General features: G+C 38.3%; 1 protein-coding gene and 1 pseudogene across 15 annotated transcripts; both read right to left on the reverse strand.

Moving 5' to 3' along the window:
• Window positions 1-3,850: 3,850 nt before the first annotated feature.
• Window positions 3,851-41,168, reverse strand: CAPRIN2 (caprin family member 2). 15 transcript variants are annotated; one of them, XM_049882757.1, is made up of 19 exons: window positions 41,095-41,168; window positions 39,693-39,958; window positions 38,127-38,189; window positions 34,507-34,593; window positions 30,299-30,537; window positions 28,963-29,045; window positions 27,086-27,253; window positions 26,060-26,103; window positions 24,515-25,192; window positions 21,390-21,512; window positions 20,050-20,131; window positions 17,634-17,689; window positions 15,237-15,341; window positions 13,013-13,159; window positions 9,929-10,097; window positions 9,027-9,212; window positions 8,065-8,165; window positions 6,349-6,412; window positions 3,851-4,797 (listed from the first exon to the last, which is right to left on the reverse strand). In XM_049882757.1, exons 2-19 carry the CDS (start codon window positions 39,942-39,944, stop codon window positions 4,229-4,231), a joined length of 3,216 nt encoding a protein of 1,071 aa, XP_049738714.1. In that variant the 5' UTR covers window positions 39,945-39,958; window positions 41,095-41,168; the 3' UTR covers window positions 3,851-4,228. The 15 variants fall into 15 exon arrangements, with proteins under 15 accessions (XP_049738714.1, XP_049738713.1, XP_049738712.1 ...); XM_049882756.1 differs by having other exon boundaries at window positions 41,012-41,095; XM_049882755.1 differs by lacking the exon at window positions 41,095-41,168 and adding an exon at window positions 40,944-41,088.
• A 19,279-nt stretch (window positions 41,169-60,447) lies between these two features.
• On the reverse strand, window positions 60,448-64,417 carry LOC126076288 (uncharacterized; annotated as a pseudogene).
• Between the last annotated feature and the right edge of the window lie 7,672 nt (window positions 64,418-72,089).

Here is a 72,089-nt window from a genome sequence, read left to right on the forward strand (position 1 = left end):
AAAATCAATCTCCAAGCACCTCCATTTTCTTATGTCCTAAAACAGAATCTACATCACCAGGGTTCTGGGGAGGATCAAGTAAAATTACACACACAAAAGCACCAAGACCCCTTGTTAATAATTTGGCACCGAATGTCTTACACTGGTAACAAGTGAGCTGTACATATCTGTTGTCTAACACTTGCCCAAAAGCTGAAAAATGAAGATGAAGCTATTGACTTAATCACTAAAGCAGTGATTAAGAATACCTGAGAGGATATTTTGAGGGCAGTGAAAATATCCTGTATGATGTTGTAACGGCAAGACACATGACAGTAAGCATTTGTGAAAACCCGTAGGACCATACAACACAGAATGAATCCTAATGTGTATTATGGACTTCAGTTAATAATGTACCAGTATTGGTTCATCAACAGGAACAAATGTACCACAGGAATGAGAGATGTTAAATAGGAGAAACAACGTGCAGGGAGAAGAGGGTAAATGGGTACTCTACTTTCCACAGAATCTTTCTGTACACCTAAAACTTCTAAAATATAAAGTCTACTAAAAAAATAAATACCTGAGATAAATTATCAAGTAGGGGACCTAGAAAGGCAAATTAACCTTTTAATCAAAATTATACAAAGTGGCAGGGGAGGGGTGTGGAATTCATATTAGGAAAACTTTAAAGTCTATATGCTGAAAATTATTTCACCTTACAAAATACACAAAATATCATCTTAATTATCACACGGATCACAATAGAATATCAGATCACTAAAACTAAGGAGTTAGCAAACAGGAAAAGATTAAAGTATAAAGACAGCATGTGACGTCAAAGAGTTATAAAAATACAGCTATTACGGAGTTGAGAAAGTGAAACAAAAAACTGGATAGTGGACAAATAACTGGGACAGGGAGCAAGTAAGCAAACATCTCAAAAAACATTTCCTGCTTTAAGTACCCACATTTACTCACTAAATATTTTAGAGGTAATAGTAGGCAGTACCTCACAATTCTTGGGGGAGAGGGAAAGTCCTTCAACAAAAGACTAAACAATTTAAAGTGACAGAAAAAGCTTACTGTACCTTCCACATGTCCACCTCCAGTACAACTAAGGATTTATATTTTCAGGGACTATATTGGAATTATATGGAATGCCTTTCTACTTCTGTTACATATACAAGATCTTTCTGGTAAAATATTAAGTTCTTTACAGGATCTAGAAATGGGCTTTACATCTCTATGAATCCCCAGTCCATCTCCTGCAAATGTGTATAAAATCTGTGCATGTGTACATCTCTGTAAGAACACCTGAGCTTTTACTAAAATCTTCCAAAAGAACTGTCTTCAAAAAATTACACGGCTTCAGAATGAAAGATCTTGATCATTCATCCTCATAAATCTAAGAATTCATTTCTAGTTTGTCTTTACAACTTAGAAAAGTAGTATTTCATTTTAAATACTCTCCTAAAACATGACTATCATCATGAGGGAATACCCTGGTTAATGAATCTCTTGTTGTTGGACACTTGTATTAAATAAAAGAACAGTCATTCACAATATATTAAATAAACACTGCATGTGGAAGAAAAAGACTAATGTAGAAAAAAGCTAAGAAAGACCCTGGTGAACTTGATCACCAACTGCTCTTAAACATCAGGTCTTCTCCTCATTTAGTCGTATTACTGCTTTTCTATATACTTTTTAGTTTGTGTTCTGGACATGAAAGCCATGAATTAATTTATTTAACTGGAATACTAGTATTCCTAACCAAAAAAGTACCCACCAGGAGACAGTGAATCACATTACATCTTCTATCCTTAACACTCTATACTAACATCTAGTACCATGGAGGCTTCAGGGCTGAATAGCTGAACCCATCCCTCAGCTCAAAAATATTAAGTATAATAATGTAAAGCTCTTATACTATCTTCCTGAGATGAAAGAAGAAACCTAAAACAACTTTCTGCCTCAATTGAAAAGGATGCTCTTCTCAAATCCTTAATATATTCCTGAATATTACAATCAAAATGCTCAGTTTTCATTCTTTAAAATAATTGATAAATATTAAGTTATTATTAATCAATCCATGTAGTAAATAACTATGAGAAAGATACAAAAACTTAAGTTGCCAAGTGTGATAAAATGTTACCAAAAAAAAATGTTACAAGTATGTATAAAATGAACACTAAACTCTGGCAATGCCTGCTACACTGCAAAAGATAGTAATCACACACACACATAAAAGCCTCAACTTTTTCATAATGAGAAATAAAGCAATTACAGCACCTAACATTTATCAAATGTTTGTGTGCCAGGGACTGTGTTAAGTCTGTTAGATATATTATTAGTTTAGCTTTACAAATGGCCTATAAGGTTGGTCTATCGTCATCCTCATTAGACATTTGGGTAAGTAGGCTTAAAAAGAAAGACATCTTATAGTAGATAAGAGCTACTTTAGGTGAAGGGAAAGACAACACACAATACAGGGGAGGTCAGCACAACTGGACTAAACCAAAAGCAAAGAAGCTTCCTGAATAAACTGAATGCTTCGAAAACAAGTGCAGCAGGGGCAGGGGTTTGGCGACCATGGTTTCAGGGGACATCTAAACCAATCAACATAATACAATCTATTAAGAAAACTTTCTGCATCCCACTTTGAAGAGTGGCGTCTGGGGTCTTAAACGGTAGCAAGCAGCCATCTAAGATGCATCAATTGGTCTCAACTCACCTCGATCAAAGGGGAATGAAGAACACCAAGGACACAAGGTAATTACGAACCCAAGAGACAGAAAGGGCCATATGAACCAGAGACTACATCATCCTGAGACCTGAAGAACTAGATGGTGCCTGGCTACAACTGATGACTGCCCTGACAGGGAACACAACAGAGAACCCCTGAGGGAGGACAGCAGTGGGATGCAGACCCCAAATTCTCATAAAAAGACCAGACTTAATGGTCTGAGACTAGAAGGACCCTGGTGGTCATGGCCCCCAGACCTTCTGTTGGCCCAGGACAGGAACCATTCCCAAAGCCAACTCTTCAGACAGGGATTGGACTGGACAATGGGTTGGAAAGGGATGCTGGTAAGAAGTGAGCTTCTTGGATCAGGTGGACAATTGAGATTACATCGGCATCTCCTGCCTGGAGGGGAGATGAGAGGGAAGAAGGGGTTAGAAGCTGGCAAAACAGACATGAAAAGAGAGTGAAAGGAGAGAGCGGGCTGTCTCATTAGGGGGAGAGTAATTGGGAGTATGTAGCAAGGTGTATGTAAGTTTTTACATGAGAGACTGACTTGATTTGTAAACTTGCACTTAAAGCACAATAAAAATTATAAAAAAAAAAAAAAAAAGATGTTAGAGGTAAAATAACTTGCCCCAAATCAGTTACTAAGTGGTAGAATCAGAAAGCAAACACAGCATTGTCTGACCACAGAGCCTATGCTTTTTGATGATCACACATTTTGCCTCCCCAAATTAAATTGAGAATCCACTAGAAAGCTAAGAGATACTGATAGTAGGTCAGTAGTATTACCTGTATAGCCCTTATTGTATCTTGTATTATTATACATGTACCCAAAAAACCCAGTGCCCTCGAGTCAATTCCGACTCATAGTGACCCTATAGGATGTAGTAGGTGCTAAAGGATGGACATGCCCTAGTGCAAGATAACAGAATACTTTCAAGGAAAATGTGTGATTTGGCCCATGGAAAATAGATCAAATCATTTTATGAATCACATGTGTATTAGAGAAAAGTAACCTTAAAAGGAGCTGTTATATATAAAAAACCTTATTTTAAATGAACCCGCTCAAGAATTATCAGTGATACTTAAAAATTAGATATTTTATCTCTAAATGTTGAATCAAATAGAAACACTGAAGGTGCATATAATTTTTTTATTATTACTATTGAGGCACAACAAGGCATTGTAACTTGCCTGAACTTGAGGCAATCAGTTTAGTAAGCTGAACATTAATACAGTTAAGGAATTAAGTGCAAACAATATACATTCACAGCTTCACTAGCAAGGCTACATCACAATTTATAAGGTGCCAGATTAGTGCTAATTGTCATTCGGCTTGAAATGTTTAACCCTGGGGAGGGGAAAAAAAAGTAAGGGCCTCCTCCTTTCTCTATGAAAACATTTTCCTAAGCCAATCCGTTGTGAGGGCAAGGACTACTTTTCCTTTAAGCCACCAATGAGAACATTTTCCTTTTATTGTCAATTCTATACTGACTTTCAATCTTGATAAAGAAGATAGCCTGAAAACGTAGAGTATTTCCAACTACTTCCATAAATTGCTCCCCTGTGCAAACGTAACCATATCTGGTCTCCCTGGAAGAGCTGGAGAATTGCATGATTGCTAGCAGTTTCATGGTCTGGAGCACCATCATTGGCATAGGCAGATACCAAGACCTCTTCATTCTTCATGAGGTTGACATACAGTGGCACATTCACTGCCAACTTTAGCATGTGAAAAATGAAAACATATGTGCCATTCACTGGGCAATTAAATCTACCAAGCTGAAGATCAAACGTTTCTCCCAAGTTGTTCAGAAGAAGATCAAACACAATAGGTTGGTCTAAAGTTCCAGGGGCCAGATTAGAGGTTCTGGCTGCTGAGAAGGCAACTCGCATCTGCTGAGGCAGGGGAAAGACATGTACTGGCAGTATGGTGGCTGCTGGATTTGTCACTGGCACATCCACAGGGGTCATGCTACGGGAGTCTCCTTGTCCAGAGTCACCACTGTTAAAGGTTTCGTTGTCTCTTTCTGGGCTGCTCACCTGAGAAGAATCACTCCACCCTGCTGTTTTATTAGCAACAGTGAGTTTCTCATAATGAGGCAGTTAGCTTTGAACACAATATTTAACATTAGTCGGCTACTGAAACACAGATAAAGATACATTTTATAGTAAATTCCAAAAACAAAGTAATAAAGTATGGCTAGATTATGCTTTTCTAGATTTTTTTTGGAAGTAGGCTTTTATACTGCTATTCTAAAGCAAGAAGGGACCCAGGTGATCTGGTCTAATAGCTTCATTTTTTTCTTAAGATTAAAAAAACAAAGCCCTTAAAAGGTTGGATAACTTACCACAACAAGTTATGGTTAGCAAAGTCTAAAACCCAGATTTGAGTATTTCTTTTACTCCTTTATCTTTCTCCAATAATTCAAGAAAACTGGGACGACATAAAACAATCAAATTTTGTAACTACTAGACACTGGCCATTCAGAGATATTTTGTTATGGTATTGAGCCCCACAATGAATACTTGTTGTTTATTTCCAAGTTAACGTGGCATGATGAAATCTTACTGCTTTAGGTGATGTACAAAAACCATGCTAAGAAATAAGGCAAAACAATGTAAATATTGGCTACTTCTTCAAAAGGAAAAGATTCTGTTCTCCTGTGGCAAAGTTTGTTAATTCTCAGTACTTCCTGATTTTCTGTTTCACTGGATCCTTTAATAATCTCTTCACATTTTAAAAAGTATTACAAGTATCTTGTTTTGTTTCAAGTCACTGTGTCTTATGTGTTGCTTATTCATATCTACCCAACATAGTGACACTAGAGCATCTAGACCCGTTTAAAAAAAAAAAACCTGTTGCTGTTGGGTCAATTCTAACCCATAATGACCCTGTAAGACAGAGTAGAACTGCCCCATAGAGTTTCTAAGGCTGTAATCTTAAGAGAAGCAGACTGCCACATCTTTTGCCCATGGAGTGGCTGGTGGGTTTGAACCACCGACCTTTAGGTTAGGAGCAAAGTGATTAACCACTGCGCCATCAGGGCTCCAGGGTATATAGAAGTACCCATTATTACAAAAACAATCATTCTGAAACATGACACGAAGCTATCTGAAGTCAGTATAGTGGAAAAATATCTAAAAACCAGCTGCTATCAAGTTAACTCAGACTCATGGTGACCTCATGTGTTTCACAGTAGAACTGTGCTCAGAGGTCTTTAATGGCTGATTTTTCAGAAGTAGATCACCAGACCTTTCTTCCAAGATGCCTCTGGGCAGATTTAAATTTCCAAACTTTGGGTTAACAGCCAAGTACATTAGCTGTTTGCACCACCCCAGGGACTCCGAATATACGATCTACGAAGGTTAAATTATGCTCTTGTGTCAGGCAAATTTTAAGAAATCACACACTTTTGATTATATTGACAAATGACTTCCACAGCCTTTCTAGTAGTCTACGATCTCCCTTAGTACTTCAATACTACATTTAAGCAAATAAAACCTTAACAAAATAAATGCTGAAAGAACTGTGGTTTGGGGAGAACCTGACAGAGGATGCAGAAAGACCTAGAAGTACATTTCGATATATAAACAACTCAGGTAATTACACTTACCTCTTGAATTTGCCCGAGGACCACCAGATGTCGCTCCTCGCTTATAACACTGCTGGAAATTTTCCTAAGTGGACACATAACATTTACATTGGTATCAAAATAGTGCTTTTATGGCAATAACACACTAATACAATACTGCAATTAGTTATTACTGAGGATTGTTATCAGAGAAACTCATTAAGATTAAAGTCCTCTTAGTCCTTCATCTGGCCTTCCCCAGCAACCAAAGAGCCTCAGATATTTCCAAACTTCAAGAAAAATAAAGCAAGGGCTTCATCTGCTAATTTACCTAATCAATTCAATATATTAATATTTCTAAAAACAAAGCATTTATAGAACACTATGTTTTATGTATGAGGGGAATTCAGGAATATGGCATGGTCCTCTGTCCTTCATATCAATACAAAAGGAGATAATAAAGCAAAAAGAGACTTTTTCAGTTTTGCTCTATAGATCAAACCATGAAGGCTTATACAATTATCAACTCTGCTGGGGGTTTTTTGGGGGGAAGAGAGGGAGATTGATAAAAATTATATTGTATAAATATATTTATTACCTGGAAATGTGGTCCAATATATTAAGAAGAAATGTTCAAGAGACATTTCAAACTCACTCCCAAGTGGGAGGAAGCCAGAGTCCATACAACCCATGAAAAGAATAATTAGTGTTGTAATTTAAAAATACATGCAATAAAAAATTTAAACAGGACAAGAAAGTACACAATAAAAAAGCCTCCCACCACAGACTCAGTCCCCTTTCCTAATAACAAGCTACTGTTTGCACACCTAATGCATACCTGGCACTGCGTGTTATGTGTATTAGCTCATTTAATCCTCAGCACATCTCTGAGTAATTCTTACAAAACCTCAGTTAGATGAGTTACTCTAAGAGATGAGTCCACATCTAACAGATGAGGAATTTGAGCTCAGAAAATTTAAGTAATATGCTTGCTCAAGGTCACACAGTAAGGGAAGGAGGGAAATTAGAGGTCAAATCTAAGGCAATCCGATTACAAGACAACAGTAAATTCTTCAAGTACAGGTACTTACACATTACCAACAGAAATCAGTATGGTATACCATGTACATACTTATAAGCTTCTTAAACTTCAAAATTAAAAACGGTGACGTAGTATAAATTTATATTTATATATGGCCAATGACAGGAAGTTTTTCAAAGTTTAAGTGAAGTGTCTAACACGCACCTATCAAACTTTTACTGTACGTAGAAAGAAAACTGAGCTATTCAAATCAGAATAAACAAAAAAATTATGCTTATAAGGACTTTGCTATACCTGATACTAAGGCAAGCTAAGTTGAAGGCAGTATTAGGCAAGTTAGGTTGAAGGCAATACAGTAAAGAACTCAAGTTCTAATCTTAGAAGAACTTGAACTTAGAATCTTGGTAGACATTTACTTGTTGAATGACCCTAGATAAGATATTTAACCTCTGAACCCAGTTTCTCTTATAGGGTGGAAAAGTAAGCAAATTAATGCAAACAATACCATTAATAAAGTCCTTAACACTTTCCACGTTCCATGTAACTGGCAGCTATCATTTATCCTTCTTGGGTTACTGGAAGTTTCCAACTCGACTCTCTATAAGATACTTACAAGTAGTTCTAAAACTAAGAATGCACTTCTGCAAAGCAAATTATGTTATAGTTTAATCATCAGCTTAATGACAATACTATCCAATTACGACAACTATTCTTACCCTTTGGGAATAGGGTGTTCCAGAATAGTCTCTAGCTTGGAACTGCAGCTGGCTATAATTTCCATTGGCAACTGAGGGAGGTCCTCTATAAGTATCAAAACCTAATAAATATAAATAAAATTGTAAGCAAAATTACACTGAAACTTTTAAATAGTCTAATTCTATACCAGCTTTAGAAGTTCAAATAATCCTATAATGCCATCCTTAGATTCATACTTTCTTTACACAAACTTTACTAATAACTGCTTCTACAGTAAAACATAGATTTATAAGATATCACTGTTTGAATTGGCCAGTTTTAGAAATTTACTATCATTGGAATGTAGATGCAGGTTGGAAAAGGGTGGTAGTAGGGCAATTAGGTAGTTAAGGCTCTGTCTAGAGTATACCAAGCAGTAACTAGGACACTTGGAACAATATCTAAAACTTAAGAGAATACCACTATTATATTCTTAAATTTTATGTTCTTATCAGTGGTACAAGTAGAAAACAGGCACTTTCTAATTATGACATATTTTGAGCAGTCAATTAACAAAAGGAATTAAAAATTATTCAAATATTAAAACCAAAATTCATCCCTTGAAAAACAAGACGGTTAAATATTCTACACTTCAGTAAGTCAGAGAATCAATCTGTTTCATACAAAAAGTTCCAAACAAAAAGGAAATTATAAATGACACTGACATTATAAATGGCAATGACAAAGGAAACAAGGTAAAGTAAAAATGGTTTAAATAAGATAACTATATAAAACCTGGTGCTCTAGAGTCAATTTCAACTCGTACCAACTCTATCGGACAGAGAGAGCAGAACTGCCCCATACGGTTTCCAAGGACTAGTTGGTGGATTTGAACTGTTGACCTTTTGGTTAGCAGCTGAGCTCTTAATCACTGTACCACCAGGGCTCCAGTAACTATACAGTCAAAATAATTCAATATAATTAAATTTTATTCAGAGCATACCTTTATAACCACCAGGGGACCGATAGGAGTTGGTTAGCAGTCTCCCACCACGAGCACATCCTCTAATAGATCCCCGGTTATTGACAAACGGCTGAGTGGGTCTGGGAAATACATTCGTCTGTGCTGGGTAAAAGGCAAGGCTACCATTGCTTACTTGAATAGTTCCATCAGGATGATAACTTGCTGCTTAAGGAAACAGTTTTAGAGCCCAAGAATTAAATGGTAATAAAAGATTCAATACTCTTTATACTTAAAAGTCACTGTACATCAAACCTTCAATACAATTTTCTCCAAAAAAAAAAAAAAAAACCGGCTGAAGATTCCAGGACAGGGAGTAAAAGAAAATTCTAATTAACATTGTAAATGGAATCACGTGACCAAAATGTCCTCTATATAAATCACCTGTCTGATCTTTTCACAGTACAGGTGAGAACAGAATGAGATCATTTGTGGCCAGGTCCAGGGTTTTACATTTACTATCTCTTCATTGTTTGATTAACCAAGTACCTGGAATGCTTATTCATTTACTGAGGGTTAAGTTTTAGAAAACTCAATAGGCTCTGAAATGCCAAAACTAAGGATCTGTACGTACTCCTTAAAACAAGAAATAAGTACTACTTTAATCACTATCCATGGTAATCAAAGCAATTAGATTAAAAATACAAAACTACTTCAAGGTTAAATCAATCATTAAAGTACTACCTCTACAGAAGTTAAAATTAACAGGTGAACTTAACTATTTGTATAAAGGAAAAGGCATCAAGTGTTTCTTAACACTTGAGAAACATGACGAGATAATGCTTACTAGTCAGGAAAGAACTTCTAAGGTGTCACTACAGGCTTGCTTTCCATTCAGTGAGCTGTCATCTAAGTCTTCAAAATGTCATATGCAAAGGTCTTACCAGTTTCTTGAGGAAGGACAGTTTGTTCTACTTGTATAGCTGGCAGTTGGCACTGGGGTGGTGTTTGTGTACTTGCTGTAGTAAAACTTTGATTGTAGCCAGGCGAATAAGGGGATTCTTTTATTTCTTGTTCTTTCCGTGGAGGCAGAGGTGCGTTAACATTAAATACCTTAAAAGACACAGGTACACTGAGTCATTTGTGAAGTTTCACAGAAAATGTTTAAGGGTGACTTCCAGCTAAATCTACAACATTCAAAAACTTCTATTTGATTCCTGACAGAATTTACATCCTAGAGCAAAAGTTAATCTTCATGCTATTATGTGATCATAATAATGCTTGCTAAGAATGAAAGCTACGTAGGGAAAGAGGGCCCTTTTTCAAAAACTAAAGGTAAACAGTTTACTGTTTACTGTCCAGACCGCACATAAAACAGCACTTCTATTATTCTCTACTCCCTTATCCTGCTCCATTTGCCCACACCTGACATATTTATATAATTACAAGGATAAGTCAAAAAGTATTGCTACTAGGGTTCCAGTTCATACACGCATGGGTTTACTCCAAACAAAACGTGTTTAAACATGTCTCTGCTATCAGTGGATCTCAGTAATACACTTATCTTAGTCTCATTAGGGTGTCTTCAAAAAAAAAAAAAGGATGTTTTTTGTCCCATGGAAAACAATGATTTTGAGGTCAGGGCTAATACCAAATTTTTAACAAAATTCAAGTGAATATCTTCCCAAATCATTGAAATTTTGCAACAAGTTCATGGGAATGCTGCCCCACATAATACAACTTTTTAGATGGATCAAGCATTTTAAGGAAGGCCAGGAAGACTTCAAAGATGAGCCAAGAGAGGGAAGACCACATAGAAGGTTATAGTGACTGTTTTTTGGGATTCCAAAGGGGTAATCTTGATAGACTTTCTCAAGAACACAGGATGATCACAGGGGCTTATTATGAAGAAGTTTTAAGAAAATTGCACTAGTGAGAAAAAGGCCAGGAAAGTTGTGCCAGGAATTTTTTTCCATCACAACAATGCACCTGCTAATTCTTCAAGCATACCAAGGGCTGTCCTATGAGAATTTTGTTGAGAAATCTTACCCCATCCACCCTACAGCCCTGATCGTCCCTCTTCATACTTCCTTCTATTCCCAGAACTCAAAGGACATTTAAAAGGAACACAATTTGAGTCCCTCGAGGATGCCAAAACTACCGCTTTGACGTGGTGTAAATCAAAGAGTGCAGAATTCTTCAGGGAAGGGTTAGAGAGATGGAAACACTGCCTTCAGAAGTGTATAGACTTAGATGGAGGATACATCAAGAAACAACAGTGGGATGCAGACCCCAGATTCCCGTAAAAAGACCAGACTTAATGGTCTGAGACTAAAAGGACCCCGGTGGTCACAGCCCCCAGACCTTCTGTTGGCCCAGGACAGGAACCATTCCCAAAGCCAACTCTTCAGACAGGGATTGGACTGGACAATGGGTTGGAGACGGATGCTGGTGAGGAGTGAGCTTCTTGGATCAGGTGGACACTTGAGACTATGTTGGCATCTCCTCCCTGGAGGGGAGATGAGAGGGTAGAGGAGGTTACAAGCTGACGAAACAGACGAGAGGGTAGAGAGAGGGAGCGGGTTGTCTCATTAAGGGGAGAGAAGTTGGGAGTATGTAGCAAGGTGTATGTAAGTTTTTGCGTGAGAGACTGACTTGATTTATAAACTTTCACTTAAAGCACAATAAAAATTTTTAAAAAAGAGAACAGCTTCACATTTTGGTATTTTTGTTTAATAAAAGTTTCTATGATTTTAACGCAATACTTTTTGACTTACCCTCACGTGTGTACATACACATATATATACACACACGAATATTTTCCCTGTAGCCCTCCCACCTCCATATTAAAATCTAAGCTTACTGAGTGTAAAGACTTATTTTTTTTATTACTGCATTACCAGTAATTAAGAACCCTGCCTGGCTCCATAACTACCTGTTGAATTAAATGAATGAGAATCAACTTGTATAGGACTCAGAAAGACAGAGAAGACAGAATGGTATAAGCAATAGCTACTGTTACAAGAATGTACAAGGCAGGCTAGGGGGACTAGTCTGTCAGGTTATACCAGACTTTAAAAGGTACTGTGTGTCAGGCAAAGAAGTTTCAGTTTCATTCTATAATAAACTACTGTTTACTTTTAACTAGGGATAAGAAAAAGTAAAATCAATGTGGCAATATAGGATGGACCAACAGGGAAAGAAGGAAGGCAAGCAAACTAAGATGTTCTAACTGGCTAGCATGAAGGATAAGGTTAGTGAATTCAGGTGGCTGGATTCACCAGCCCATCTCCCTACATTGTGCCTGCTTTTCATGGCTACCCTTCTGACCTCACCCACCACCATCAGTCCTAAGGACCTGGAGTGGGATGTTAAGCACCATCAGGAAAGGTACTTCTTGGTCCACTGAGGTTTTGTTCTGTTTTTTGTTTAAGAACTGTTTTACACTATCCTGTGTTTAGAGAATACACATACAAATCTAGTTAAGATGTTACCTTAAAAAAATGTTTTAAATCACAAATTGTAGAAAATATGTAATTCAAAACACCAAACAAATCTGAATTCTCCAGGAACCAGCACAAGATCAGGATGAAATGAAGTAAAAGTTTCAACTATGATTTAAAAAGAACACTCTAGTGTTCATCCTGTATTTCAGGTTGTTGATGCTATAGAACACCACTGCTGTGATATTAGTAATGGTTAGTACATTAGGCTATTTCCAGAAAATTATGTTTCTCACCTATCCATTTCATTTATTTAATGAGTCCCTCAGCTTTGCCTGCTACTAGTTGTCAGAAAGGTAACAATGCTGACAAAATACCCATTCAAAATTCTACAGGCTGTGGATTTTAAGATTCTTCTCCCACAAACAATATCTCAATTTGACAAACGCAAATTCCATGAACCCAAATAAGTGTATAATAAAAGGTCAGTTTTTTTGACATAGTACCCGATGATAGATGTAAGAGAAACAATGGTTGTTTAACAGGAATAATGAACCACAATTATCATTCACATTTCATACTCACTGTCTGCATGGCTTGAAAGGGTGCTGTGTTAATGGTTACTGAACTACTACTCGCTGGAGGTGACTGGAAGCTCTGTTCAGAGCCCACTGACATGGGAGGATTTGGAGACGCTAATGAAGATGGTTGCTTGCTTGGGGGAACCGCTGCCTGGGGAGGACAAATGCAATGTCAGCCAATCACCTGCCATATAACAAGCAGTTAACTCACACTAAACCCCAGACTGTAATAAGTCAGCAAGTTCTAGAGGATGACATCTGGACACAGGAATGCAAAAGAATAGCTTTTGCTTACAATTTCAAATCTGGTTTGCTGAGGATGCACACCAGTATTTGCTTTGCACAGCTTGCTGACTAAGTCAAAGTCTTACTAATCACTTCAACAGATTAGGGGCTGAACGTTTTATAAGCATCTAACCCTTTTCCAACCCTGAAATGGTGTTTTTCAGTTAAGAATCTATTATTATTCCAAATTTATACAATAGAACTGGGCTTAAGAAAAACCTTGGGTTAATTGCTTAGTAAACGTTAATTTTTCTCCATTTTAAAGTCTTATTAGTAAATTCTAAATTGGCCACCAAACTTGAGCTAATTTAAATAAGCCTCATCTAAAGGAATAGATTATAAATTCAAAGGTTTAAAAAGACACTAAAATTCAATTCCGATCAGATTATAAAGCAGATAGCTACGAGTCCCCCTGGTAACAAGCACTTCCTACTCTTCTTAAAATGGGGAACCAAATAATTTCAGCTTAGACTAAGTCAGCATCATAAAAACTAATGCTTATCTGTATTTTCTCATTTCCAATAATGAATACATATTCTTATATAATAAGGAGGGAAAAAAAAACTTCCCAAGAGTTACAATATTTATCCCCCCAAAAATTACCTAATTTTTTTTAATAATAAATACATATTATTGTATAAAAGTTACCAATGGAGGGGAACCCAGGAGCTGCTAAATTTATCCAAAAATTTATTTTATCTTACTAACCTCAAGGATTTGCTCAAAGTTAACAAAAGCTGTCACTTAGGATTGTAACCCAAGCCCAAACCCACTGCCATCCAGTCAATTTCAACCCACAGGAACTATATAAGGACACAGTAGAACTGCCCCACTGGGTTTCAAGGCTATAAATCTTTACAGAAGCAGACTGCCATGTCTTTCTCCCACGGAGCAGCTGGTGGGTTTGAACTGCCAACCTTTCAGTTAGCAGTCTTGCACTTTAACTACTACTGCACTACCAGGGCTCCTCTTAGGATTGTTTAAAGACAAACACAATTTCGTCAAAATGCTTTTGACAAAATCAGCCCCACCAAAAAAAGAATACAACTCATTTCAACTGAGTCAGTGCTAAAATTAACACTATAAAGTCTATTGAATCGACAGTTCTGACTGCAGACACAACAGAAGGTCCAACGCAGAATGGGAGAAAAATATAGAACAAAACTCAAATTCCTAAAAAAGGCCAGATCTACTGGAATGATAGCAACTAGAGGAACCCCCAAGATTATTGCCCTAAGATGATCTTTGAACTCAGAACTGAAGCTATTTTTGGAGGTCACCTTTCAAGCAAATAATAGATTGGCTCAAAAAGTAAAAAATTATCACCCGAGAGTAATGTGCTCCCTGAAACAATCAACTATATGAGACCAACCAGTCAACACGTACCCAGAAGCAAAGATGCGAAGGCAAGGAGGGGAAGGGAAGCTAGATAAATGGACACTGAACAAACAGAACGGATATAACAAGAATGCTGACACATTGTAAAAACTGTACTCAATGTCATGGAACACTTTGTATAAAAATTGTTAAACAGAAACCTGATTTGCTGTGTAAACTTTCACCTAAAATACAAAATACTACTTAAAAATACTGAAGTCTATTTTCAGTTATATGGATAAATATTTTTCTCCTAAGTATTCCTTCAGTGTAAATGCAATAAGAAACTTGACATAATGCCACCTAGAACTTTTCATTCTTTTTTGATATCACACATGTTGGCATATTTATTGTGTTTGATAAGGTAATACATTATTAAAACCACTTATACGGCAAAGCCACAATAAAGTTACCTGTATAAGTTCCAGGACCACAGTAGCTATAGAAAACAATACATTAGAAGGTATAAATGTTAAATCATTCAACTGATCATCCCTGTGTAATTTAAACTAGTTCTGCTATTCTTTAAGACAGAAAAGAAATTAAGACAATTGGTCTCTTATTACCTCAGGAGTCTCTGAGGTCACAAACTCTGTTTCAGATCCCGAAGAAGCCTGATCAGCAGTAACCAAACAAGCATTTGAGCTACAAGTAACTGGAGAAGAAGTAGCCTAGACACAGGAAGATATAAAATACTGTAAAAGTCATATTTTGTTCACTTTATATTCCTTGAGCCCTGGTTTCCTTATATTACAGTATTCATCTGAGCAATCACTAATGCCAGGCACTGTGCTAAACACTTTACACATATTCCGATATTTAATCCTCACAATAATCCTGTTGGGTAGGTACAACTATTCCCATTTTATTGACAGGCAGGCAGAGACAAAGAAAGGTATATATACCAAAGATCACACTAAAATGAAATGGCAGAGCTGTCAATCAAACCCAAGGACTCTACTACACTGCCTTTCCAGGCCCTGCTCACCAAAGCCACACATCCAATCCTATCTTCACTAATCAAGGTCCATGGCCCTAGAAACCTGGGGTAGATTTTCAATCTGGAGCTTGATAGCAGTTCACTGGCAGGTAAGATCAGAATACATTTAACCCTCTCAGCACAGCTCTGCCAGAGATCATAGTAACTATGGTTTTACTCAAGTGCTCTCAGTATCTTCAAGAGTTAGCTAGAAGTATAAATAGGAAAGATAAGCTCTATATAAATCAAAATTGGCATCAAAATTCTAACAAAAACCAAAGCTGATTATATAGTATAAAACAAAAATTGGGAGAAAGCACAGTAAGAAATAAGGCTGTGACCAATAAAGATCCCAGAAAGTGACTAGGAAGGAATTCTGACATAGCAAGTATTAGAACATAACAGACATCCATAAAAGTCTAGCAACTGAAAGGTCTCAACTATCCACAAAGCCACTCGTAGTATCTAAATGCTTCTATGTGGTTTGTAGAAGCCCAAGTAATAAAATGATTAAATTGAAACTAATGAATAGTAACCAAACATCAGGAAAAAAATTGAAATCTTTTGAAATATTTTATATACTTAAATAGGTATAGCTGAGATATGACCAAAATATGAGAGCTATTATGAGACTGAAGTGTTTTTTAAATTAGACTTTTCTAGTCCTCTCATTAAAATTGTGCAATAACTGCTCAAAACGTGTGCCTGTCTATGGTAGGGACATAACTCTCTAAAACTAAAGAAGATTCACAGATTAAGTTAAAGCAACTGGTTCCACCTGAGAGAAAGCTTTAAAAGACTTGAATCTTAGTAAAAAGCCTCACTTAACAAAAACAGTCAGAGCCTATATTAACACTTATTGAGAAGGTAAGGTACTTCTTGCTTACAAATCATTGCTCTTAACTAGATCAGCAGTAGGCAGTTTAAGTATTGGTAAGTGAACATGTTTGAGAACAGAAGTGCCAAAAATGTACAGATTCACCCAGTGAGCTTATTAAAAACATAGATGCCTACAGCCCACATCTGGAAATTCTGATCCATTAAATCTAAGGTGAGACCTAGGAATAGTTATACTTTAAAAATGCCCAGGTGATTCCGATGCAGCCATCTCACAGATCTGCACCTAAAAACTACTAAACTAGATCAGTGACTTTACCAAAAAAATTTTAACTTTTCAATTGAGAGCCTCACATAGAATCATAATTGCTAGAATGAACAGCTTTACTTAGTAAGTAGGTGGGGAAAAGTAGGACAAAATCCCACTTACATACCATGCTCCACAAATACTCTTTGAAAATTGAGCCATATTTTATCAAACTATAAATCACTATAAACAAAAGGTATTCATTCAAAAGTTTTTGGAAAAGAAAGCTACAACTGTGAACCACCTGGTCAAAATATTTAATCTACTGTCACAAGCTGCTACTGGCAAGAGAACTGTCATAAGGTTTTCAGAGGGACACTGAGAAATTTTTTTTTAAAGGTAATGACCTGAAAACTAGTGAACCTAGGCCTTACCATTGATGAAAATGCAACATGGCATTTAGAGATCTCAATGATCAATGATCTGGGCTCTTTGTATGTCTAAGTGTGTTTAGTGGAAACTAGTTCCTGGGAATGCTAACTATTTTTGTGGGGGAAAAACTGGTTAATCACGGGTTAAACAAAATTTTCTTTCCTCAGATTTTTTTTTTTACTGTGCTGACATACGAAATTATTCAGGTAGGTCAATAGCGAAGTAGTATTATTCTTCAGGCTTCTTTTACTTAACAAAAGTCAGCTAATCTTTATTATAATATTATGTCTTGGGAAATCTTTTTAGGACCAGTTGTAATGCATCTAAAAACCTAGTTATCATTAGAATATTTTACATAATTTAGTTAGGTATAATAGAATCAGTAAGTGTGATCATTCTTGTCAAAACAAGAGGTTCTTCCATGAATATAAAAGAAGAATAAATGAAAAATTAATTTGGAGATGTTACCTGTAATGGCTCTTGAAGAAACTCATTTTGACTGGGTAGATTTTGTTCTGTAGATGCTGTAGAGAGTGAAATAAAACAGTATAAACTATTGAGAGGGGAGAAAAGTTTACGCATATCATTTGGGTGGAAACTAAAATTTACACTTAACAAAAAAGCATAAATGGAGGATTAGGTGTTAAATTTATCAGTTACTCTCTATAAAAGCTTTTAAAAGAGTCAGATGCTTGTAGGACAATGAGAAATAAGTAGTTTCAGCTGTGATACATGATGATTTAAGGTTAAGAGGGCAAAAGCAGCATTTCAAGCTATGACTTTTAAAAATAACTGGTAATAGTAATCTGGAAGACAAATCTGAGCTATCATGAGAAGTAACTAAAATGATACACTTAAGCTTCACAACTTTCAAATAAGGCTTAGCTGGGTCATCTTTTTTTTCTTTTTTTTTTTCCCCTCACTCGGTCTTTAATTACATATATGCTTTTCAAATTACATAGTTTTTCAGTTTGGCTTCCTGTTACCAATGTCTATCGCTTTTGTTAATTAACCTTCTGTTTACCTTTCTTCCCAGGAATTACTGCATCAGTCTTCTGGATGGTGTATATTGCTCACTACAGCTATACTATAGCTTTATGTCACTCTTCTCCCAAGAGAAATGAGTGCAGGCCTAAGCTTTAAAGCATCAGATTTAAATCTAAGCTCCATGATTAGTAACTGTGTTAATCACTGTATCACCGCGGTAATTTCACTCGCAGTTAGAATCCAAAAGCCTCAACGCTAGATTTAAAGTCCAAAGGAGTCAAGCAAGGCCTAGCCTGTATTCATTCTAAGAAGAACTTATTAATTGCAAAAATAGCTAATGGGCATTCCCATTTCACCCATCTACAGACTTTCTATAAAACGCAAATAGGTCAGTTAAGTAAAATAATGTCCTGATGGCAATTTACCTACATATAACTCTGATAACTGATGGTACATCTAAAGTAAATTAAGAGACATAGCTCTACCCTTAAAATATCTAGAGTAAAATAGTTTGTGAAAGAAACAACTGTTAGACCTAAAGCTGTTTGTTCTAAGTCTTTAAAATGATTACACACCCTCCTTGGAATATAGCCTAGCGAAATAAGAGCTGTCTCAAGAATAGATACATGCGCACCCATGTTCACTGCAGCACTGCTCACAATAGCAAAAAGATGGAAACAACCAAGGTGCCCATCAACAGACGAATGGATAAACAAATTATGGTATATGCACTCAATGGAATACTACACGTCAATAAAGAACGATGAATTCAGGAAACATCTCACAACCAGGATGAATCTGGAAGGCATTATGCTAAGTGAAATTAGTCACAAAAGGACAAATATTACATAAGACCACTATTATAAGAACTTGAGAAAAGGTTTAAACACACAAGAAAACATTCTTTGATGGTTACAAGGGTAGGGAGGGAAGGAGAAGGAAATTCAGTAACTAGGTAGTAGGCAAGAATTAGGTGAAGGAAAAGACAACACACAATACAGGCAAGTCAGCACAACTGGACTAAACCAAAAGCTGAGAAGTTTCCTGAACACAACCAAACACTTTGAGGGAGAGAGTAGCAGGGGCCAGAGTCTAGGGATCATGATTTTGAGGGACATCTAGGTTAACTGGCATAACAAAGTTTATTAAGAAAATGTTCTGCATCCCACTTTGGTGAGTGGCATCTGGGGTCTTAAAAGCTAGTGAGCAGCCATCTAAGATACATCAATTGGTCCCAACTCATCTGGAGCAAAGGAGTATAAAGAACACCAAAGACACAAGGAAAATATTAGCCCAAGAGACAAAAGGGCCACAGAAACCAGAGATTCCATCAGCCTGAGACCAGAAGAACTAGATGGTGCCCGGCTACCACCAATGACCCCCTGACAGGGAACACAACAAAGCCCCTGATGGAGCAGGAGAAAAGTGGGGTGCAGAACTGAAATTCATGTAAAAAGACCAGACTGAACTGTCCGGCTGAAACCAGAGGAACGCCAGAAGACATGGCCCCTGGACTCCGTTAGCCCAGAACTAAAACCATTCCTGAAGCCAACTCTTCAAAGATGAGACCGGACCATAAAACATAAAATAATACTCGTGGAGAATATGCTTCTTAGTTCAAGTAGATACAAGAGACTAAATGGGTACCTCCTGTCCAGAGGCAGGATTAGAAGGCAGAAAGGGATAGGAACAGACACAGGAAACCCAAGGTAGAAGGGGAAGTATACTATCACATTATAGAGATTGCAACTAGGGTCACAAAACAGTATGTGTGTAAATTTTTGTATGAGAAATGAACTTGAGCTGTAAACTTTCACCTAAAGCACAATAAATAAATAAATAAATACATTCAGATTTGCATTTTTAATCTCATACCCTCAAAAAAAAGACTACATACCTACTGGGCTACCTGGAGTAGTTGAAGGCGGCTGTGACAATGAAATTGCACTTGAAGGTTTGTCAAAATCCAGGACAGATTCCTAAAGGTAAGATTTTAAATAATGAGTAGGAACAAGGATTATTCATTTAAAAGCTATTATCATTAAGTTGTTCACAATGCTACCCAGTGTATTACCTATAGGTATCAAATAACTATCTCAAGATGTTAATAATAACCATCTCAAGATGTTAACCACATAGTTTTTATAGAAGACATTAAAAGTTACATGTCAAATCTAAAGTTACTGCCAAATCTTAAGGTTGTGTCAAGTATTAAAACTATAATAGTAATTCTAAGGCTTAAAAGGAAACCCTGGTGGTGTAGTGGTTAAGTGCTACAGCTGCTAACCAAAAGGTCAGCAGTTCGAATCCACCAGGCACTCCTTGGAAACTCCATGGGGCAGTTCTACTTTGTCCTATAGGGTTGCTATGAGTCGGCATCAACTCAACAGCAATGGGTAACTTAGAAAAACTCCTGGCCTGAGGCATTAATCCTAGTTTAGGCTGAACCCTCATTTATTATACTCAACCAGTGACAGTGTCTAATTACTGTATCTCAACTGCTTACTCATACTTGTTAGACACTTTCATGATGAGAAGCCGTTCTCTTCCTCCATTTTCTTATCTCCCAGAAAAGTATCTAACATTTTGAATACTTAAACCACACACTGTAGTGAGTATTTTTGTTTTATTGATCCTCAAATGCCCTGAAGAGGTAGACAATTCTCTCATTTTAAAGATAAGCAGAGGCCTGAAGGCTAACTTTTCACAGGGGACAAAGCTGGTAAGTGGAAGAACTGGGATTTAACCCTAGGCCTAATTTCAAAGCTCAAGATCTTCCTACGATTTCAATACATCTTATTTGGCTATTTCAGGCCTCAGAAATATCATGCTATTCCAAAATTCTGGAACAGTCACGATTTAGTTAAGCATACTGTTAGCATTTAACTATTAATTTTGCACAAGTCTACAATCTTCTGGAATATAAACTCTTTGAAGACAATTAACGTCTTATAATTTTCTATACACACTGGCACCTATCAGAATACCAAGCACAAAGCAGGTTCTCATAAGTCTGAGTGGAAGCTACAGATGATCTTATTCTTGAGCACTTTACTCAAGGAACCATTATTCTCATTTTTTAGATATAAACTATGGTAGAGAGTTAAGTAACTTGCCTACGGTGTCAGAGCTGTCAGGATTCATACTCAGAATCTATGTACTTAACTTTATAATGCTTCAGATCAGAAATTAAGCCCCATGTATATCAATTAAGATTCTTATAAAAATGACTCATACTTGCATAAAGTTACAAGTTCCTTGAATCTGGGTCATCAAATCCTGCAGTTTTTCTTTCCTCAACACTGGATCCTTTGGAAGGGTAGAGGAAGAACCTACAGGCTGATGCATAGGCTTAGGCACCTGGAAAACAAACCCATAATATGTAAGAGTGGAACTGAAATTTAATAGTCTAAATCAGGAAACTTAGCTTATTACCAAACCAAACCCATTGCCCCAAGTCGATTCTGACTCATAGTGAGCTTATTACTACATCTTGATGAAATCAAAACATACAGCAATACTCATTTATCAGATTTATTTCAAGTAAAGAATTTCCACATGCATGCATTTTCCAAATAATTTAAACAAACTTTAAACAGCTCTTCCTCCTTTCAAACCACTTTAATGGTGATCTTTCTAAAACATAAAACATTCTCTTTTTAAATGGAAGACCCAGGAAAATAGAACTTCTTTGATAAGGGTACTTTCATACAGGCATCAATTACCATATTTCTTCTAGGAGATGCCACCAACCATGAGACACACGAGTGGTTTTTTTTCCCCAAAGAAAAAACTACCAACAAATTAAATATACATCCATTTTTAAGATGGATCTAATTTCAGAACGATTAATATGTTTAAAAAATATATACATATATCCTAAAACTGAAAAAACACATTTATTACAGTTTGTTATAAAGTAAGTATACTCTTGCGAGCTGCTGATGTTTACAAGTTTCTAAGTCCTCATGCAAGGAGCCCTGATGACACAACGGTTAAAGAGTTTGACTGCTAACTGCAAGGTCTGTGGTTTGAACCCACCAGCCACTCCACAGGAGAAAGACGTGGCAGTCTGTTTCCATAAAGATTACAGCCTTGGAAGCCCTATGGGGCAGTTCTACCCTGTCCTACAGGGTCGTTATGAGCTGAAAATGACTCAATGGCAATAGGTTTGGTTGTGGAGCCCCCCTGCTAAGTTGGAAACCCTGGTGGCATAGTGTTTAAGTGCTGCGGCTGCTAACCAAAAAAGGAGGCAGTTCAAATCCACCAGGCACTCCTTGGAAACTCTATAGGGCAGTTCTACTCTGTCCTATAGGGTCACTATGAGTCGACGGCAACAGGTTTTTTGTTTTTTTTTTGGTTCATGCTAAGTTGCTTAAGATTGCTGAACTTCCTGAGTTAGACCTAATGTTTATAGTTACTTCTTACAGCTGTCAGTCTCCTCCCCTAATTCACTGGGAAGTGGCACAGCTAAGCTTTTCAAAAGTAGCAAATAAAATAAGAGTTAACAGACCCCAAGTAAATATATGAGAGGCTCTTTTAGGAGGAAAGTATGAGCATTAGTGACTAATTTCATCTTACCTAATCTTTTGGCTTAGAACTGTATTATACAGCTGAAATTACAAGATGATGGAGAAACATATACTGTATTTTACAGAGAAAGTGTTCTCAGTCACTGAAGAAAACCCTTCAACTTCAATATGTTGTCTCTGTCATAAAAATAAATTAAACATGAGTTTTGACTTTTCCCTAAGACCCCTAATTTATAAATTCTATTCAGTGAATGGAAACCCTGGTGGCATAGTGGTTAAGTGCTACAGCTGCTGACCAAAAGGTCAGCAGTTCGAATCCACCAGGCGCTCCTTGGAAACTCTATGGGGCAGTTCTATAGGGTCACTATGAGTCGAAATCGACTAGATGGCAACGGGTAATACAGCAAATAACACGATTTCAATATTCTGGTATGTTCAAGTCTCAGTATTACTACACCTAGTGGGATTTTAACTTAGGTTTTTTTTAACAGCTTTAATTGAGGTACTATTTTTTTTAAGTTGGAGTTTTAGATTGTTTCTCAAAATGGTTGTGATATTACAATTACTGTTGCATGATGTATGATTAATGAAATAAGGCTATCAAACTTCTGCAGTAACAGGAAGAAGCTAAAATTAATATTAGCAATTGAACAAATGAGGGAGGAGAGCAGAATGAGAAATTCTAAAATTCTCTTCCCATAAGGTAGAAGTGAGTTCAGAGTAATTTATCCACTTATAAAATGAAAGGGTTTGATTTTCTTGAGCAAATATTTTTCACTGTTAGAGGGTCAAAATTTTTTCAGCAATCCTTTGGCTAAATTGACATGGAAGTATAAGGAATATCCCTATACAGAGATAGAAGACATCAAACAAGGTGACAATTTTTCATTATGAATAGTGATAAACGAGTAATTTATAATTTAACAAGAAGCAACACTATCACCTGTTTAGGAAGGTAAACTCATAATGAATAATCCTTAAATACTAGCATTGTATTTAAGGATTATTCATTATGAGTTTACCTTCCTAAACAGGTTCTTTAACATTAATAATTTGAGGCCTAAGTTTTAACTAAATCTTATACTTCAACACCTAGGTACAGAATGTTTAAAGCCTATAGTTTCCTGTGTCCAGAAAATTCTTATTTTGAAATGAAGTAATTCAGATCCTCCCCCCAACTACTAGAATATCTGCAGCTACTATGTACCTTCTTTACACAAGTAGAGGCTAATCTGAGTGGCTAGAAATGAGCGAAAGACTATGCAGAAAAATGCCTTCTGTCAGAAAAAGTCACTCAGAAGATAGCGAGTGAAACCTAACAGGCCTCTCACCCCATGATGTGCATTTACATTACCCACTTGTTCGCATTATGGTCTTATCTGAACTATTCCAGCATTTAAATGTCACATCACACCATTAAAACTTAACATATTCTAACCGTGAAAATGTAATCTTAGGTTAGGTTCAAAGAAAGACTAGGTTATCTTCCAATTTTCTAGAAAAAATAATAAATCTATCCATTAAAGAGTTAAGTGAAACTTTATACATTAACTTTTTTTTTTTTTTTTAAAGAGAACTAAAAAATTACGATTACCACAACTCTTTACTGATGCCTACATTAACAGAGGAGCCCTGGTGGTGTAGCGGTTAAGAGCTACGGCTGCTAATCAAAAGGTCAGCAGTTCAAATCCACCAGCCATTCCTTGGAAACCCTATGAGGCAGTTCTCCTCTGTCCTGTAGGGTCACTATGAGTCAGTATCAACTCAACAGTGATGCGTTTGGTTTCAACAGGTACATTGACAGAAGCAGACTAATACAGATCAACTCACATCTTTGGGTTCTGTATTAAACTTTCTGGGCAGAAGCTGGTCATTTGGAATGAGGCTTGCTGTAGCTACTCCCCAGGACTTTGAAGAAATCTGCGATTGTGGTGTTAAAGGGTGTTTTTTACTCTCAACATTGTTTTCCCAGGATTTTAGAGTCTCTGGCTGTCTTGAATCCTGTTCATCACACATGGGAGTGGTCCATGATTTGGTGATGGCCTGTTCATTCTGCTGAGAAGGGACCCAAGACTTTGGCATTTGCTTCTTTGGATCTTCTTCTTTCTGCAGCTGAACTGGCCAAGGCTTTGGTGTCTCCTGCTTCTTCTGCTCCTCTTGAATGTATCCTGCTTTGGATTTAGGAGTTTCTTGCTTCCACTGGCCAGGAGTTGGCTTGGGTTTAGAGGTCTCCTGCTTCTTCTGCTCTTCCTGCAGAGTGGACCTGAGTTTTGAAATCTCTTGTTTCCTCTGTTCTGAGGAAACTGCAGGCTTTGATAACTCCTGGTGTTTAACAGGAGACTCCCAGGACTTGAAAGATTCCTGTTTCTTCTCCTGACTGTCTGGTTCGGTAAGCGTATCCCAACATTTGGGGAGATTTGGTTTTCTAGCATAATCTTCTTCCCAGGATTGCTCTTCATCTCGTTTGTTTGAATAATCTACTTCTGTCAAGTAGCGTCTGTTAAGAAACTAGACCAGAAAAATAATGTGCTTGAGTCATAAAGTTAGTAGAAGACTATGGGGAATATTCAACTCTCTAAGTATTCCTACGTTAGTGTATTGGAGATACTGTACTATGATGAAACTTCTCTCTTTATCCTAATTTAAGAGACTGTCCTACATATTTGTTCATTCTTGTTTCCTCAATTAACGACACATACGTCAATGCTTCAAAAGTAGAAACTATGTTTGACTCACCTAAGACTGACAAGAACTACACGTCATGGTGCCACATTTGACTGCGTTTACCAAGGCTATTGAGCCTTTGCCAGGCTTAGGACCATTCTACCCACTTGACTCCCTTAAAAGTTAAGGCAGAACTACAAAGTTATACTGATTAACCTTAAGCCTCATTTTCTGAATTACCAGGCTTTTCTTTATGTCCCCTATATATCAATCATACTGTGCTTCTGCCTCTCCCGTTCTTTTCAGCTTTCATGAATTTCAATGTCACTTCAGTAAGAAAACCCTCTTCTGCTACCAATGTGAGTAAATTCTGGAGAGAGCAAAGTCCTACGCATCTTTAAGTTCTAACACAGGAGCCAATAACAACAATAAGTACAACAGCTAACACTTTAGCAGTTATTGTGTGCCAGGTCAAATTCTATAAAATTTAGAATTTAAACCAATTCCTTTAATCCTCACAGTAACTCCATGAGATAAGGATCATTATTATTCCCATTTCATGTATTAGAGTAACAGCAGAGCTGAGCTAGATATATTGCCCAAAGTCACTAAGCTAATAAGCTCCAGAGCCTGGCTCCAGAGCCTTGACTTTTAACCATGACACTATAACAAGTCTCACAAATCAACATCAATAACTTTCCAGTATCTTACCTCTTGTGGCTGTATCTCTGGCTGTGCAAGCTCCGCAAGAGACTCTGGAAAGATAAAAGGAATATTAAATAAGTCTAGGTAAACTATAAGCTTTTAGACTAATTACAACTGTAATTCATTCCAGCAATATATTTCTGAAGACTCAAAAGCGTAACAGAAAAAGAATAGCACAATTAAGTATATGCACGGCAGGCATAACTCTAACTATTGCTTATTAGCTAAAAACATGTAGTCTGGAATCAGCAGTTCTCTTCTAGAAGACACTTCGCTGAAGTCAAGTATCAGTTAAAATTTTCTTTCTGATCTAAAATAAGACTATCTCCTCTTACTCACAAACACAGCTTTGCGCAAGTCAGAATTATAGCTCACGTCCCATGGGGTAAAAATTAGTCATGTTAACTTGAAATAGAGCCCTTAAAGGCCTCTTACAAGTCATTTCAAGGTTGAGGGGTGAGGGGATAGCAGTACCAAAGCGCTGGGCTTGGTATTAAAAGCTAAGAGGAGGTGAACATGGGAAATCACTTGAATCCTCCTAGTTGACTACCAGAACCTTGCCTGGACTCCCTCACTAAAAGAGGTATTTATTAAGTAAATACAACCTAAGAAACAAATGCAGAAGTATCATTTGCTCAAAATATTTCTTCCTCAAGAAAATGGTAATTTAAGAAGTATATTTTCTGATTTTGGAATTTTTTTTTTCTAAATCAGTATTTTAACCTCAGGTTATTTACATTCATGTCCTAATTCTTTAACAAAGGAGGTTCATTCAAATTCCATAAACACCCCTTCTAACCAGTGTACTCTCTCGGCACGAAGTATAATCTAATGTTTCTGTTAAGGCTCTATCTGTAAATCATGATAATAAAGCCGAGAGATGTTTTCTAAGCCTACTCTTGTCCAGCAGCAAGTTAAGATTTCCATTCACGTAGAATCTAATGAATTAAAATAATCATTTCACAATAACTTGACTCATTTTTGATGTTAAAAATCGAACCACTTTAAAGAATTTCAGAGATCATAACAAACCTGACTCTTTGACAGATTCAGTTTTCAATAATTGTTTTTTCTTCTCTGATTTTATCAGCATTTCTTCCTCCACAGGTACTTCTTTTTCCTTAGCATTTTGAGGAACTGGGATACTTTCAAAATATCCTGAGTTCAGCAACTTAGACAACAGATCTTTCACGTGTTTGTCTAAGAAAGAGCAATTAAGACTTGGTTATCATATAATCTGATAGTTCGTTAAAAATCATAAGGAATAGAAATCATAATTTAATCCTAGTCATAGTATGTCATTACAATATTCTCCATTAGAAGGGATTCGGAGAACTGGTCAGTACCATGAGAAGTACTTGATTTGAGGTCCATTATTCCTTTCATAGGAGTACTATTTTGTCTTTCTTTTTTTCCAATCAGCATTAAGGTATAATTTACAAATGACAAAATTCACCCATTTTAAGTATACAGTTTTAACAACTGTATAGTCATGTTAACGCCACCAGAATGATGATATAGAACATTCTCAACACCCCAAAAAGTTCCCTCATGCCCCTTTTGCAATCAGTCCCCTTCGCCCAACCCATGGCTAACACTAATCTCTTATCATTCTAGTTTTGGCCTTTCTAGAATTTTATATATAACGTACTGTTTTTTTTATCTGGCTTCTTTCACTCAGCATAGTTATTTTGAGATTCATCCATGTTCTTACATGTATCTGTAAGTCATTCCTTTTTTTATTAGAGAGTAAGTATTCTATTGTACAGATATATCACATTCCGTTAACAATTTACCACTGACGTATATTTGGTTTGTTTCCACTGTAGTTATTCTAAATAAAGCTGGTATGAACATCACACATGTACAAGTACTTGTATGAACATGTTTTCACTTCTCTTGGATACAGGAGTATAACTGGTTGTATAGTAAGTGTATATTTAATTTTATAACGCCAAACTATTTTCCAAAGTGTCAGTACCATTTTGCATTCTAACCAAGAAATCAATTTTTAATTGTGATTTAAACTTGGATGAACCGAGCAATGTTCAGATGGTCATACATATTTAGGTATTTTTTTAAAAAGAAGCAATCACTAGTAATGAAAACATTTATCAGCTTCTAGTGAGTTATCATTATCCTAAGCTAGTACACAAAAACTATGTACTTCATGTTCAACACTTGTAGTTGGTCATTTTCCCAAAGGCTATTTAGGAAGCCAAAAGGGCGCTCTTTCTCCAGATCATTAGACAACACTGCTTTAACAGTCTATGTAGTCAAACCATTCGTATTTTCTTAGGCTGATCTGGTAGATAAACCTTGATAGTAACATTGAATGTATTTAAGATTCATAATTAAATGAGGTACTATTTCTACTATACAGAACAGGGAAATGAACCCCAAAATGGTCAAGCTAGTGTTGAAGCCAGCACTAGTACTTAGGTCTTATCCACAAATCATATTGACTTGCCATTTCAAAATTTTCCCCTAAATACCATTTTAGTGAGTACAATTACACAATAAACCTGACCTGTTGCTGTCGAGTCAATTCTGACTCATAACGATCCTGTAGGGCAGAGTAGAACTGCCCCATGAGGCTTCCAAGGCTGTAAATCCTTACAGAAGCAGATTGCCACATCTTCTTCATGCAAAGTGGCTGGTGGATTTGAATCCCTGACCTTTCAGTTACCAGCCGAACACTTAACCACTGTGCCACCCGGGCTCCTCCGATCATAGAATAGCTGCTTTTAACAGAACTAAACAAAGAGATTATTCTCCAGATGAATACAGTATTGTCAGACATGTAAGTTCTGATGGACTGACACAGTTTAGGCCCTCAATATCATACTAAACTTCTAGACGTAAAGTTTAGTATTTTACTGCATAAGTCCAGAATAGAGAAAACTCACATGTCGTTCCTACCACTGCTTTCTCACTACCTTCCAAAAGGTCCCAAAAGTACAAGGATGACTGCTCCATCTGGTCTTCAACACTGATAAGGAAAAGCAGCAGCAGAACAAGTGGCTTTAGAAGTACATATATGTGTGTATATATGTATATACACGTATATATGGAGCAGTACAATTGATGCATTATAACCCATTTAACAGTTAAGACATTCAAATGTTACTTTTGTCTTTTCATTCTTTGGAAACAAAAAACTGAAATTTTATAAAAGTTGACTGGTTCCCCATTTATGGGTTGCAAATGTAAGCATTTTCTTCTTAAAACAACTAAAATAAAGATTTTACCAAATACAGCTATTAAAGAATAGACCAAAAGGAGTCTGCCAATGCACCATTTGTTACCAGGAAAATGTCCTAGGTGAAAGAGTAGATTACTGGAAATCTTAAGAGCTGCATTAACTTTAAAGAAAGCAGCTTACTTTTCAAATTCGGTTTTGCTTACATTTCACATATTAATGTAAGCTACACTCCCTGAACCCACCAAGGTGAAGGAAGTACCGGATAGGTAATAATGATGGAGTAGACTATCAACATGAGAATAAAAAGATATACGGCTACACATACGTAACCAAGTTTTATTAGAGTTCTTCCAGATACAGGGCTGATTTCTAATAACATTTGAAACCAGACTGCTTTAGCATGACTACCTTAGACACAAAGTTGGAACACCTTGTATCTAATAAAAAAAACAAAAGCACAGAGATCTGTTAATTAGCTGATTTATCAAAGCAAAAACAGTAAATGGATAGCTGCAAGGAAAAAAATTCATCCGAAAGCCCCAATTTGCTGGTTTTACACTTTGAATGATTAGTTTTATTTCTCGGTCTTCATTTACAGCATAATAGGAACACCAAATAATTCTCACTTAGAAAGTTTAATCATACTGGCCAAGTTAAATTTTATTTATTTTTACTTAAGTATAGCAGGAGTAAGAAAGCAAAGACTCTCAGGTAATACCAACATCTTGAGATGCCTACCAAAAAAAAAGTCTTACGAATACACATAATTAACATTATGGTTAATACTTGTATGGTGTTAAAACCTAACGATCAGACATTATTTTTAAAACCAGTGTGATAATAAAGAAGCACCTAAATGAGACCATTCAAATTCACTTTCCTTCTACACAGTTCATCAACCCTGTCAAGAGACTGGGCCAGCCAAAGTCTCCCATGTTGAATCAAATTAATCTTTTTTCAGTTAACTACACATATATAACTAAAAAGTAAAACTAAAGTGTTACATGTTGTATTTCAGAAAAATGTCTTCATTACCTTACCTTAGACTTTCATTTCTTTCAGGGCAGGTCAGTTTTGAAAATTTAATGAGGTAGTCAAGTTCTTTTGAAGGCAAATACACTGCACCATGCAAGCCCCCTTTGAAGTCTTTCTGTACATGTTCCTGTGTCAAGTTCTGCAATACATACTGAACTTGAAGTATAGTTCTAAGTTTTTTCTTCTCAGCCTCAAGTTTTAGCATGTGCTCCCTTCTCTGGGCCTTCTTCTGAGCTTTAAGTAGCTGTTAAGACAAATGCCAATTAGGGTTGACAACTCTCCCTTATCACCCCATATTAGTGATTCCACATTTTACAAAGCCTAACCTCAAATAGCTGAGATGAGATGATATATCTCAGGAATATAACACTGAGTGGTCAAATTGACAGGTCTGTTTAAACTCTGCCTCCTTTTTCAGCTAAAGAAAGTGGCAATAAGTAAGTACTACATTGGCTCGTCTAAGGTAACCAAAGCTGAAACATAGGCAGTCCCCAGGTTACGAACGTCTGACTTACAGACAACTCATCCTTAAGAACAGACTGCCATAGAGCCCATTACGTTAAAAATTTGAGTTAAATAGAGTGGTTCACAAAAACGAACACGATACTTTGTGACTCTCATGAAAACACCTCACAGTTTGGAAGTGATTAAGTGTTTTACATGCATAGAAAGGTAAAATATGTACTACATACTAAGACAAGCATTTGACTAACTGACGCTAAATAAAAACCGTATGTGCCTGTTCCGTCTTACCTACAAATTCGGCTTAAAGACAAACTTAGGAACAGATCTTGTTCGTACTCCGGGGGACTGCTTGTATCTGACTCCCAACTCCAGGCTATCTCTAGTGTCTCTAATGTTACCATGATGAGAAGCACAGTATCAATTCCTAATGTCTATATTAATCCTAAGATTTTCTTTTTCCATATATCAAGCCTTTCTAGGCCAAAATTTTTAACAGAATGTTTTAATTTAAAGGTTTTGTTTGTTTTAAATCCCATGTTCCAAAGGAAGGATATTTAAATTAAAATAGTCAGTGTCCAACCAACCAAAGATTAGCTAAGACCTAAGGAAAAGAAAACCATACAGACATAAAATGTCTTACAAATGTAATCAGTCAAGACACAGTCACAGCAAATGTGTTTTTAAGAAAAAGAGTAGAGATATTTCTATAATAGTTTGCACTTAATCTAGATGGAGCTGTATCCACCAATATTCAGCTGACAAAATAGATATGAAAAATTAGTGGAACTTAAGTTAACCCTCAAATAACTTTATGTATGTGGACTGAGCAGCCCCCCGTCTACTCTAAGCTCACACTATTACCATCTGCTTCCACTAAGAAACCTGAAGTTCTTCTCCCTCATAGTTGCCTTTTTTATTGCAATTTTTCCATCATATTGGATATTTTCCAAGATACAAAGATCAGGAAAACAAAAGAAAATAAACCTAAAAAAACTGTTTTTCCTATAGATAGGTTAAAGTACTTTGATATAGCATCAATACTTTAAACTCTACAAGAGATATGCATAAATCATTAACAGACTGGGTTTGGGGAACAAACTTCAGGAAAAAGAATGATCGTGGCATTATAGATCCTTCCTAAAGGGTACAGAAGCAACTTAATTTTGACTTGTGCTACTGCTAGAGACAGGGGACAGTAATAGGTAAAGGTAAAAAAAATAAATTTGAGACTAGGAAACTGACTCATTGAGGGTTATATGGACAACCATATTTTCTCAGGATAGCAGAGGCTCCATAAGGCTTTTTCCAAGATCTCAATATGGCACTGCACCAACAACACTTAACAAAGCTATAGGACTCTTATTTTCTACCTGGGGAGAGAAAGGAGGAGGACAGAGGTGGCACTTTTAGCACTCCAAGACAGTGGGATTCTGTCTGACACAGTTCCATGATGGTACAGGGAAAGGCAACTGATAGCCAGGGCATCTTTGGGACTGTATCACATCACCTCAGATCTCAGTTTAACCAACCCAAGGCTGGATTAGGTGTTCTTATGGGTTCATGCCACCCTGAACATCCCCTATCGAAGGGTTTATCACACTAAGTGGTTATCTTTTTGTTTATCAGGGTCTGTGCTGGGCATTAGTGATACACTTACTGCATGCATCAAGAAGTATGATGCCTTTTAAATCATGATCAGATGTTATGAAGAGCCACTTACAACAGCCTATTTCTCCTTATTAATGTGGAAACTAAGACAACCAACAACAAAAAAACCCTGAATTTATCTCTACATATAACAAAAAGAGGAAAGCGGTTTAAAGAAAAATCAACAGCTTACATTCTCTTCTCTTCTTTTAGCTGAGAACCAGTTTTTTTAAGGAGGAGAACATATGAAGTAAACCACTGTCAATCAATGGTATTGAACAGCAGAATTTATTTTCTGAACCATGACTTAGAAAAAGAATTTCTACCAGGGACAGACCTCATCTCATGAAAACAAAGAATGTGGCTGAATTAAACAGAAAGGCTTTCAACTTCAGTTTGAAGGGAAAGAAGAAAATACTCCATAAACTGCAAAAGTGGCTATCATAAGAGAGATTTGACAAGAACTTTAGTAAAATTACTAGGGGAAAAAAAAAAAACAGAAAGGTTACTGGCAAGCACCTTTGGGGTCTTGATTCATTGATGCAAGCTCCAAAGTGCTTTAGCATAGCAGAAGCAAGTAAAAATCTCACAGTATCAATAAAATTTGGAGTCTGGGTTCTACCTTTAGACTACTGCAGTGGAAGAAAATGGTACAGAAAAAAGAGCACAGTTTTTAGAGGCAAAAGGTACCTAGGGCTGTATCTTACTTACTGGCCATATGATTCTGAATAAATTCCTTTTGTTCTGAGCCTCAGATTCCTTATCTGCAAAATGGGGCTATTTATATCCTAAATTAATGTAAAAATCAGGTGACTGGCACATGGCGTTTATAAAAATTAAATCTAAAAAAAAAGGAAAAAAGGACACCATATATTAGGTAAATAACCGCCTGAATGGAAAAGTAAAATTTGAGGATAAGGTGACTTAAAGAGAGGGAAGATTTTTAGTATTACAGAAGTATACTTCCAACTATCTAACAATGAAGACGTGAAAAATCCTTTTCATAGTAAAATGAACTGAAACTAAGTAAATTTAACAGATGTTGTGGGGGAAAAATAACACAGGTATGAAGGAAGAACTGATTTAAAATCACTGTATTTAAAATAGCTTAGAAATGTTTGAAAACTGTGGAAATAATCAAAAGTACTAAAATTAAGTGATGAATGAACAAGCTAAAACATGCTATGGGTGACAAAAAAAGCTAATACCGTTGCAGAACTGCAGTAACAGAAGTATTCAGAAAATGGAAGGTAGTGGCTCTACGCTACGCTGTTTTAGATCTGTGTACCACCTTTTAAGAGTTCATCGATAATTAAATCAGACATCCAGAAGAGAACAATTTATTGCAAAGATTAAAACAGTCGATTGTTAAGCCTAAATTTTTTTTTTATGCCAGAGGAATAGAGAACTCTAGTTCACAGTAAAGAAGGGAAAATATTCAAAAACTAGAAGAAAACATCTTATGAGGCATGTTCTACATCACAGGAATGAATCCACAGAAAACTTTCCTTAATTGCTGGAACATGCCCTTTACAGGGCCTTCTGATATTAAGATCCTGAAACAGTGACGCATGTTTCATTAACAAATGCTAAATATTTCAGATTAATTGCTGATTAAATTTATCAGAGACAGTTTGAATTGACAACAGAATGAGCCTAATAAGTAGTGAGATCAGACTTAACTCTCTCATTTAACATGAATCATAATTTTTGCTCATAATAAATTATCATGCCCTGATGTATTAAATACTAAACTTACAAGCCTACATTATATAAATGTGCAATCTTAATTCTAAAACACATTCAATAAGTATGCCTATCAGAATAGTTTTTATTCTTCTTAAAGATTTTCTATAATCCTATAGTGAAATAACACATTAGAAAACTAATATTTTATTCACAATCTCATATTTAGGTATCATTTGTGCTCTCTTTCAACTCTAGAAATCTGGAAAAACTTAGTTCTTCAGTAACATCCTCAACCCCTCCATCTGCAATAAATTATTCATGGGAACTAGATTACTACAGATCAACACCCTTATTAGACACATTTTCTTTAAGGCTGGTGGCTAACTGGTTTCAGAAAAGCAAACATACTCACTTCTTGGCTCAGTCCAGAAAAGGTTTTTTGAAGCTCCTTGGCAAATTCTAAGTTATGCAGCACTTCTTCATATTTCTCCACTGCTTCCTACCAAATAGGATTAGAAAACAATAATTCTATGATCTTCTAAGTACAAATATGTCAAAATACATGCCCCTTAAATATAGTGGAAGAGATTTAAGACTTTATGAACTAGCCACTCACCATATATATACAAAAAAATAGTTGCCTCTAAGAAAAAATAGGGGGAAAGAGCATTTACTACAAACTATATTTTTTTTTATATAAAGTTAAACTTAAAAATTCAACTTTGATGTTAGAAATAACACTATTTCTGGCATAAATCTGATCCCTAATTCCATCCTATCTATAAAGTATAAGGTCAGAGAGGTCTGTCGATTTTAAGAGTACTGAGCTAACAGGGTTCCTTTGTTAGTATTCATTCACTACTCATACGTACTGCACAAGTAGCAGAGTGAGGATCACACGGATGAAAAAGCAACTTCAAGACACTGATAATCCAGCGGAAAAAAACAGGGTTGTAGGCAACTACCCATAGCAAGCAAAATTAAATCAGTATTATAACAGAAATGACAAGCAACATCCTATAGGAAATCAATGGTGTAAAAAAACTTTTTTAAGATTTCACAGATGAATACAATTGATAATTAGAAAGGGGGTGTATTTTTTATGAAACTTAAGCTAACTCAAACCTACATGGAAGAAAAGGGCCAACCTGGAACAGAAGTAGATGCGAAACTTGCTCAACCAGATAAAGGCATATTATAAAGCCTCAGTAATTAAAACAGAATTGACAAAGATAAACAGACCAGCAATACACAATAGAAAGACCGGAAACAGCCCCACCGGAAACCCGAAAAAAAAAAGTGTCTATACTAGGCTTAAGTTATACAGAAAATGGGGGGAGGGGAAGGAATAAGGCTATTTGCTTATTTATACAGACTTAAACTCTGGAAGGATATATAAAAATCTACGAACAACTGTTACGTAACAGAGGAAGGGACAGAGGTGAGAGAAAAACTACACGTTTTTTAATTATTTCAACAGTTCTCTGAGGGGTAAGATTATAGATTTTTTTTTTCTTCTGACATATCTATACTTCCTAAATTTTCTACCTTAAATGTATATTGTTTGCATCAAGGGATGTGCTTTATCAAAAGTACCACAAAACTATATGCTCAATCATGTCTAAAGACCTAACATTCAATCATTCTATGTTCAGTAAATCTATATTTAATAAGTACTATATGGTGGTTTTTTTTTTTTTTTTTTATGGTGGTATATGTTATATAAATATGCTATACACTATTCTAAGCACTAGGAATTCAGCAATGAACAGACAAAATCCCTACCTGCATGGAGCTTACATTGTAAGGAAATGAGAGCGAGAAAAAAAAAAAAAAATTTGTAGTTTGTCAGAGAAGTTACTAAGCACTATCAAGAAAAATAAAGCTAGAAAAGAGACTAAGGAGTAGGTATGGAGGGGTGCGAGTATATATGGTCAGGATAAGCCTGAGGTGACCTTCAAATAAAAAGCTGAAGGAGCTTAGAAATTAAGCCATTTTGGTATCTGGGGGAAAAGCATCTCAGGCAGTAGGAACAGCAGGTGCAAAAGCCCTGAGAGAACCAGGCCTGTGATGTTTGAGGAACAGCAAGGCAAACAGTGCAGCTAGAATGGAGTTTGTAAGGGGTGGAAGTGTAGGAAATGCAGTGAAGATTAAAAAGGAAGGGAAGAACATACTTTGTAGGGGCTCATAAGCCCGATGGTGGGTTTTGAGCAGAGAATTGGCACTCCGACTTGCATTTAAACAGGATCACTGAGGCCACCATAATGAAAATAGATTGGGGAACAAGGGCTGGAAACAGAAAAACCTATCAGGGAGGTATTAAAGTAATGCAGATGAAAGATGACAGCATGACAGAAACGGGATTTATGAGAAATGGTTAGTTTCTGGATTTACTGTGAAGGTAGAACTGAGCAGACTTGCTGATGGGATATATGTGAGATATGAAAAGAAAAGAGATGAGAAATTCTCCAAAGTTGTTCGCAACTCCATCCTTATAAATGATCAGGCCAGCAACTGACATAGCTAAAGTTAAAAGAGGACCAGGCTTTTTTGAGGGGAGGGATGGAGAGAAATCGGGAGATATCAAATGGGCAACTAGACATATGAAATCTAGAGCTCAGAGGACTGATCTGAGATAAATCTGGCAGTTGTTAGCATATTACTGAAGAAATCCAAGTTCATATATCTACATGACATGTAGTTATGAAGACGAAATACTGAGATTAAAATTTCCTTGGCTATAGCTCTGAAATATAGCATGTCCTTGACATTTCTTAGAGAGCTACCACATGAATCACCAACACCCACACCATTCCCCATATTTACCCAAAATAAAAAAACACTACTATTAACAGAACATTTCCTTCAAGGACATTTACACAAAGAAAAGGTTTATTACTTTAAAAGTTAACTACTTGAAAACGAAGCCAGGTTTAAATGCTTTGTCCAGCTAAATTCTCTCACCATCTAAGCAAACAACACATCATTCTCACAGCTCACACAATTCAAATCTGTGCCTCGGAAAAATTATAATTTACTACATCACAAAAATCTGGGTCAGTACCGAAGAGTCCATATGTCAAAGGAATGAAAAGTCCTTGAATTACAGTATCTACGATACACAACCAAAAATTTTAGTTGAATCCTTAAGGAAAAAAATTTTTTAAAAAAAAACAGTAACTTCCAGATTAGTTGTGTCCCTCTTTAGCCGAGAAAGATAATCAGGTCAAAGTGGCAAATATCAATGAAGTATTTTTTTTTCATATTGCAAAAAATCTTCTTCACCAAATTAGATAAAATTTGTAATTGCCGGGTCTATCAAGGACAAGTTAGGCAATGTTCAAAAAAAAAAAGAATTGTAAGAAGTCTTTGGTTTACAGTAAGGTTTAGAAAAAAAGGGCCAGCTATTCATCAGATAAGAAGCCCTGGTGGCACAGTGGTTAAGCACTTGGCTGCTAACCGAAAGGTAAGCAATTTGAACACGTCGATTCCCCGCCAGAGAAAGACGTGGCAGTCTGTTTCCATAAAGATCTACCACCTTGGAAACCCTGTGGGGCAGAGTTCTACTCTGTTCTACGGGATCTCTATGAGTCACAATCAACTCAACAGCAACAAATTTTTTTGGTTTTATCTATCAGATAAACATGCCTCCCGGGAGAAGAAACTGGAGAAAGCCATGGCACGCTAAATATTTTAGAGCAGAAAGAGGTCAGGTTTATAATATTCCAGTGAAAACCTGAAAGCTAGAGTATTATTCTTTTCTTCATTCCATCCTAGGGTAAATTTAAATCTTTGTTAAATTTTAGTGATAAACTACATTTCCACTCCTGTTTAATAACCCCCACTTCTCACCATCTATACCACCTACTAGTGCAACAGAAATAAAGCCAAATCTGAGATCTAATAAGCAAAGAAGACAAAGTTAGTAGATTCTCACTCTTTTTGGCCTATCAAGTCTCTGGTCCACCAAATCCACCTAGAATTTTATTAAGTAAACCAGCAAGTCTTAACAAAGGATCAAAATCCACTTACCAACTGGTCTGGATTAAGTCGCTCCCCATTCTTCAGGCGATCCTTGTAATCTTCCAATTTGAGCTACAAAAGAAAAACTCGTGTCTACTATAAAAAAAAAAACTAAACAGTTGCTGTGCAGTCAATTCTGACTCATGGCGGGTGACCCCACGTGGGTCAGAGTAGAACTGTGCTCCACAGGGTTTCCAATGGCTGTATTTTCAGAAGTAGGTCGCCAGGCCTTTCCTCCAAGGCACTTCTGTATGGACTCAAATCACCAACCTTTTGGTTAGCAGTCAAGCATGTTAACCACTTGTATCTACTATAGTCTGACATAAAATTCTGAATAAACTAAATACCAGACTTTGTTTCTTATGAAAGCAAAGTTCTTAACGTCAACTATTACTCTGAGATACCATTTTACAAGTCAAGCAGCAACTGTAGATGAGTTCCAGCCAAAAAAAATGTGTACGTGTGTGTGTATAGCCAGTACTATGCCCCTACCCCAGAGGAGCTCAATCAGAGGCAATTTTGCTTCCCAGGGATATCTGGCAATATTTGGAGACATTTTTGGTTGTCACAACTTGGGGATATAGGGAGAATACAGAGTGCTACTGGCATCTTTGGGTAGCACCAGGGATGCGGGTAGGGAATTTATGCTGATCCAGGTACACTGGCTTTATCATACTTGTGATCAACTGCATGCATATGAAGACAACCAACAAAAACTAGGGCTTCAGAGAAACTATCAGTAACTAGCCCTTCTTCGAGAATCACGCTCACATACCTTCACTACCTTCTTAGCTTAAAAAAAGGAAAATAGTCAACAAGACTCTTAAAAAATCTCTTCACACCCCTCCATGAAAAACATCTTACCTATGCTTTAATTAGGTCTTAATAAAAAAATATTTAAGAGTTCTAAATACTATATGCCACTCAATCCTACCCGTCACAAGCAGGAGGGAATCATGACACAATAAAGCAACGTGCTATACTGTTTCACAGACTACATGACTCAGGAAATAAGGAATGATCTGGATCTTTACATCAGCATTTACCGTAATGTTAGGCTGACAATAACCTCTGAGTCTCTTTAATAACAAGGCTCTCTACAACGCTCTCACCTACCAATCGTAAGGCATTACCTAGCAACACAAAAATCAGTGCTAAAACCTTTTCTAGCTCTACCATGGTTAAAGCCTCCAGTGACTGCAGCAGCTGTACTGCAATATGAACTGCTGCAGAAAGTTACAAGAAAAACAAGCTAAAAAGTCAGGCCATTACTGGTGTATGAAAATACCACTCGATGAATTAATCTAACCTAAAATAACTAGCTCTTCACGTTTTTCAACAGTAGCATGTATAACGTTTCTACCACGAAGAATATTTTTATTCAGCTGTGTTGACAAAAAGAAAATGTTTAATACATCCAATATTTAGCCTGCCTGTTTGTTTTCAACCAGCTAAAGCCCAAGGTTAAATCTTTAGGAAGAAATACCTACAAGCCCCGATAGAAAGCAAAACCGTCAGTCTCTTAACCCTTGTTTAAGGTCATACATACACAAGGTTGGGGGGGGGGGTAGTTACCTTCTTTTTCTCGATGTTTCTAATTTTGTGTTTAAGGCATATGAGTCCATTATCAATATAGGTTTCATATGCCTGGGAAGGAGAGGCAGCCGAACTGAGAATAGAGTGCAGGGGACTCATGGCCCGCTGGCTTTCCCCATGCTGATTGTGGTTCACCTGGGGCTTGGCTGACTTCATATTTCCCTCTCTTCCCTCCTCTGAATGGCCTGAAGGTGACTGGTAACCAGAAGGGGATGAAGAGAGTTGCACCATTGAAACAGATGAGGCTGGAGAGGGGGGGAAAAAAGTTAAACATAAAAGTAGAGGTTTTCATTTCCCTGAAAAGTTTAAGCCCACTCCCTCAAAGTTCTCTTCCACAGAATTGAGCTCAAAACCATCCCACTACTTCTATGGCAATTAGTCCAAGCGCTAGCCAGTAAGGACAGCCTTTAAATAGGCAAACTCTACAATATGGTGGATGTTTCCAGAAATTCAATTTTCCAGTCAGGAAGGAAGATCTGCTAGTCACACAATGGCTTCAGAGCTCCACTCTCACAAGAAGGCACCACATTCTGAGTATTTCCACCGTCAAGTAAAGACAAAAAACGCTTTTCACGCGAGGGCTTTAAAACAGCTGTTTGAACCATTTACAAGATCTCTCACCACTAGCCCAACCTAGTAATTACCATTTAAAAGAAAATCGCGCAACACACGCCCTTCTTTTACAGCTCTCAATCATTAGTCAAACACCAGCTTCTCAAAGCTAACTTCCCTTTGGTCGCCCTGAGGCCTACAAGGCAAGTTCTTCACTACCAGACATTTGTAGCAAGGTATTCCTCCTCAAACTTCGAGGGTCCGAGTTAGTTTTCTACTGTGTTTTTGTTTAGACTAAACCATAACCACTCACACGCAACCAGTTTAAGGGCTCATTCTAACGAATCCTGCACTGCCCGGGTCTGTGGCCCTCGACTCTGCTTCTCTCCCGAGCACCCTAAGTACCCATCCACTCCCCTAAGGGGCATCCCAAAGCAATGCGTAACAGGCCCCATGCACGCCAGCCCTCCCATCAAATGCCCGCAGGGCCGCCAGAGCCCGACGGCGCAGACCCCCGCCCTTCCCACAGCCCTCCGAGCGCCTCCACGCTGCAAGCACCGTTCGGGGCCACTTCTGCAGGTGCCCTGTGGAGGACCGCCCGGAGGAAAACGCACCGGCCGCCAGCCCTTGAAGGCCCCGCCCGGCCCAGGCCGCGGGGATGCCGAGCCACCCCTTCACCTCACTGCGACGGCGGCAGCGGCGGCGGCTCCCCCCACCCTCGCTCGGCCGCCGCAGCCTGGCTTCACCTCCCCAGGCCGCCGAGGCCGCCGCGGCTGCCGCAGCTCAGGCCCGCCTTCGAAAGCTGGCGGGAGCCAGCGGAGCTGCGGACCTGGACCGGCGCCAACCCGCACTCGCGTCTCCTCCTCCTGCCCCCTATCTCCTCCTCCCGTCTCCTCCTCCTCCCCGCCCTGTGCGCCGGCGGCGGCTGCGGCGCCCAGCGCTCCGCCGAGTCAGCCGCTCGCGCCCAGGCCCGCCCTTTCCGCCGCGCCGAGTTTATATACGCCGCGCCCCGCCCCTCCCGCGCGCTTGCCCTCTGGCCGCCAGGCCTCCGCCTCCTTCCGGTGCCCCCGCCCCGGCCGCCGTCGGCGTCGCTGGGGCGTCGGTTCCAGCCCCAGCTGGTGCGAGAAATCCGTCGGGAGAGGGCGTGTTCTCCCCGTGATTGCAGAGATTGCAGAGCACCCAGGTGGGCCCGGGTGTGACCGGAAGGGTAGACGGGCCGTAAACCTCTCCGTTCTGTCCGTACTGCCCACCTCGCTGATTGTATCCAGCACCAGTTCGCTGTGCGACCTTGAACAGGTGATTTCGATCACTGGAAAAAGGCAGAGCGCCCTTTGTGGAATCACCAAATAAGCTTGAGACCTTGGTGGTTTAGGTGGGCACTTTTGAAATGCAGGGGCGCCTTTGCCCCGCAGAGCCCATCCTGCACAGTAGGATGAGGACAATCACCGCTCCCTCAGAGGAGGGCTCAACCAGTAAGAACACAATACTCAAGTCGGCATTACCATAAAAACGGAGTGGGTGACTCCGCAACCTTCCCTAATAGAATTGGGGTTAAATAGGCTGTGTTGTTTCTCGATGTTAAAAAAGATTAATTCAATGGGACTCAGAGAAAGCTAGGGGGGGAAATTTTATAAGGTTGCATAAAATTAAAGAGACCGGAAATATGAGTTTTTTTTTTTTTTTCTGAAGGAAGGATGGTGTTTTTTGTACAAAACGAGTAAAAAAAAAGGCAATACTTGCCAAACATGTGCCCAGCTATTACACCAAGTAAAATGTTTTTAGGTCCTGTCCCTAAGGCTCCGATAAAAAAATTATTTAGACTAGCAAGAGAGGAACAGTCAACAATCGGAATAATCAAGGGAACAATGGCTCAGTTTTAAAAATCTTGGCCAACCCTCCCGCCCACACACACACACAAATTACCTTGAATTTAACCTTTCTTGATAAGGTATTTTGCCATTTATAATCTATATCCTTTTCAGTCCCTGGTGAAGTAATGTACCCTAATGTTGCATTTTAGTTTTGAATGTCTGAATCCCACATTTGACCTTGAGGGCTAGACAAATATTAGGTTGTTCATTTGTCTTATTGTTTATAACCAAGTAAAGAATAGAAAGTGCCGTAGGTGAGAGGAGAGAGGAAGGTTACGCTTTCCCCTTCGACACCCCGGAAAACTGAACCTAGATCGAAAAAAGTGAAGGACACATTTTTGGATCAGTGGGTTAGCGCAAAGTTGCAATCCAGGTTATGCTTGTTTGGAATAAGCTAGTAACTTAAAAATGGTAGTAGTGAGAAATTTTGGTTAGTTTATATTTCCATCAGATTAGTCATGACGCAATGGCCTTATAACCTGGCTGTAGACCCTAAATATTCTACTAAATGGAATAATTCTGAAGGAGCTGTATGAATTTATTTCCCACTAGAGATTGTGAAAAAGAATCGAAAGAGAATGTGAAAGCAAAAATAATTAAATTTCAAGCCCAGTAAAGTACAGTCTGTATAAGCATAGCATAGTATTTGTAGGAGATTGTACCTCAGTAAATAACAATGCTGCAGCAGCGTCCTCTTTTAAAATGAAAAACATGTTCAAGGAAAAGCTTTCCTGCTGGAGAATTTCACTGAAGCCAGTGAATCTGGCTTATTTTGAAAGCACATGCCCCCAAATATTTTTGTCAGGGTTTTTGCTTTGTTTTTTCCCCCTTCCCCATTTTCTCTGACACTTTGATTTGTCTTGCCAACTGCAATTTTGCCAGTTATTTGTGGAAAGCCACCTCTAAGGTTAGCAAGGAATTACTATATTTGAAATATGAAAAGGTACTCTTTCAAATCAGTGAGAGAAGACTACATCATCAATTCAACATGTTTATTGGCACGTGCTTTGTGTTGGATGGCACAAATGATTTGCACTGGGCTACTAATCAAAAGGGTATTGAATCCACCCAGCCATGTCACAGAAAAATGGCCTAGCGATCTACTCTGAAAGATCATAAAAAAAATAGCCGCTGAAAACTATGCAGCTCTACTCTGACACACATGGGGTCATCACCATGAGTCAGAAGCAACTAAACAGCAACAAGTGGTAGTGGTGGTTATTGGATGCTAGGGATAAAATGGTGAATGAGACAAATGTCACCCCCGCCCTCATGGAGCTGAGTAGGAATTCAATAAAAGTTTCAGGAATAAATGACAGAAACAACCAAATAAAATATAAAAAGAAAAATACTAAAGGCTTGTAATGAATAGTTTGATTTCTGCAAAAACAGCCAGACTTTAGGTCCCTTGAAAATATGAAGATTTTAAATATACATTGTCTGGCAAATGTACATTCCTATATGGATGGCTGTGGTATAGTCACTTAAAATGTTGGTAAAACTGGAACGATTAATCCACCAAAGAATGTTGAAACTAGTAGCACATGAGTGGAGATATAAGAAATTATCTTGTCTGTTTTGTTATGGGTGATAGAAATGTGCTTAATGGCCCTGAAAGACTTTGTGGACGGTTGCCATAAAAAAAGAGAAATGACCGAGAAAAATAACAAGAAGGCCCAGAAAGATAGACACTCCCATAAATAGTGGAAACAGTTAATATCACAAGGTTGTTAGAGCTATTGTACTATGACATACTTTCAAATTCACAGAGTGTCTCTTTTCAGATATTTAAGAGAAACTTCTCATGAAAGAACTGAGTGATGCAGACCTCAGATAGGAAAAAAAAAGTTGACATAACAGTTTGGAGCATTTTTGAGAAATTTTCTATAGTTTCTAAGGTTAATATTTTTGCCCTTTTTTCATGAAATTACATTTACACACACGCTCCTAGTAGTTACATTTATACTGTTCTTCTGGTATTGAAATTAACACATTAATCATGTTTCACCATTAAGCCTCTTTAAAATAAGTTTTTTAGGAGAGGAATGTTCAGTATAGAACTAGTGAGTATGTGTGTGGTTAAATCAGTAATATCAAGCTAGTCCATGAAAACACGATTTCTTTCCAGTTTCGAAATATTGTAAAGTGTCAACAGCATGGACTCTGGAGCCAGACACAACTGGATTTGATTGCAATTTCTCCCCCTTCCTACTGAGCGATCTTGGCAAGTTGCCTAAATTTTTTGAGTTTCAGTTCCTCCAGCTATAAAATGAAGATACTAATGCCTGCTTAACAGCATTGTTAAGGACTTCATCTCGTTTATGAAAAAGCATATGATGGGAGAATAGGCTGCAAAAACATATATCCTCCACTAAAGTATCATCGTTTGCTTCTTTTCCCAAAGTGTAGAGCCCTGCATTTTTTCCGGTAGCCTGAGGAGAACTGCAGTTTGAATCCGCCAGGCGCTCCTTGGAACTCTGGGGCAGTTCTACTCTGTCCCATAGGGTCGCTATGAGTTGGAATCAACTTGACGGCAGTGGGTTTGGTTTTGGTTTGGAGGAGAACTGCAGAACTGTGGCATTTTAGGGCCATGAAACCACTCCCATGTTTTAAAGATAAGGTATATTTAAAAAAAAAAATATTACGGACATTTGAGAATTTGTCTAAGGACCTAAAGAACCTAGGTCTCCTGTCCACTAGTGCAACATGCATTGCAGGCTGCCTCAACCCTTCTCCTTGCCGCTTCCCTAGAGGACTAAATAAAGTGTTCTTGTTGTTAGGTGCCATGGAGTCGATTCTGACTCATAGCGACCTGTAGAATTAAACACTGCCTGGTCCTGTACCATCCTCACAGTCATTTTTATGTTTGAACCCATCATTGCAACCACTGTTAATCCATCTCTTTAAGGGTTTTCCACTTTTCCACTGACCCTCTACTCTACCAAGCATGATGTCTTCCAGGGACTTGTCCTACTGATGACATGTTCAAGATATGTGAGACAAAGTATCACCATCCTCGCTTCTTAGGAGCATTCTGGCTGTACTTCTCCCAAGACAGATTTGTTCATTTTTCTGGCAGTCCATAGTAAATTCAATATTTCTTCGACAGCACCACAATTCAAAGGCTTTAGTTCTTCAGTCTTCCTTATTCATTGTCCAGCTTTCTTTCACATGCATATGAGGTGATCAAAAATATCATGGCTTGGAACAGGTGTACCTTAGTCCTCAAAGTGACATCTTTGCTCTTTAACACTTTAAAGAGGTCTTTTGCAGCAGATTTGCCAATGCAATACGTTGTTTGATTGCTTGACTGCTCCTTCCATGGTCGTTGATTGTAGTTCCAAGTAAAATGAAATCCTTGATAATGTCAATTTTTTCTCCATTTATCATGATGTTGCTTTTGGTGCAGTTGTGAGGATTTTTGTTTTCTTTATGTTGAGGTGTAATCCATACTGAAGGCTGAATCAAGTGTAGAAATAGGCAATTACGTTGGCAGAATTTAAACCAGTCTATCATTGTGAACACAGCAATTTGATGCTACTGTGCCTTCAACATAATTGATTAAAAAGATATTTTAAAATAGTCATATCTTTTGATCTGGTGTCCTTATTTTAGGAATCTTCCCTTTGGAAATAATCATCAATGCAGACAATTTATTCATAAAAATGCTAATCGCAACATTTTTTTAAATGATGGAAAATTATAAACATCCTAGGAATTCAGCAACAGAGACATGGTTAAACAATGGGACTGTAGACCGTGAATTATAATTCAGGCAGTACAAATCATCTTTTCAAAGAATATTCAGTGACCTGATAGTAATATGAAGTGAAAAAAATGAAGGTTAAAAGCCTGGTATAAAATATAATTTAGTACAATGGTGATTTGGTAAAATATTTCATTTCAAATATGCATAGAAAAGGCTGGAAACTATTTTCATCATTATTTTTATAGCAAAGTATATGTTTATTTTGAACATCAAATAAGACAAAAAAAAAATCCCCAAAACATGAAAACTACCCCCTGCAGAGATTTAAAAAAAAAAAGCCAAACCCACTGCCATTGAGTCAATTCGGACTCATAGTGACCCTATAAGACAGAGTAGAACAGCCCCATAGAGTTTCCAAGGAGCACCTGGCAGATTCGAACTGCTGACCTCTTGGTTAGCAGCTGTAGCACTTAACCACTACGCCACCAGGGTTTCCCCTCCAGAGATAACCACTGTTAATATTTTGTTTACATCCTTCCAAACTTATTCCCAAGAAAAATCTTTTTTTCTTACAAAAATAGGAATGTACTAAACTTATTCTATAATTCTGCTATTTTCACTTAAAATATAGTAAGCATCTTTCTATTAAAACAAGTATCTCTGGTTAACTTTGGGAGGTAGAATTTCACATGATTTTAATTATCTTCTTTTAACTTCCCTATGAACAAATTATAAATTAGAAAAATAATAACTAATGTTTTTAAGTGACACCTCATTCTCTAAGGGAAATGTTAATTGTCCAGGGGAACCACAATAATGTATAATAGTAAATATTTGAATAAATGATAATCTGCATAATTATTCCTTCTGTACAAGGATAAGAATCTTAAATGAAACATGAAATAGTCACTCTAAAAGGAAAGCCTACTTAACTAGTAAAGAATGTCTGGCTTGAGCATTGTGCTTTTTTAAGACCTGTCTATATGTTTTGGTGGGTATATGGGATCAAACTGACAACATCAACTCAAAAGATTAGGTAGGAAACTTAGGGGACAGTGAGTTTATGTTATGGGGGAGGAACAACTCAGAAAAGGAGGGTGAGAATGGTTGCACAACTTGAAGAATGTATTCAGTGTCACTGAATTATATGTACAGAAATTGTTGAATTGGTGTATGTTCAACAATATTGGTGTATATTCACCAGTATTGGTGCTGTGTATATTCTCAATAGCAAAAATAAAATAAATTATAAAAACTTTAAAAAAGGAAAGCCTAAACTAGTACAAGTCATTTCATCATTGGGGAAAAAAAAAAGTATCCGCCATCACTTTATTAACCCAGAATTTTTCATGTGAATTATTTACTCATTTTTTAATAAGAAATACATTTTAAAAGAGCTCTATTTTTAAGATGTAACACCAAAAGCATTGGCAACAAAAACAACAATCAAAAATTGATAAATTGGACTTCAAAATTTGAAATTTTTGTGCTTCAAAAGAAACCATCAATAAAATAAAAAGAAAACACACAGAATGGGAGAAAATATTTGCACATCATATATCTGATAAGGTAGTTGTACCTGGAATATGTAATAAACTCTCACAACTCAAAAATAGAAAGACAACTCAATTGTAAAAATGGGCAAAGGATCAAGGATACATTTTTTCAAAGAATATATGCAAATGGCCAGTAAGTACATGAAAAGATGCTCACATCATTAGTCATCAGGGAAACACAAATCAAAACCACAATAAGCTATCGCTTCACACCCGCTACAATGGCAAGGAAATACTGGCAAGAATGGGAAGAAATTAGAACCATCTTACATTGTTAGAGTATAAAGTGGTGCATCCACTGTGCAAAAGAGTTTGGCAGTTCCTCAAAAAGTTACACGTAGGATTATCATTTGATACAATAATTCCACTCCTAGGTTTATACCCAAGAGAACTGCAGACAGATATTCACACAAAAACTTGTACACAAATGTTATAGCATCACTATTCATAATAGGCAAAAGGTGAAAACAACCTTTTGTCCATCAACTAATGAATGGATAAATATATTGTGGTACATCCATCCAATGGACTATTTAGCCATAAAAAGGAATGATGCTACAACATGGATGAACCTTGAAAACATTATGCCAAGTGAAAGAAGCCAGACACAAAAGATCACATATCATATGATTTCATTTACAGGAAGTGCCCTGAATAAGCAAATCTATAGAGACAGAAAGTAAATCAGCCTAAGACTGGAGGGGATTGAAGGGACTAAGGGAAAAGGAAGAGTGACAAAGAGAATCAGGTTTTTTGGGGGGTGATGAAAATGTTCTGAAATTGATTGTGGTAATGGCTACATAACTGTAAATATACCAAAAAACAATGAATCTGTATACTTTAAATGGGTGACTTGTATGGTGTGTGAATTATATTCTAAAAAAGCTGTTTTTCGTTTTTTTTTTAAAGGACTCTGGGTTTATTTCTGTCATAAGTAGAAATTTATATACTTTCATGGCAGGGAGCATTGGAAGTCTGGAAGGCAAAATGAAGCCCTAATCATGCAGATTTCTCCTGTGGGAACTTGAAAGTATGCTTTATGCATATGTAACTGTCCTAGCTGCCTGGCAGTATAATTCACTGCTTCCCATGCCCCATTTGATGAGGTCTTTTATTCTTTCTCATCTCAGGGACCACATTTTTTTTACTGTGGTAAATATGTATCAAAATATTTGCCATTTCAACCTTTTTTAAATGTATAGCTCAGTGACATTAATTATGTTCATCATGTTGTCCAACCATAACCACTCTGTTTCCAAAGATTTCCATCACCCCCAACAGAAGCTCCATGTCCCCTACACAAAGAAAACCCATTTCTTGAAAGATTTTTGTCTACCTATCAACTTATTTGGGAAACCTTGGTGGTGTAGTGGTTAAGTGCTATGGCTGCTAACCAAAAGGTCGGCAGTTGGAATCCACCAAGGCACTCCTCAGAAACTCTATGGGGCAGTTCCACTCTGTCCTATAGTGTCGCTATGAGTCAGAATCAACTTGACAGCAGCAGGTTTTGGTTTGGTTTATCAACTTATTTACCACGTTAAGAATTCATACATTTCTCATTGAAACACGTTCAACAGTTTGTCAGTCAAGCTTTAATGAGGATCAAATAACCCATGTGACCACACTGAGTTCATAAAATTCCATACAACAATGAAGAAACGTCATATTTTAATTAGCCCCTAACACTATATCATGGGTAAATGAAGAAACTTCATTAACATTTTGAAATTTTTAAATTACCCTGAAAAGCCCCACTGATAATTTCATGTGCCCTTAAAAAGTCTGGAAATTCTAAAATGGGAACCCATGGATTATAGAAGACCATAGGCACCTCAAAGAGAATTTTTTTTTTTAATTATGACATCCCAACCTCACGTTGCTTACTAAAATGACATTTGTCATACCTAGGTATTTATATAATTGAATCAAATTTATTTGATGCTACAAGATGACAGTTGGAAGGACAATCTCAACATGTATGTAGAACTGTTCTCTCTTTGCCATGGTAAAACCACCACGAGTACTCAACAACCTCTAATTTACATTTCCACAGCAAAATAGTACTGCCTCAATATCCTGAACTCCTTCAGGAAAAGAAGCTAAAATGAACACATTTGTCTATTTCAGATCTTACATATAACAAGTAGATTATTTCTGTCTTATAGAATCATATACAATATGGGAAATTAATTAAAAGTTTACTAATGGAGACCAGTGGCACCAAATGCATAAGTAAAGGTGAATAAAACAAACAAATATTCACAAGAGGGCAAAGATGCTATCTTTACAGACAGATTATAATAATAATATTAATCAGGATATTTCTGTTTATAGTAAAAGCACAAGTTATATAATTTTTTTTAAGTAAATTGATGTGCTAAGCCTATTTAGGCTTTTAATTTCATCAAAATGACAGATTTATCTAGTTTATGCCTATATAGTCCATATATTATTTTTCCTATATGCAAATCTCCTTGGTCTCTTATTGAAGGCTTGAGGGTTACTTCATTTTCAATGGTGTTCTTGATATTAAATTACATAGAAGACTACTCTCCTAGGATTTATTATATTGCCCCTATCAAGTAGTAGAAATGAAGACTGAGCCAAAAGGAAGAGTTCCCAGACTTACCAATTCTAACACCAGGCAAAATACTCGAAGGTATACATGTCATCAACTGGATAAGTATAGCACAATTTAAATGAACATTCTATTGCACATCTACATTTATGAAAATAATAGAGTACAGATTTTTCTTAATTTAAGGATTCACCATGGAAATTTTTTAAAAAGTAAGTGCCAATATTTCCATAGATGCAGATCAAACCCAGCTAAGCTTCTAAGGCCTGTCAAGGATGGTTAAATTAAGTTCCTTGAAGTCCTTCAAAGAAAATAAATCTGTTGCTGGAAATCCTAAAGCCAGACATTCTTAAAAGAAGTACCATCTGAAATGAATGATTTAATATCCTTCTGAGTTCTAAAGAAATTTGTTTCCCTACTTCCTAGAAGAATATAATTATCTTTTCTGGAAATTCTAAAATGGAAAGACGATGATTTACTTCGGGATATTCTAAATACCTCATTCCAGCTGATTCTTTTTCTTAAGAACACTGACACAGGAATTCTCTTCTAAGGTGTGTAAGTGAATTTCCTGTATTTCTTTCTTGAAGGGTAAATTTGGTCTTGCTTCGATGCACTGAAATAAGAAGAGGCATATCTTATTCTTGGGTGGTGCAAATGGTTAAGACCTCAGCTGCTAACCAAAGGTTGGAAGTTAAAGTCCACCCAGAGGCTCCTCAGAAGAAAGGCCTAGTGATCTATTGTCAAAATATCAGCCATTGAAAACCCTATGGAGCACAGTTCTTCTCCAACACACATAGTGTCACCATGGGTTAAAGTCAACTCCATGACAACTAGTTGTAGTTATCTTATCCTGGATCTTACCTTATCTACCAGGGTGGTATTTTGAGAGGCCCTGGAAAGCAGTCCTTGCAGCCCACCGACTCTCAAATTCCTCTTAAACTCATGTCAAAATGAAATAGAATGGTTGAGCATTGCTCAGTGCCAAAGCCAGCTGTCTGGAGGAGATAACTAGAGCAGCACCTACAGCATAAAGAAAAGATGTTAACCGTCAGATGGGTAGCCACACAGTACATGTTCCAAGAGACAGGCAGCTCATTAGGTGGGAAAAAATACTCTCCTCCTATCTGTGTTTCATTCTGTCACTGAATCACAAACAAAGCAATTTCAATCTCTCTGTACTCTTGCTTCACTCATTTTCTCAGTACATTACAAGTGCTCAGATTCCTGATACAGACTCCGACACAGATTTCCCAGGAAGGGATTGGACTAGGAAATAGTTTAGGATACATTGCATTCTTCTACATGCAAAAGTGTCCCCAAAATATGTTAATGATCCAATGTTGGATATTTTGATACTGTCTACCTTCAGGCTGAGTCCCCTCCCCTCTAGAGTGCATTGCCTGAGAGGTTAAGAGCTGAGTAATATTCCCTGACTGTTTGGAGCCTTAGCCCTGGGGACTACTTTTATTTAGCTCCTGCTTTACCAGTCATTCACTCTCCCTTTGGCCTCCCTGGACCTTGTATGTCTCCTAACTACCAGTCTGTCCTAACAGGTCTGATCCTGTACCTCCCTGATTTTCAGTAAAATATCAAAACAAAATTTTAGTAGATCCCTGCTTCCCTCAAAATAAAATATTCTCTGTAAATTATTTAAATTTATTTTAATAGCTAATGCAATACAGTCACTCTACAGAGTGGTGTCTCCCTTCACTCTGACCTCAGTTCCTCTCCTCAAAGACAACCAGTGTTAACTGACTCTTGTGTATTTTTCTAGGCATTTTATGCACATACAACAAATAACCCCATCTTTTTTAGCCAAATATTCACATACAACATACAAATACTGCTGCACCTTGCCCTTTTCTCTTAACAGTATATCTTTGCAATCATCCCGTATCATTATACAATGAGCTTCCTCATTCTCTTTCAAACCAGCATAGTATTGCATTGTTTAAATGCTTCACGATTTATTTAACCAGTCCTCCAGTAAAGACTATTTAGGTTATTTCCGACTTTTTACTATTATATTATGGTTTAAAATCAGGAAAGGTGTGCATCAGGGTTGTATCCTTTCGCCATACTTATTCAATCTGTGTGCCGAGCAAATAACCTAAGAAGCTGGGCTGTGTGAAGAACATGGCATCAGGATTGGAGGAAGACTCATTAACAACCTGCGTTACGCAGATGACACAATCCTGCTTGCTGAAGGTGAAGAGAACTTGAAGCATTTACTGATGAAGATCAAAGACTACAACCTTCAGTATGGATTACATCTCAACATAGAGAAAAGAAAAATCCTCACAACTGGACCAATAAGCCAACATCACGATAAACAGAGAGAAGTTTGAAGTTGTCAAGGATTTCGTTTTACTTGGATCCACAACCAACGCCCATCGAAGCAGCAGTCGGGAAATCAAATGACACATTGCATTGGGCATATTGGCTGCAAAAGATCTCTTCTAAGTGTCGAAAAGATGTCACCTTGAGGACTAAGGTGTGCTTGACCCACTCCATGGTATTTTCAATTGCCTCATATGCATGTGAAAGCTGGATGATGAATAAGGAATACCAAAGAATTGATGCATTTGAATTATGGTGTTGGTGAAGGATATTAAATTTACTGTGGACTGCCAGAAGAATGAACAAATCTGTCCTGGAAGAAGTAGAGCCAGAATGCTCATTAGAAGCTAGGATGATGAGACTTCGTCTCATATACTTTGGGCATGTTATCAGTAGGGACCAGTCCCTGGAGAAGAACATCATGCTTAGTAGACTAGAGGTCCAGCAAAAAAGTGAAAGACCATTAATGAGATGGGCTCAAACCTAACAATGATTGTGAGGATGGCGCAGGACTCAGCAGTGTTTCATTCTATTGTAGGTAGGGTTGCTATAAGTCAGAACCAACTCGGAGGCACCTAACAACAACAGCAACCGTTATAAATAATGCTGCAGGAATAATCTTATTCACAGACCATTTTGTACATTTGTGAGTATATCTGCAGGAGAAATCCCTAAAAAACAGAATTATTGGATCAATTGTACTTTTTTTCCATGTAAGTAGTACCATTTCTACTCCCATCAGCAACATATGAGGCCTGTTTCTCCTCATCCTCATCCGCACAACATGTGCTGCTGCCAGTGCCCTGCCCATATTCCTCAGGACTGTCAGTGTGTCCTGGTGATTCCTGACTGTGAGTTTCTGCATCTCTGTGCATGAGGGCTCACCCTCCTCACACCCAACTGCAGAAGGTGCTCTGTGGGATTGTGGGGTAAAGCAGAAACACAGAAAATTACCCACACACACAAGGAGCAGCCATCACTTGTGACTTCTCAGTGCTTTCATCCTTCAGGTGGGATAATTCTGAGGTGCGTATGTTGCATTCTTTCCCAGGGTTTTTCCAAAGGGAAGCTGGCTTTGTAATGCACCTTTTGTTGGCTGTCTTACCTTCTATGTCAGTTTCCTACTTCTCCTTCTGGTGTTTGCTTCCAGCTGCTCAATTTGAATTGTTTTTCTTGGATTCTTCTTGTTAGTAATTAAGATCAGGCAAAAGCTGGGTGGGAAAGTTTTACCTCCCCAGACATAACTGAGCTAATTCTTGTTATCTGGTCTGAATGTTACCACATATGTTTCACAATTATCACAATGTTGATATTTTTCAGCCTATTGGAAACTAATCTCTTTAAAACCATATAGTTTTAATTAAAGCCTTAAGGCAGGTGTCTGTGCCAGAATAAATCCAGTGAATTACTGATTTTAAAAATAAGAATATTTCCCTTAATCTCAGCAGGAATCCTGAGAGACTTCATATTCTCCTCCTGTAGATTGACAATGAAATTATTCTTGGGCCATAGAAAAGGAAATAAGCAACAAACTGATCATAATAGGAAATAGGAAAAGGATATAGCCTTTAAAAACCTTCATAATATTTTTTTTCAAAATGCCTTCTAGGCCAGCGTAGCAGGGGCAGGGGTCTGGGGACCATGGTTTCAGGGGACATCTAAGTCAATTGGCATAATAAAATCTACTAACAAAACATTCTGCATCCCACTTTGAAGAATGGCATCTGGAGTCTTAAACGGTAGCAAGCAGCCATCTAAGATGCATCAATTGGTCTCAACCCACCTGGATCAAAGGAGAATGAAGAGCACCAAGGACACAAGGTGATTACGAACGAGCCCAAGAGACAGAAAGGGCCACGTGAACCAGGGACTACATCATCCTGAAACCAGAAGAACTAGATGGTGCCCGGCTACAACTGATGACTGCCCTGACAGGGAACACAACAGAGAACCCCTGAAGGAGCAGGAGAGCAGTGGGATGCAGACCCCAAATTCTCCTAAGACCAGACTTAATGGTCCGACTAAGACTGGAAGGACCCCGGTGGTCATGGCCCCCAGACCTTCTGTTGGCCCAGGACAAGAGCCATTCCCAAAGCCAACTCTTAACTCATGGATTGGACTGGACAATGGGTTGGAGAGAGATGCTGGTGAGGAATGAGCTTCTTGGATCAGGTGGACACTTGAGACTATATTGGCATCTCCTGCCTGGAGGGGAGATGAGAGGGTGGAGGGGGTTAGAAGCTGGTGAAAAGGACACAAAAAGAGAGAGTGGAGGGAGAGAGCAGGCTGTCTTATTAGGGGGAGAGTAATTGGGAGTGTGTAGCAAGGTGTATATGGGTTTTTGTGTGAGAGACTGACTTGATTTGTAAACTTTCACTTAAAGCACAATAAAAAAAATTTTTTTAAATGCCTTCTAATAAATAGCAAGTAAAACAACATAGAGTAAAAAATGGAAACTCACTTAAATGTTTCTCCATTGATGCAGATTATTTTTTTCTAGGAAAGATTTACATTCAGGTGCAGGTGAGTAAGCGTACCAGCTATGTGTAAGTCAGCTTTGTAGAGCATTAGCTTTATTACCTCTAAAACTGGATAATAACAGAAGTAAATTACTTAGCACATTGTGTGGCATATAATTAAGACTCAATAATTGGTAGTTACTCTCAGGAAAACAGATTCTACTCTTAAGCCGTTATCTACTTTAGAAGACTAGTAAAGAGCCAGGAAAGAACACATCTCATTAGAGTTCTTAACCATCAGGACAGCCTAGTGATAGGAAGTAGAACACATCTCACATCACAGGAGAGTACAAATCGAGGAGACAGCACATGTCTTTTACCAGGACCTTGTCAACATTTGTTGTGACCATGGCCTGAGTCATCAGTGTGAAGTACTACACATGCCTGGGCAACAACTTCCACACCCACAAGCTTATGTGAGAGGAGATCACCATTATTCCCAGCAAGAAGCTCCACAACAAGATAGCAGGCTATGTCGTACGTCTGATGGAGCTGATTCAGAGAGGCCTTATGAGAAGTAGTGGTTCCTCGGTGTACGAGGAAGATTGGTTCCATGACTCCCGAGGATACCAAAATCCATGGGTGCTCAAATCCCCTGTATAAAATGGGATAGTATCGCTACAAGTCAGAATCGACTCTACGGCACTTGCTTTGGTTTGGTTTTTGGTTATTTGCATATATCCTTCGCACATCCTCCTGTGCATTTTAAAGCATCTCTAGATTATTTATAATACCTAACACAATGTAAATGCTGTGTAAATAGTTGTTATACAGTTCTCTATTAAGGGAGTAAAGGCAAGACTGGAGGCGAACAATGTGAAAACGAAGAATGCTAGAGAGACTGAGCATCTGTGAAATAGCGGGAGGATACAGCAGGGGATGCCTACACGTCACTTCGTTAGCATGGATTCAGCATAGTGCAAGGCGCAGGGCAAACTCACGTTTTGCTTTTTGGATCTTTTTTTTTTTTTTCCCCCTGAATATTTTCAATCCTCAGTTGAATCCACAGATGAGGAACTCGCAGATACGGAGGACCAACTGTATCTCTGCCCTGCTGGCACTCATGAAAGGCAGCCCTACGCTCTAGAACTGAGTTAGTGAAGATTTGATTCTTTGAAACCTAGGACACCATGACCCCATCCTTTGAGACCTGAGGGGTCATTGTCCTATCCTTTGAGATCAAGGCAGCTCTGCTTCTGTGCTCCTGTCTCTTCAGCGTCTTTTTCCTGGTTCCGTGCCCTCTCGGCCCCTCACACCCTCAGGTTTCTGAGCCAGCCCAGCCTCTGCCCAGTTCAGGCAAGTGTTACAAAGCTCTTTAGCTCTACCAATAAGTGCCTGGAGGTACCCCACTCCACCAGTAAATCTCAGCCAGAAGGCACTCAGCTCTCTCGCTCCGTGGGTTGGCAAACCTAGCCCCACTGATCAGTGCCACAGGCACCCCACTCCTCCAGGAAGCCTCCTGTCTGAAGGCACTCAGCTCTCTTGCTCCATGGGCCGTCTCCCTTACCTTCTCACGCCAGTCTCCTGGTTCTGCTGCTGCCATTTCTCTGCTGCTGCTTCTCACTGTCTGCACCATCTCTCGTTCTACGGCTCTCCTCACTTCCTTCTGAGCCCTAACCAGAATAGTCTTTGATGTCCATAATTCTACCAATGGTCTCCTCAGGGCTATCTAGGCTTTTACTGTTAGGCACTTCAAAACTTTTCCAGCTTCTACCCATTACTCAATTCCAAAATTGCTTCCACATTGGAAGCATCTGTTAGAGCAGCACCTCACTCCTGATACCAAATTCTGTCTAAGTTATCTGGGGCCACTATAACAGAAATACCACAAGTGGTAGCTGTAATCTAATCCTGTATATTGTGTCCTGCTTCATTAACATAACTGCCTCCAATCCTGCCACACTAACATCATAAAACAAAAAATCAAACCCACAGCCATTGAGTCGATTCCAACTCATAGTGACCCTATAGAACAGAGTAAAACTGGCCCATAGGGTTTCCAAGGAGCAGCTGGTGGATTCAAACTGTTGACCAAGCTGTTAACCACTGTACCACCAGGGATCCCATCAACATCATAGACATTAGGATTTACAACACATCAGATACTACATTCGATGACAAAATGGAGGACCACCACATAATACTGTGAATCATGGCCTAGCCAAGTTGACACACATTTTTCGGGACACAATTCAATCCATAACAGGGTAGATGTGCACATGGATTACTGTAAAGCAATTAGAAGCAACAGATCAGATTACACATAGCAACGTGGCTGGATTTAAAGCATAGTGCCCAAAACTAAGAGAGAAAGATGTACATATTCTGTAAACAAAAATATATGTGCACACAAAGATACACATTTTGCAAGAACCATACCAAAACAGAACATTAAATAGATTAGAATGCTTGACTATAGGAGGAAAAGAGGATGCAAATGGGAAAAGGGGTTAATAGTGAGTAAAATAAGAGATGGACCTTGCACAAACCAATGACAATAATGTGCTAAGAATTTGGTATATGATTAGTTCTGTTTTCTGTAATGGAGAGCCAAATTTAAGGCAAAACAAAATTGTATAATTCAGACATCATAGGAGACATCATAGGGTGTCACCAGCCCAGAGACCAGAAACATTGGATTATATAGTATAATGTTACCTACACTAGAAGTCTCGCTTTCATCCTTGACTCCTACTTTCTCTCCCTCCCATTATGGAACCAGGTATCTGGTTGCTTCCAAATTTTCTCACAATTTTGTCTGCACCTTTCTGTTCTTACTGCCACGAAACCAGTCTGGCTGTAACACCTGTCACGCCACTTACAATGAGAATTGATTCGCTGATCTGGCTACATAGGTAGGTATCCCTCAACATCCAGAGAACAGAGGGTGGCTTTTTGATCAAGGTTATATAGGTACCTGTGCTTCTCTGCTAGAAATGCTTCATTGCCATTGTCCTAAACCAACTTCTTACCATCTCTGGCCTGTACTTATAGATTTTGAAAACTTTTTAATATGGAAATTTTCAAAAGTAGACAAAACCAAAGAATGAACCAAAATGAACCCCCTTGTACCCATCACCTAGCTTCAGCTCATGACCAATTTTGTGTCATCTGTACCCCCACCCACATTCTCCCTCCTGTATTATTTTGAAGCAAATCCTAGACATCATATGATTTCATTTGCAAAATTTCTCAGCATGTATCTTTTATATATACATATATGTCATGGATTGAATTATGTCCCCCCAAAAAAGTGTGTATCAATTTGGCTGGGCCATAATTCCCAGTATTGTGTGATTTTCCCGTATGTTGTAAATCCTGCCTCTTTGATGTTAATGAGGGAGGATGGATAGCAGTTGTGTTAGTGAGGCAGGACTTAACCTACAAGTCTGTGTCTCGAGGCAAAGTCTTGAGATATAAAAGAAAGAAGTGAGCAGAGAGACATGGGAACCTCATACCACCAAGAAAGCAGTGCCAGGAGCAGAGCGCATCCTTTGGACCCAGGGTTCCTGTGCAAAGACGCACCTAGCCTGGGGGAGGATTGATGAGAATGCCAACAGAGAGAGAAAGCCTTCCCCTGGAGCTGACCCCCTGAGTTTAGACTATTAGCCTACTTTACCGTGAAGAAATAAATTTCTCTTTGTTAAAACCACCCACTTGTGGTATTTCTGTTATAGCAGCACCAGATGACTAAGACAACATATATATGTGTCACAAAATATCTATATCACAAAATCAACTTCACACTCCCCAATATTAACAGTGTACCCCTAATACCATTTTTAAAAATCTAGCCAGTGTTCAAATGTTACACATCTTTCCCTACATTTTGTTTGGTTTAATCAGTATCAACACATTGCAATTGGGTTGACGTGGCTCCTAAGCCTCCTTTAATTTATGGGCTCCTCCCTCCTTCTCCCCATCCCACCTTTGTTTCCCTCCTCTTTAGCAATTTAGGTCATTTGTGTTTTAAGATTTCTCAGTTCTACATTGATGTTATTTAAGAAGTTTCATTTTTCTGCATTTTTTGTATTAACTAGCAGCAGAACCTAGATGCATGATTAGATTTAGGTTCAATTTTCTTCACATTGCTGCTTCACAGATCTGCTTCACAAATGGTCCCATGCTCCCATGCTCTTCCGTTAGGAAGTATATAATGTCTGGTTACCTCTTTTTGTGATGGTATTAATGATCAGTTCCACCAGTTACCTGAGGCTAATTATTATGTTTCTCAAGCAGGCCTCATGAGAACAATATTCTCCAAGTTCTTAAATGTTCATTATGATTTTGCTATAACCTTTATACTTGAATGTCAGCTTGGCAGAGTATAAATCTTTAGCTCACATTTTCTTTTCTTAACACATGATAAACTTTCAGACCTCTGTGTTGCAGCTTATACTTTTCTCTACCTGGACTATCCTTCCCAACTGTCACCTGTCAAACTCTATTTATCCATCTATCCATTTATCCATGGAAAGCCCAGTGGTGGCTTTCCACCCCTGAGAAGCCTTTATCCCCTCCTGACAAAATTCTCTTTTCAATAGTCTTGCAATACAACTTCATACCTTTCTGTATCATATGACTTAACTAGTTATACATAGCTACAGTTTGTTACGCATCTACTCTGTGCTAGGCACAGCTGAGCCACATACAGGTAGTCCCCAACTTACGACAGGGCTCTGTTCCGACGACTATCATAAGTCGGTTCTGACATAGTTGAATACCTCATTTTTTTTTTTTTTTTTAGTTTTCATTATTATTGGCTTTCATTATCAGTATCTTTATAAATCTGACCTTTGTCTTTGAAACTTGAAAACATTATATATAAACTTACAGATATATTTTAATATATGCATACTGTTTTAAGATGAGTTCTCTAGAGAAGCAAAACCAGTAAAGCATATAAATATATATAGAGAGAGATTTAAATCAAGGAAGTAGCTCATACGGTTGTTGAGGCTAGGATGTCCCAAGTCTGTGGATCAGGATAGAAGCATCTCATGATTCACGTAGTCCCAGGGGTTGGTTAACCAAGATCAGCAGGTCAGAGGCAGGGCTCTTGTTCACAGGCTGCAAAGATAGATGAATCCCAAGATCAGCAGGCAAGACCACAGGTAAGTTGCTAGCTCAAGTCCCAAGAACCAAAGGTCAAATGAACAGAAGCCAGCTGCAGGACTCAGAGCAAGCAAAAGCCCACAAGCGTTGCCAGAATGTCCACTTATATTGGACGTAGGTCCCACACCCAGGGAAACTCCCTTTCTACTGATTCCTACTCACAGCAGATCCCATCATGGAGGTGATCACATTGTATCAGATCTCATCACAGAAGTGATCACATCATCATACGACTGTCAAACCACTGGGAATCATGGCCCAGCCAAGTTGACACACAACCTTAACCACCCCTTATCAACTTGGCACTTGTACACATCTCCTTAAACCATACATAATCTCTGAATAAAGACAGTTATAAAGTCATACTTGTACCTAACATGATACAACGACCGCACATACAGCTGAAAATGCACTAGCTTTGCTTACATCTTATAAGTGAAGAAAACAAAAACATTTGATGCACAAATACAAAGCAGAAATACTCATAACAATTACAGTCCTTATTTCTTCAACCGGTCATGTGGCTCTAACTGGTATTTAGAAATACCTTCTTCCACCATCCATTCCATACTCCCTTTGCCCTCAGCAAGCACCTTGGCTGGTCGTGGTTCTTTGTCTGGTGGGGTGACCCAAAGCTTTATTTCTAAAGGATCTGGGCCATCAGTAGTCCTGTCGGAATTGCGTTGCTGTAGTTTTCCATTGACTTGAATCACAGGGCATGGTAGTACTAAGAGATGTCCTAAGGAATCTCCTGTATTCCAGACATACTCCTCTTTACTTCCATTATGTAATATCAATCCAATTTCCTCTTGGTAACCAGGATCAGTCACACCAGCCAATATGATAACTCCCTTCTTTGCCTGTTGATCTAGAGACATAAGGAGCCCAAAGTGGCCAGGTGGCATTCTTAGCTTCCAGCTCAATGGAATCAGTGATGTGTCTCCAGGTGGGAGCATTCTTCCCTTTGGAACTAAGATGTCTAGAACCACAGAGTATAAGGTTGTGGGGACAGGAAGCAAAAATTTTACGAGTAGATCACTAGGATAATAGTGAATGGTGCCACTTCCATTTCCATCCTTTGATTGCTGAACCCACGAATCCTGGCCATGAGACAACAAGTGCCATATATTAGATGCTGGTTTAGAGCAAATACAGCCCCCTGGAGAACATTACCCCAGCCCTGCAAGGTATTGCCACCTAGCTGGTGCTGTCATTGTGTCTTTAGAAGGCCATTCCATCATTCTGTCAAACCAGGTGCTTCAGGATTATGGGGAACGTGATAAGATCAGTAAATTCCATGAGCATGGGCCCATTGCCACACCTCATTTGCTGTGGAGTGAGCCACTTGAACCAAGGCAATGCTCTGTGGGATAACATGATGGTGGATAAGGCATTCTGTAGGTCCACAGCTGGAAGTTTCTGCAAAAGCATTGTGTGCAGGGAAGGCAAATCCATATCCACAGTAAGTGTCTATTCCAGTAAGAAAAAAAAAACACTGCCCTTACCATGATGGAAGCAGTGCAATGCAAGGCAATGTAATCAGCTTGTCACCAGGCTGCTGGCTGATCAGCTCAAGTATGGTGCCATACTGGGGACTTAGCATTGATCTTTGCTCCTGGCAGATTGGGCACTCAGCAGTGGCTGTAGCCAAGTCAGCCTTGGTGAGTGGAAGTCCATGTTGCTAAGCCCATGCATAACACCCACCCCTGCCACCATGGCCACTTTGTTCATGAGCGCATTGAGCAATGACAGCAGTGGCTGGTGAAAGAGGACGGCTGATCTCCACAGAATCTACCATCCTATCCACTTGATTGTTAAAATCCCTCTCTTGAGGTTACACTTTGGTGAGCAATCACATGAGACACAAATATCTTCACTTCCTTGGCCCATTCAGAGACGTCTATCCACATACCTCTTCCCCATACCTCCTTGTCACCAATTTTCCAATCATGTTCCTTCCAAGTCCCTGACCATCTAGCCAAACCATTGGCCACAGCCCATGAGTCAGAATACAGTCACACATCTGGCCTTTTCTCCTTCCAAACAAAGTGTGAACAGCTAGGTGCATTGCTCAAAGTTCACCCATTGGGAGACTCTCCCTTCACTACTGTCCTTCAGGGAAGTCCCAGAAAGGGGCTGTAGTGCTGCCATTGTCCACTTCCAAGTGGTGCCTTCATATAGTGCAGAACTATCTGTAAAACAGGCATGAGCTTTCTCTTCCTCAGTCAACTGATCATAAGGAACTCCCCATGAGGCTGTAGGAGCAGACTGGGAGTGGGAAGGTAATGTGACAGGTGTGGAGACCATGGTCATTTGGGCTGCTTCCTCATACAACTTGTGCCTTCAGGTCCTGCTCATATATACCACTTCCATTTAATAATGGAGTGTTGCTGTGCACGGCTGACTTTATGACTGTGTGGGCCAGACGACAGCCAGTTCATGATGGGCACCTCAGGCCCCATAGTGACTTGGTGGCCCATGGTTAAGCATTCAGTCTCTACTAAGGTCCAGGAACAAGCCAAAAGCTGTTTCTCGAAAGGAAAATAGTTATCTGCAGAGGATGGTAGGGTTTTGCTCCAAAATCCTAAGGGTGTGTGCTGTGGTTCACCAATAAGGACCTGCCAAAGACTGTAAACTACATCTCTGTCTAACACTGACACTGGATCATATGGCCCAAGTGGCAGAGCGGCTTGCACAGCAGACTGAACCTGTGGCAGAGCCTTTTCTTGGTCTGGGCCCCACTCAAAGCTAGCAGCTTTCCAAGTCACTTGAAAAACAGGCCGAGTAGCACACCCAAATAAGAGATATGTTGTCTCCAAAATTCAAAGACGTCCACAAGGCTTTGTGCTTCCTTTTTAGTTGTGGGAGGGGCCAAATGCAATAACTTATCTTTCACTTTAAAAAGAAATATCTCGACATGCCCCACACTACTGGACCCCTAGAAAATTTCACTGAGGTGGAAGGCAGCTGAATTTTTATCAGATTAATTTCCCACCCTCTAACACACAAATATCTTACCAATAAATCCAAAGTCATTCACACTTCTTCACTACTAGGTCCAGTTAGCATAATGTCATCAATATAATGGAGCAGCATGACATCTTATGGAAGGGAAAGGTGATCAAAATCCTTGTGGACTAAATTATAACATAGGGCTGGGTTTGATATAGCTTTGAGGTAGGACAGTAAAAGTGTGTTGCTGTCCTTGCCAGCTGAAGGCAAACTGTTTCTGGTTGTCCTTTGAAAGAGGTATGGAGAAAACGGCACTAGCCAGATAAACAGCTGCATACCAGGTGCCAGGAGATGTATTAATTTGCTCAAGCAATGAGGCTACATCTGGAACAGCAGCTGAAATCAAAGTCACCACCTGGTTAAGTTTTCAATAATTCATTGCTGTTCTCCCAGATCCATTTGTTTTTTGCATAGGCCAAATAGATGAGTTGAATGAGGATGTGGTGGCAATCACCACCCTTGCATCCTTCAAATCCTTGATGGTGGCAGTAATCTCCACAATCCCTCCAGGAATGTGGTATTGCTTTTGGTTTACTATTTTCCTAGGCAGGGGCAGTTCTAATGGTTTTCACTTGGCTTTTCCTACTATAATAGCCCTTACTCCATTTGTCAGGGATCCAATATGGATCTGCCAGTTGCTCGGTATATCTATTCCAAATATGCATTCTGGAACTGAGGAAATCACTGCAGGATGGGTTCAGAGAACCACTGGGCATACTGGAGGATGGGCATGAGCTAAGACTCCATTAATAACCTGACCTCTATATGCCCCCACTCTGACTGGTGGGCCACAGGGACGTTTTGAGTCGCCTGGAATTACTGTCAGTTCAGAGCCAGTATCCAGTAATCCCTGAAAAGTGTGATTATTTCCTTTTCCCCAGTGAACAGTCATTCTAGTAAAAGGACGTAGATCCCTTTAAAGAAAGCTTGGAGAAAGATTAACAGTATAAGTTTTTGGCAGAGTATTGGAGTCTTTCCTCTAGGGAACCCTAGAAACCCTACCCTGTCCTGTAGGGTCACTATGCGTTGGAATTGACACGACAGCAACAGGTTTAGTTTTTTGTTTTTTTTTAATAGAAAATCTGGGGTAGTATTCATTAATATGGGGTTCTAAGATGGGCCCCTTCATTCAAGGGGTTATGGGTTTGTAAACTGGCTCAAGTCTGGGAATTGATCGAAGGGCCATGACTCTCTATTCTGGCAATTCAAGATAGACTGCGTACACTTGACCCAGAATTTTTCCACTTGTACAGATCAAGTAACTATTTAGTAGATTTCCAATCTCTTTCACTCCTAGGGACACCATGACTAAGTACCCAATTCCGTAAGTCCACACGAGTCAGACTATTCTGATTACTGCTTTGACTCCATTGTCATTACAGTAAGCATGCCCACTTTATCTTTGTTGATTGAGTGCCGCCACTTGGCCCCTACCACCAGGGGATCCATTCAGCCCCATTGTAGTTAGGTGTCTTAATTCTGTTAGGACAATTCCCGCTGTCAAATCTGACTTACATAAAATAGCAATCACAGCAGTCTTCAAAGATGCTGGGACTCCCTGCACAAATTTGTTCCTCACCCATTATGGTAAAAGGTGTGTCCTCTGTGCGCTCCATATGTGAGTCTGTGGGTCTAACCTGATGAATGCATGCTAACATGCCAATTTCACTAAACCTTTGGATTCCTTCTTCTACAGTATACCAAGGCAGTCTGGCACTTCAACTTGATTTAGTGTGAGCTACCATGTTATTCATGCTTCAGCAAACCAACCAAATAAACTATTAGATCCTTTCCTAACCTCTTGTGCTGAAACATTGAATGAAGAATCTGTGCTTAGTTGGACCCATATCAATAAATTCAGACTGATCCAACTTTATGCTCCTTGAACCACTATTGCCCACCCTTAATAGCCATTCCCACACATATTTCCCAGATTTCTGTTTGTGCATGTTAGAAAACTCGAGCAGTTCTTTGGAGTGAATATAATGTGCACTTAAGAAAAAGTTATTTCATATTCTTTTTATCTATCCACTGTAATGAATATATATAATTTCATTCATTAAAGGTCCCATAAACCAAAACCAAAAAGTTTTCATAGTTTACCTAAAAAGTTGACAATTATTAGGTATTTAGATTGTTTTCCCCCATTATAAACGATGAAACAATAAACTTCATGATACTTTGTAATAAATTATTTACTTATATCAATCCTAGAAATAAAAATGTTATATAAAAGAGTATGTGTATTTTAAGAGTCCTGGCATATATTGCCAAATTGCTCTCCTGAATGATTACATTAATAGATACTTCCGTCAGCAATATCGGGAAATATTAACTTTAATACAACCTTACCAACACTGAGTATGGTCATTAGAAAATAAAATTTGCCAATTTATTGCAGTCATTTTAAACTTGTTTTCTGATTTTTCAGCCCTCCCAAATTAAAAGTAGAAAGTTAGAAGCAGGGTGAAGAGTACTGAAAAAGATACTTGGACATGTTTACTGATAGCCTCAGTGTGAGAGAAAAGACAGAAATAAAGAAACAAGGAATAAAATTCTAGACATCTGGGATCATATGATAGGCAGTCATACAATCTTCAGTTTTCAATAGTGACATCCTCATTTGTTGTAGGATATAATAGCAGTTAATGTTTACTGTAATAACACTAGGTGATCAAGAAAAATCTAGAATGTACGGAACAAAATTTGTTTTAGAGTGATTTCCATTAAAAGTAAAAATAAAACTTTTATGCTGAAACGGGACATGTATTGCTTAGTTGTATTTTAATTTTTAGGCCTGGATTTAGTGTGAAGAGTCTGTCATTTTGCTAAAGGTGGGATGCGAAAGTGGAGGAAGTATGAGCTCCATATTCAGGAGTAAAAACAGAGGGTAGAGGACCAAGGACCAGGACACAGTGGCTTTTTAAAATCTCAGAACTTCTGACACTTTAGCCTGTTGGCTGTATTTCCTATTTCCTTGAAAACAAAAGGACTTCTTTATCTCTCTCTATATATACATACATTCATACACATATATATGTATGTATGTATGTATGTTTTCTTGTTTTCCCAAACAGCAAGGAAGTAGAAAATTGGGGAAGCGCATTTCTCCTCCACACTCCTTCAGGCATGATAAGGTGAATAGAACCCCAATAGTAGAGCAGCTGGCTACTCCAGGAGAAAAATAAATCCTATTCTCTTAGCTCTGCAGAAAAACAAAAAACTTGTATAAAAAAGAACTTGAACATTTATCTTAAACTGGAGAAAATGCCTTGGAGCTCAGTAGAACAAAAATCTAATACGGTTTCCTACCTTTATCAAGCATCAGAATCACCTGGAAGCCTTGTTAAAACACAAATTGTTAGTCCCTACCTCCAAAGTTACAGATTTAGTAGGTCTTGGAAACCCTGGTGGCGTAGTGGCTAAGTGCTATGGCTGCTAATCAAAGGGTCGGCAGTTTGAATCCACCAGGCGTTCCTTGGAAACTCTGTGGGGCAGTTTTACTCTGTCCTGTAGGGTCGCTATGAGTCAGAATCGACTGGAGAGCACTGGGTTTGGTTTGGTTTTTTTTAGGGTGAAACCTGAAAATTTGCATTTCCAACAAGTTCCCAGGTGATGTCAGAGCAGCTGGTCCAGAGGCCGCACGCTGAGAACCACTGCAGGCATGATCCCCAATCCTAATAATAAGAATCACCCGTATTAAAAAATTCAAAATCTCAGACATTGTCAAAGAGAATCTTTATAGTAAATGGGGTCTGGGGGAGTCTGTTTGTTAAACTCCCCATTAGATTTTGGTGATCAGCAAGTTTGGAGTTCCACTGCCCCTGAGTACCCAGAAGTAAACTAAGCACTTAGTCAGTATTTAAAAAGCCTTGACTGATGGACCGATTTAAACCCAAAGAGCATTTTTAGCTAAAGTTAAATGTGAACCCTTTTGTATGTGAATTTTTTTATTTGATTCATGATGATATTCTTTGCAGAATATCTGTATTGGCCTCTTAGCCACATAAAAATGAGCACTTTTGCAAAGGAAGTTCTCATGATTCTAACAGGCAAATAAAAATCTCTGGCACAACCATGTAAATCATCAGAATATTTCCATGACAACAGCATGACATTGTTTTAAAATGCCCAAGTGGAGCTATCATGAGATTCTCTCAGATTTATGCCTTAGAAATGATTGTGTTCAATCAGAATATCCCAGCAGTGTGGTATCAAAATACAGTAGGTTAGATTTTTTGCAGGGTATTTTCTTTTTTGATATTCTCCAGAGGATCATTTTTATAATACATTTGTCTTGGTAATACTGTAGTCTAATCATTCAGCAGAGATTGAAAGTAGAGGAATGTTATTGTTTTTAAGTATGTTATTGAATAAGAAGCATGGTTGCCAACCATAAATTAGGGGTTGGGTAATGTGAGTCGAAACTGTGTAATTTCATGTTTTCTTCATTTCTGCAATGCCCTATTTTGATTCTAGGTCAGATTTCTTGCTAATGAACTTCTAAATTCTGTTCAGTCTATTTAGCTGAAGTGGACCATCAAGCTTTCGCTTGTTAGAGATTTACACAAATGTAGAAAAGTGGCTGGTGCGCTGAACTCTGAATTGTGGTTCATTTGGAGAAGTTAGTTGCTGCATAATTTGTAGATTAGGTATTGAGCTCATTACTTCTAAAATTAGATAATAGTGAGCTATTAGTGACTCGAATGGAAAAACACACCTCATATTCATTAAAAAATGTAAAAGAGAATTTTATTATTCTACATGTGATGACAACACAAAGGCAATGTGAAAATTAACTTAATTGGAAATATTATAAAATTATTTTCAACATCATATGTTAAATTAAAGAGTTACTTTAATTGCTAAGTAGATAATCAAGAAAGCCAAAGTAGTAAGCCTGGTTAGAATTTATGCAAATGCTTTACAAATTCTTATTTGATAGTACCATCACAGTACTTGATATATTTCATTGGGAGATAGTTCAAACTGGAATGGACAGCAATTAAGTAGACGATTTCAGAGAAAACTGTAAGTTGTTTAAAAACTTCTCCAAATGTAATTCATCTTTTGTATCTAAAGAGCTAAAAATACATTCTCCAGGATCTAGGACTTTCCACAGCACATAGTAGGCAGTCAGTAAGTATCTGTGGAAAGAATGAATGACGGATGAATATGGGGAGAAAAACCTTCAACATATGTTTTCTTATCTCCCTGGCACTGGAGAAGTCTAGGTGTTAGACTGGGAATCTTATGCTAGGATTAGTTCATTTCATTTTCCAAATCTCTTTTGCCAGTCTAACCTCACCCAAGAAGTTTCAATTCCAGCCACTGACTTGGCACCTCCACTCAGGCCATGCAGCCAAATTATTAAGAATACAGATGCCGAAGCCAGACAGACTACATTCAAATCTCTGCACCTCTCTGCCTTTAGCTATGTGACCTCAGGCAAGTTACTTAAGCTCGTGGTCTCTCCTCTGTGAGATGGACATGATAATCACGTCTTGTATGTACTAAAAGAATTAAGACATGTAGAGCATGTAAAAGGGAAGAACACATTTGAGATTTCCCAAGATGAAAGAACTGAAGAAAAAAAATCAAGCCTCGAGTTGCCGCGTTGAAGAATTCTATGGTGAAAATATTGAAAAACGCAGGAAGCATTAAAGGAGACAGAAGGAATACAGAGTCACTGTACCAAAAAGAATTCATCGATGTTCAACCATTTCAGGAGGTAGCATATGATCAAGAACCAATGGTACTGAAGGAAGAGGTCCAGGCTACGCTGAAGGCATTGGTGAAAAACAGAGCTCCAGGAACTGACGGAATATCAATTGAGATGTCTCAACAAACAGATGCAGCACTGGAAGTGCTCACTTGTCTATGCCAAGAAATTTGGAAGACAGCTATCTGGCCAAACGACTAGAAGAGATCCATATTCGTGCCCATCCCAAAGAAAGGTGATCCAACAGAATGCGGAAATTATCGAACAGTATCACCGATATCACATGCAAGTTAAATTTTGCTGAAGAGCATTCAAAAGCGCTTGCAGCAGTACATTGACAGGGAACTTCCAGAAATTCAAGCTGGATTCAGAGGAAGATGTGGAACCATGGATATCATTGCTAATGTCAGATGGATCTTCGCTGAGAGCAGAGAATACCAGAAAGATGTTTAACCTGTGTTTTATTGCCTGTGCGAAGGCATTCAACTGTGCAGGTCATAACAAATTATGGATAACATTGCAAAGAATGGAAATTCCAGAATACTTAATTGTGCTCATGAGGAACCTGTACATAGACTAAGAAGCAGTCGTTGGAACAGAACAAGGGGATACTTGGTTTAAAATCAGGGAAAGTGTGCATCAAGGCTGTATCATTTCACCAGACTTACTGAATCTGAGAAACTGCACTGAATGAAGAAGAACATGGCATCAGGATTGGAGGAAGACTCATTAACAACCTGTGAGATGCAAATGACACAACCTTGCTTGCTGAAAGTGAAGGGGACTTGAAGCACTTACTGATGAAGATCAAAGGCTATAGCCTTCAGTATGGATTACACCTTAATATAAAGAAAACAAAATCCTCACAACTGGACCAATAAGCAACATCATGATAAACAGAAAGATTGATGTTGTCAAGGATTTCATTTTACTTGGATCCACAATCAATGCCCATGGAAGCAGCAGTCCAGAAATCAAACAACATACTGCATTGGGCACACCTGCTGCAAAAGACCTTTTTAAAGTGTTAAAAAGCAAAGATACCACCTTGAAGACTAAAATGCACCTGACCCAAGCCATGGTATTTTCAACCTCCTCATATACATGCAAAATCTGGATAATGAATAAAGAAGACCAAAGAAGAATTGACGCTTTGGAACTATGGTGTTGGTGCAGAATGTTGAATATACCATTGACTGCCAGAGGAACAAGCAAATCTATCTTGGAAGAAGTACAGCCAGAACACTCCTTAAAAGGCGAGGATGGCAAGACTTCATCTCACGTACTATTGACCTGTTATCAAGAGGGACCACTCCCTGGAGAAGGACATCATGCCTGGTAAAATAGGAGTCAGTGAAAAGGAGGGAGACCCTCAATGAGACGGATTGACACAGTAGCTGCAACAATGGGCTCAAGCATGGCAACGATTGTGAGCAATGGTGGATTAACCAGTAAACACAGTATGCACTGTCTTGCATTGAGCAAGGTATGCATGGTTTAATTGTATTTACTTGCTACTCTATGGTGACCAGTGGGTTTCACCCTATCTTTGAAGTAGTGGGGGACAGGTGAAATTGTATATTATAGGTTGATGGGAAGGTACATTTGGGCCCATGAATACCTTGCTTGTTGGGTAATCTGACCCTGATTGTGAGGATAGTGCAGCACCAGGCAGCATTTTCATCTTGTTGTACATAGGGTTGTTATGAGTCGAAACCAACTTGATGGCACCTAAGAACGCAACAAAGCATTTAGAACAGTTCCCACATACCTATAGTGGGCAGCCTCTGATCTTGCTCCCAGTGATTCCCAACTTCTTGTGATTCCTTCCCCTTAAGCGTGTGCGGGACTTAGTGACTTGCTCCTAATAAATAGAATATGACAAAAGTGGTGGCAGTCACTTCTGTGATTAGATTACAACAGACTGTGACTTCTGTCTTGCGCTAGCCCTCCCTCTTACCGGCACTCTCCCTTGCCCTTTTGCTTGCTCCCTCTGATGAACCTAGCTGCCATTCTGTGAAATGCTCTTGGAAGAGGCCCACAAGGCAAGGAACTGAGGAAATGAGGCGTCAGCCCAACAATCTGCAAGGAACTAAATCAGCCAACAACACCTGAGTGAGTTAGGAGCCCTGAGACGGCTGTAGCCTGTGGGGGTCTCATAGCCAGAAGACACAGCTAAGCCACGACCGGGAAAACATGCTTTGTTTTTCCTGGTCCACAGAAATTGTGAGACAATAAATGTTGTTGTTTTAAGCCACTAAGTTTGGGAGTAATTTGTTATGCAACAATAGTAATGTTGTTGTTAGATGTTGAGTCAATTTTCGATTTATATTGAGTAAACCCATGTGACAGAGCAGAACTGCACCACAGGGTTTTCTAGGCTGTAATCTTTACAGGAACAGATCGCCAGGTCTTTTCTCCCACAGAGCCGCTGGTGGGTTGGAACTGCCAACTTTTCAGTTAGCAGCCAAGCATCTAACCACTGCACCACCAGGGATCATTAAAATAGTAATAGACATCTCAAATTTTACATCTCCTCCCCCAATCCTCACATTGCATTAAATAGAGTCATCATCTATTAGTTGATCAAGCCAAAAGACTGAGAAATCATCTTTAATTTTTCACATTTTCTCTTCCCCTCCACTCTTAAATCAACCAGCTTTATGAATATCTTAGTAAACTGTTTCCGGAAGGGAAAATTCAAAGGATCTAAGGCAAAAATAATCTTGGATTATTAAAAAAAAAAAAGACAGAAAAACCTGTGTAGCTAGAGCTGCCAGCAGGAGGGATATAAGATGGAACTAGAGAGAAAAGCAATGGGCACTTAGGGCATTAAAGGCTATGGTCAGCAACTTGGATTTTTATTTTGAGTCAGGGCTTAAAACCAGTTCATTCCTGTTCGAGCTCCTGCTGAGAATCTGCATTTTCACCCCAGATAAACTGAATCAGAATCTACTTTTTTTTTTTTAAGAAGCTATAATCACTGGTTTGCTTCAGGTATCTTTGGGTCATTTAGTTTTGTCTAATTAGAGGTCAAAGATTTCATGATAATTCCATACAACTATCTCAAAAGATGTGTTTTTATTCATAAGGAAGACTAAGTAATTGAAGATAGACAGGTCTTTAGTAATTTGACACATCTCAGTAAAGATGATGACAAAAGAACAAAGAGAAAGCCACCAATGTTCTACCTGTTTCTAACAGTATTCTGATTCCAGCGACAGCATCAACAGACATTTTGTTCCTTCCTGACAGAAGCCAACAATCCTGATCTGAAACCCTTGGGGCATCATGTGTTTTTAAATTGTTTTGTTTTTCAGATTTTAGAAAGATAATGAAATGCATGTATTTATTTTATAACACCCTCAGCAGGATCTGGGTAACCACCTTGTAACAAAC

This window comes from Elephas maximus, chromosome 4 (genome assembly GCF_024166365.1).
Source record: "Elephas maximus indicus isolate mEleMax1 chromosome 4, mEleMax1 primary haplotype, whole genome shotgun sequence".
NCBI lineage: Eukaryota > Metazoa > Chordata > Mammalia > Proboscidea > Elephantidae > Elephas > Elephas maximus.

Bases quoted from the DNA above. Each gene is read 5' to 3' on its own strand.
- CAPRIN2 (XM_049882757.1), bottom strand. From the start codon at position 39,944: ATGGTGCAACTCTCTTCATCCCCTTCTGGTTACCAGTCACCTTCAGGC. The intron at 38,190-39,692 runs GTAACTACCCCC...TTTCTTTTGTAG, and splicing joins GAAACATCGAGAAAAAGAAG to CTCAAATTGGAAGATTACAA. The intron at 15,342-17,633 runs GTAACATCTCCA...TCCTGTGTCTAG, and splicing joins TTCTTCAAGAGCCATTACAG to GCTACTTCTTCTCCAGTTAC.